The sequence below is a fragment of the Myxine glutinosa genome, unplaced genomic scaffold (assembly GCF_964187855.1).
Source record: "Myxine glutinosa unplaced genomic scaffold, kmMyxGlut1.1 SCAFFOLD_1659, whole genome shotgun sequence".
NCBI classification, from domain to species: domain Eukaryota; kingdom Metazoa; phylum Chordata; class Myxini; order Myxiniformes; family Myxinidae; genus Myxine; species Myxine glutinosa.
The window spans coordinates 37,501-98,890 of NW_027617754.1; the positions used below are offsets into that span (position 1 = coordinate 37,501).

The window sequence follows — 61,390 nt, forward strand, 5'->3', positions numbered from 1 at the left end:
GTGCCGTTACCTTTGATTGAACCTGATTCGAGCGGTTCTATTCGTACGATGCGAAGCCCAATTGTGCAAGGACGGGAACGATCAAATAAGAGGAAGAACATGGTTTATTATTTATTTACAATGATCTGAAGAGACACAGAGCAGGCACTTAAGCAATCTTAACCCAAACCCCAGACAAAGTGCCCACTCACTCACGCAGGAAAAAGGAAGCAGGACAGTTCGTGCGCCAAATGCGCCTTGCCGTCGGTCGCTCCGGGACAGCTCGCCCGGCGTGGCCCTCTGGTGGTCATGGCACGTATGCAGGAAGCCCAGGTAGGAGGATCGTCGGCGGAGGTGGCTCCGGGATGGATCGTTTCCACAAGCGCGATTAATACAGCCGCAGAGCGCAGGGCACAGGGCACGGGGAATGTTCGTGTACAGTGAGGCTATAACAAGCCACTCAATTCACTCTTTCTGCTGCGGTTCTGACAATCTCACAGGGGCTCCGACTCAACTTGTCTCTGACTCGCGCTGATTCTCCACTCAACTGAACTGAACTCAACTGAACTGAACTCAACTCAACTGAGGTGGGGGGCCCGAGGCAGGGTTTTTATGGCTCCGCCCCGGGCTTACCCTAATGTTCCATGCCCCTCCTCCCGTCGCCGTGGTGAGCCACTCCCCTCGAGCTCTGATTGGCGGCTCGTTGCTTACCGGCAACTCCCCCTGCAGCTCCTCCTTCGGCCTTGCCAAACTTGTTCCAGGCCGAGCACATGGCATGCTAGCCCAATTGAGGCCTACTCACTGGCCTGCTCAACGCAAAACTAACACAGGAAAGGAGACTACCTTACATTTACTAAGAAATAACTATACGACAGCGAGGCTACATGTTGTGGTGCGTCTACCTACGAGGGGGGGTTATCCTTTATTCTCAAAACCACAACAATATATATATATATATATTGTTGCGGAACCCAACGTCGGCCTCTGGTTCCCCTTTGAGGGGGGATTAGTCCCCTCGTTTGTTACTGACCGACGTGGTCCCTGAAGCTGCACCGCGACCTCCGGAAAGGCCGGTGCACAGCCCCGTTCGCGACCGCGGATAAGATGTTACTTTGCCGAGCGGATGGCAGCCGCAGCACGAACTGTTAACAATGACTAGACCCGATTCTCAAACGTTGGCCAAATCGTGCCACAGGTATTCAATGGGGAAAAGACAACAACGACGGATGTAGAGGAAAGAAAGGCAAAGGGTAAGAAATACCAATATGATTTATTTACTATTTACACAATTGAAAGCAACCAGGAGGAGGAAGAATAATAAAATAAAAACAGAAGCAGTAGAAACAGTGCAAATTAGCTTACCTATAAACAGTCTTACTTAACCCAGGACAGAACAAACAAAAGACAGACTCACACGAATGGGGAATGAAGGCAGGAACGATTGGCTGGAAGGGGAGGATGGTCCAGGTGGTCCACAGAGCTGGAAGGATGCGGGGTCCTGTTCATGTAAACGGCAAGGCTCGAGGTGAGCGGCCGCCGACCCTCCTCAATCTGGTTCGCACGGCGGCGTTGCTTCGTAGCAGCGGGTCGAAACTGCCGTCAAAGCTCAACTCAACTGCGGTGGACTCAGCTGTGGTGGACTCAGCTGCGGTGGACTCAACTGCGGTGGACTCAACTGCGGTGGGCTCCTCACTCATCTGCTTAAGCAGTCCCTCCCAACCCCCTTTTATGAGGCGCGTGGCGATCAAGCCGCCGGCCTTTTGGAAACGCCCATCGGGTCGCTCTCCGCAGTGCCGATTGGTGGGCACGGGCTCTCTGGCTCCACCCTTGATGACGATGGGTGGGCACGCCCTTCTTCCCCGAGCTGACCACGCCGTAATGGCGGCAAATGCAGTTGGCAATCGAGGCTTTGGGAATGGGGCTTTGGGAATGAAAGGGAATCTACTCTATTGGAATTCGGTGCAATGGAGTGTCAGTTAATGGAAGACACAGCCTTAACCTACATAGAATAAGGAAATAAACTACCAACAAGGAGGAAATCTATGATTGGCTAACGTGATTGTATATGACCGAACTAAGGGACGCCCTTTTGACCTTTATACACAACTGGAGGAAGGAGGGTGATATTTTACCATTTACTACACAATAAAGAAAACACAATTCTCATATCCACAACAATATTATATATATATATATATATATATATATATATATATATATATATATATATATATATACATATATATATATATATATATACATATATATATATATATAGAAGCTCATCCTCCACTGCTGTCTGATATTAATGTGTTCGGTATCTTCCTGGTGACGTAAAAAGCTGAAATGTAGCGTGCCGACAAACATCAAAGCCAGTACACCCGGAAAAAATGACAGAACCATCGAAAAGCGTCCGTAAATGAAAATTAACATAAAAAAGGGTAAACACTATGTGTAAAAAAACAAAAAAAACCTTCATCGATATCTCGCATTTGAAAATTGTAATTTCTATAAGTGTAAAACTGTGAAATATATATCTCAATGAAAATTAAGGTAAAAACCGTAAATGCGTCCTTGAAATGAAATTAAAACAAAAAACCTAAATTGATATCGGGCTGCAGGTCAGTAATGCTTTCCTGTTATCATAAAACTTCTATCTATTTATTATGTACCTACATACGAAGCACGGTTTGTTATTGCTTACACAATATGTAAGCATACCGCACAAGTATGTATGCATGCATGCATGTATGTATGTATGTATGCATGTATGTATGTATGTATGTGTGTGTATATATATATATATATATATATATATATAGCCATGTTGATGCCCCGGATATTTAACAACACTACTTTATCACAGTCTAGCCGAGCTTGCCCAGCCTCGCCTCGTCTTGCCTCGGCTTGCCCCACAAGTGCTCTCCCGGTATGCTGTGCGTGCAGACGCGAGAGTGACAGCCCCCCACAGCCTGAGTCACGAAAGCCTCTCCTTGGCGTGACGTCACAGACATCACGCGCGTGCCCACATTCACGCGTGCGTACACGCACGTTTCACGCACCGAAAAAAGAAAAGATTAATTATGAAGGCAAACAAGGGACAAGACCCATCCATGGTCATTTTTGTCATACGGTAAGTTGGCACAGACAGTCCGACAAATGTCGATGAAATTACCAGTGTAGTTATTTCATCATTCAATGCTGTGCTGCAAAACAACATACTGCCAACTAAGAAGTAGTACTTCGACCTTTACAAGTTTCTTTTAATAACACTTTCATCGCTGTTTTCATGATTTTTTTTTTTTTTTTTTTTTTGTATACAAGATCGAGGCTCGTGTAAGAGCTAACATTAATCACAAAAAAACATAAACGGACACATAAAATATATAATAAAGGGAGCGGGAGACAAGATGGGGAGAGATAGGGAAGCACACAAGTACAACAGCAGAGAACACGGACATCGGAAGATCTGTGGGAGGGAGAGGGCTTGGGGGGACGAGGCTTGGGGGGGGGGGAGTGGGAGAGGTGTAAAACAAATGGACACTGCTAGGACTTTCAGGAAAGAAGTCGGTATTTCAAAAAAGTGGATCTGGGGTGTATTAACAGGGGTAGAAAAGATAAATTTGATTCTGCATGAAGATTAAGCTTAGAGATAAAGATTCTACATAAAGCCTATTTTTTAATGAGAGTCTCTTGCAAGAACAGATCGACCGAGAAAGGGGCACGGGCACGTAATGGACCCTTTGTCGACCTCATTAAGAAACTTCATAACACACACACACACACACACACACACACACACACACACACACACACACACACACACACACACACACACACACACACACACACACACACACACGAAACAGGTGTATCGTTTCCAAGAACACCGTGGAATCCGAGATCCATTCACTCTCAAGGACAATTGGCTGGCAGAGGATAGCCTCGAGGTATGGAGTGGAGTGGAGAACCGTCCAGGATTGCAACCCTGGCCAAGAGAACATGGTACACACACCCGCACACCAAGAGAGAGGGGAAGAAACAACGGTGTGCTCCACGATGCTGCACCATCACGTCCACATTAGAACCGTTTGTTCCCAAATTAAAAAACAATCGTAGGGCTGTTTTGCGACGGAAAATTGCCTTTTGGGGTATAAAATGTCACCGAAAAAGTTTTTGCCGATGTAACAGAGTTGCCAAATATCTTATACAGTACACACCAGCAGGTACCCGTGGAACATCCACGCAAAGTTGTTTTTTGTTTTTTTTGTTTTTTTTGTATACAAGATCGAGGCTCGTGAAAGAGCGAACATTAATCACACAAAAAGACAAACCGACACATAAAACATCGGGAGCGGTAGACAAGATGGGGAGAGAGGGGGAAGGCCACAAACACAACATTTGAGAGCAGGGACCGAGAGACATGGAGACATTGAGAGATCTGAGAGAGGGCGAGGGCTTTGGGGGGGGGGGGGCATGGGAAGGGGGCGGTGGGAGAGGTATAAAACATATGGACACTGCCAGGACTTCCAGGAAAGAAGTTGGTATTTCAAACAAGGTGGATCTGGGGTGAATTAGTGGGGGTAGAAAAGATCAAGGTTTTGGATGGGGAAAGATAAGAGATGGTGGTGAACAGCTGTTTTAAAGACCTGGAGGGAGGAGTGGGATTGAAGGGAGTGAGGGAGTTTGTTCCAGAGGCTGGAGAAAAGAGGAATGAAAGAGTGAAGGTGAGCAGAGAGCCGAGATTTCGGCAGTTTAACCATCAGAGGGTTGCTGGCATATCTTGTGCGACCTGTAGGAATATTTGGGGGACAGAGCACAGAGAGAGCTGGGGTGCAAGGCCGGAGAGGAGTCGGTAGAAGACAGAAAGACCACCTACCTGCCTGCGGTGAGTGAGTTAAAGGCCCTCAGAGATAGCTTCATCGCCGGAGATTCCAATAATTCTGAAAGCTTTGGTTTCAACAGCGTGAAGCCGAGCTAGGTGTGAGGCAGGAGCACCGGCCCATAGGGGAGAACAGTATTCCATTGAGCTGCGGATGAAAGCCTTGTATGTGGTGAGGAGCTCAGGTGTGCCGAGGAAGGACTTCGCACGACGGAGGATGCCCAGTCGGCGACTGGCTTTGGAGGCCAGCTTGGAAATGTGGTTTTCCCAAGAAAGATCATGGCAGATAGTGAGACCCAAAAGCGTGAGCGACAGAACTTCTTGGAGAGGATTGTTGAGAAAGTAGATGGGAGGGTTGTCCAGTCGATCTTTTCGGAGAGACATAGTAAGAGTGTGAGATTTGTCAGGATTGAAAGACATGTTCCACTTGTTTGACCAGTCTGTGATTTTGTCCAAGTCTTCAGAGAGTGAGGAGGCTGCAGACTGCCGATCTGAGGGAAAAGGAATGGAGCGGCAGAGAGTGGAGTCATCAGCAAAGAGATAGAGAGGATTTTCAAGAGAGTCAGAGAGATCATTGATGAAGACCAGAAAAAGCACGGGGCCCAGAACACTGCCTTGGGGAACTCCAGCCTGAACAGGAAGAGGAGATGAGAGAAACCCATTCAGGGCCACACGTTGACGACGACTAGAGAGGAAGTCCGCCAGCCATGCGTGGAGATTTCCATGGATACCAAAGGAGGAGAGTTTGGTGAGCAGAGCGGGGTGCCAGACCGTGTCGAAGGCACGTGATATGTCGAGGGAGACAGCTCTAACAGGAGACAGGAGACAGACGAGGGAGACAGCTCTTACCCTGCAAGTAAAATGTGACTTCAAGTCCTCAACTCAGACCTCCCCTCCCAATCCCCAAGTCCTCAACCTTCCCCTACCCGCCCAAAGGCTTCATCCCCTCCTCCCTCCAAACCTTCAACCTCCCTCCCCTCTCCAAAACAAATTTAACCTCTCCCTCCAATCTTTGCCCTTCCCCCTCCCCCCCCCCCCCCCTCCCCATGGACCCAACACTCTGTCTTCCCCTTTTTTGTGTCACTGCAGCATAATCCCTGGCCAAGAACGCTTCCCTCACTATTCTTCAACCTTACCAACGCCACTCCAATCACATTCTCCAACAACATCAACATTTCATATAACTTAAAAAAACAAAGCAATGAACGCCTGGTGTTGGCCTAATGGTTATGGTGGTTGGCTTAAGATCCTAGGGTCTTGGGTTCAAGCCCCTGTGTTGTACCGTTGACAGGTAGAAAGCATGAACCTTACAAAAGAGGCTGACGAGGACTGACCTCTATAGAAAGCAAACAAAATGGTCGCGATTTGATTTTGAAGCCCCTCCATGAACGGACAGAGACACACACAGACTCTCTTTCTCTTTCTCTTTTTCTCTCTCTCTCTCTGTGTGTATATATATATATATATATATATATATATATATATATATATATATATATATATATATATATATATATATATATATATATATATATATATATATATATATATATATATATATATATATATATAGTCGTGTGACTACCCTTGGCGAATACCGTAGGGTAGCACGGATGGCAATCGAGCGTTACTCCCGGGCGTTCAGTTCAAATAGGGGATTTCATATATATATATATATATATATATATATATATAATATATATATACAGTATATATATATATATATATATACATATATATATATATACACGTGGGAGGAAGAAAGAGAAGAAGAGGAAGCTGAAGAGCTTACCTATGGTCCCACCGGCAATCCCCTAACCTGCAGAAAATATCTCAAACAATTGGCACTGAAACAATCTGTCAATTTCCGGACCCGGATCTCAGTCAACGGAGCATCTTCTCTTCTAGACTTGGTTATGACAAACTTACCTGCAAATGTCTGCTGCTCTTCTTCTGCTCCAATCGGTTCTTCTGATCATTTGCTTGTTAAAGTGGACATCTCTCTGGCCATTCTCAGAGAGCCTCCTCAGCGTCGACGAGTCTGGCATTTCACTCAGGCCGACTGGCATGGTCTTGAAGCAGCCATCAATCATCTGGAATGGTCTCCCATCTCTACTGCCTCTGACATCAACTCTTCCTGGGAATTCTTCCAAAGTAAACTGCTCTCCCTCACGCACAGATTTATCCCATCTCGTCTTCAGTTGTCACACCCTTCCGCCCCTCCATGGTACACTGAATCTTGTGGTGGGGCAGTTGCCCTGAAACAACTTGCCCTCACCTCTTGGAAGGCTAATCCAAATGAATGCAATCTCAGTTCCTTCCACCATGCTCAGAACAAGTGTGTGTCTACCCTCAGGAGTGCCAGGAAGCACTATCACTCCACACTCAAGAATGAACTCTCAAACCTGTCTCCTTCCTCCAAATCCTGGTGGCGTCTGGTCAAATCTGTTTCTGGTGTTTGTGCCCCCTCCATCCCCTCCCTTACCTCAAATGGCTACACTGTTGACACGGCACATGACAAAGCCGAATGCGTCAACTCTGTGTCTGCCTCAAAATCCTGTGTCCCAAACCCATCTCTCTGTGTACCGACCTTACCCAGTCGAACCCAGCTGCTCCTGGAATCTGCGTCCTGCTCTCCTGACAAGGTGGAGAAGTTTTTGTCAAACCTCGACTGATTCTGCAACTGGACCGGACGGCATCAGCCCACAGGTCCTAAAATCCTGCTCTGCCGCTCTATCTCACCCTCTCTCTGTTCTCTTCACCCTCTCTTTTGCTCAAGGTCATCTACCATCTGCTTGGAAATCAGTCAACATTACCGCTTTACACAAAAAAGGTACAAAAACAGATCCTTGCAACTACAGACCAATCAGCCTGCTCCCAATAAATCAGCCAGGTCATGGAATCCATCATTGCTTCTGACATCAAATCCTTCCTCTTCTCCAATGGCTTGATCTCGGATCATCAATTTGGATTCAGACCAGGTAATTCTACTCTGGACATGCTGCTTCTGCTGTCTCAACAATGGATGGAGGTCCTCAATGTCAAACAGGAAATCAGAGCTGTCTCCCTCGACATATCATGTGCCTTAGATACGGTCTGGCACCCAGCTCTGCTCAACAAACTCTCCTCCTATGGTATCCATGGAAATCCCCACGCATGGCTTGTGGACTTCCTCTCTGGTCATAGTCATAGTGTGGCCCTGAATGGATTTCTCTAATCTCCCCTTCCTGTTCAGGCTGGAGTTCCCCAAGGCAGTGTTCTGGGCCCTGTGCTCTTTCTGGTCTTCATCAATGATCTCTCCAACTTTCTGAAAAATCCTCTCTATCTCTTTGCTGATGACTCCACTCTCTGCTGCACCATCCCTCATCCTCAGATCGGCAGTCTGCAGCCTCCTCACTCTCTGCAGACCTGGACAAAAACACAGACTGGTCAAACAAGTGGAACATGTCTTTCAATCCTGACAAATCTCACACTCTTACTGTTTCTCCGAAAAGACCGACTGGACAACCTTCACATCTACTTTCTCAACAATCCTTTCCAAGAAGTTCTGTCACTCAAGCTTTTGGGTCTCACTATATGCTGTGATCTTTCCTGGTAAAACCACATTTCCAAGTTGGCCTCCAAAGCCAGTCACCGACTGGGCATCCTCCATCGTGCGAAGTCCTTCCTTTGCACACTTGAGCTCCTCACCACATACAAGGCTTTCATCCGCAGCTCGATGGAATACTACTCTCCCCTCTGGACTGGTGCTCCTGCTTCACACCTAGCTCGGCTTCACACTGTTGCAGCCAAAGCTTTCAGAATCATAGGAATGTTGCGCGATGAAGCTGATTGTGAGGGCCATTCACTCACTCACTGCAGGCAGGTAGGCGGTCTTTCTGTCTTTTACCGACTCCTATCCGGCCTAGCTCCCTCAGCTCTCTCTGGGGTCTGTCCCCCAAATATTCCAGCAGGTCGCACAAGATCTGCCAGCAACCATCTTCTGGTGAAATTGCCAAAATCAAGACTATCTGCTCACCTTCACTCTTTCATTCCTCTTTTCTCCCGCCTCTGGAACAAACTCCCCCACTCCCTTCAATCCAACTCCTCCCTCCAGGTCTTTAAAACAGCTGTTCACCACCATCTCATATCTCCCCACCTCCAAAACCTTGAATTTTCCTACCCCCGTTAATTCACCCCAGATCCACTTTTTTGAAATACTGACTTCTTTCCTCGAAGTCCTAGCAGTGTCCATGTGTTTTTTTCCCTCTCCCACCCCCCCCTCCCCCTCTCCATTCCCCTTCCCCCCAAGCCCTCTCCCTCCCACAGACCTCCTGATGTCCCTGCTCTCCATCTTGTCTCCCGCTCCCTTTATCTTATGTTTTATGTGTGAGTTTGTCTTTTTGTGATCAATGTTAGCTCTTACACGAGCCTCGATCTTGTATACAAAAAAAAAACCAAAAAAAAAAAACCGGTGGACCGATTGGGTGTGTGACAAGGACGAATCGATTCGATTTTGGTGAAGCTCCAGATCCGGAAATTTTTAGCATAATTTTTTCAGCGATTCTTCACCATTGGGAGATAGGGCGAAAAACAATACATAGCAGGATATTTCAAAAAGTTGTGGATGAGTTGCTTAGGCGACAACAAGAAGCCGATTAGATTTTGATTCAGGTCCGGATCCAGATCCGGCCTATCAGTGGATACAAAACGTAAAGTGTTCAGCCTGGTGGAGGTGTGCGCTCCACCGAGTGCCCTTCTAGTATTCGATTTGCAATGATCTGGTGACTTCTTCATACAAATCACCTTCTTTCCGGACAACCCACAAACGGAAAACAGAGGGTGCAAGACCAGAAAGGAGGCAGTAGAAGACAGAGAGACCACCGACCTGTCTGCAATCGAGGGAATAATGAGATCGAAGAGATGACCACAGTAATCAGGTCTTTCCAAGATAGTTCATCCAGGCGTGTGCACCGTCACATTGCAAGGTAAATGAACACGGGGTAATGCAAGTACAGGTATACCCAGAGGGGGAAAGAGCAGGCACACTTCCTCTCGGTTTGGATTGCACTGGGCAACTTAATCCCACGACTGTATAATCTGCTGTTCTGACGTCGCAGAGGCGAGGAGGTTGCGGAGGACGTCAAACTGTCTGTAAGACTCTTTACCATCAGCTTGGAATTGCTTACGGACGACAACACCATCACACCGGCCATCTCGATTATTTATTACATACGCATCGATGCAAGACTCATTGAGGAACTTATACATCAATCACGTCCAAGACGAGGACGTTTGAACACGCGATACCAAAAGCAAGATCATTGCGTCGAGATAGGAATATGAAACAGGTCAATCATTTCCTAGACACAAACGTACATCATTTCTCCTAACGCTGTAAACTCCTTCAATCTCCCCCACCCTCTTTCACATTCCTTACTCATTTCCTCATTCAATACATGTCAAAATGTTGTGACTTGTGAGAGAAACCACCCGTCTGATTCATCATGATACCCGATAATCCGCTTGTCTGTAAAAAGGCTTAGGCCGAGCGACCACTGAGGAAATGATGCAGTTCGTCTGTCTGTCACTGTAGCCTACTTGCTCCTTCATGACACGAGTGCATGGTTGACATTCCATTGATGGGTGGTAGTAGGCCTATACATGCGTCGTGATTGTGACGTCGGTGCTTGTGCATTCACGCCTCAGCTTCCAAAGATGGCGTCACCAAACGTAGACTCCAAAACGCCGAATAAGTGTCCAGGCCCGGAAAAATGCAGGTGCATATATAAACTCGAGTGACGAAACGACCGACTGAGAAGGTTCCGTCGTGTCATTGCTGAACTGTCACCACAGGAGAGCCGATCTTGACTAAGGCCTTCATCCCGCGGCTTGATGGAGTATTGCTTTCCCCTGTGGGCTGGTGCCCCTGCCTCACACCTCGCTCAGCTTGACGTCATGGAAACCAAAGCCTTCGACAAGATCATTGGAATCTCCAGGGAAAAAGCAATGGGCCTATCACTTTCCCATCGCAGACATGACAGTGGTCTCTCTGTTGCCTGCCACCTCTTTTCTGGTCTTGCATCCTCTGCTCTCTCCCCCCGCTTGGTCAATTTCTTTCTTCCGTTCAGTACTCCAAGATAGCTGTCTCAGATCACATCCCACATCGAAAACCATGATTTTTTTTTTCTACTTCTGCATCTATAAATTTACATTCTGTAGATTTGGCTTCTGTATCTGTCCTGTCCAGTGGAAAGAACTGGGAAGTGGCCCTGTGCTGTGTGTAGGAAGGGTGTCGGAGTGAACTCCATTCAGTGTACAATGTGCGCTGAGTGGGTTCATCAAAAATGTAGTGGTCTGAGAGGGTCATTAACCAGTGTGGCAGCTACATTCAAGTGTAAGGTGTGCACAGAGGGAGCTGCAGATGGAGGAAATGTTGAGTTGGATCTTGGAGACGGTGTGAAGCTGGAAGGTGTGAAAACATTTTGCTACCTCGGAGACATGCTGAATGGAGAAGGTGGATCAGACTCGGCAACGGTTGCTCGAGTGAGATGTGCATGGAAGAAGTTTCGGGAATTGAGTGGCGTGCTGATGATGAGGGGAGTGTCGTTGAAGCTGAAGGGAAAGGTGTATGCTGCATGTGTGAGAAGTGTTATGATTTATGGGAGCGAGACATGGGTAATGAACGTAGAGCAGCAACGAAGGTTGGAAAGGGTGGAAATGCGAATGGTTCGACGGATGTGCGGAGTATCGTTGAGAGAGAGGAAGACAAATGATGAATTGCGAAAGATGATGGGAATAGAGCCTGTGATTGATGCTGTGAAGAGGAACAGGTTGAGATGGTTTGGTCATGTGTTGAGGAAGGATGAAAGTGACTGGTTGAGAAGAGTGATGGAAATGAATGTAGAAGGAAGTAGAGGACGGGGAAGACCGAGAAAGACTTGGCTAAAGATGGTGGAAGAAGAAATGCGGGCAAGGGGGTTATCAAGGAGAGATGCAGAAAATAGGGCAAAATGGAGAAGATTGTCATGGGGACCGCAAGGCTAACCCCCGCTCTAGCAGGGAAAATGGCCTTTAAAATGCATGTTGTTGTTGTTTGGATCTGTCCTGTCCACCCCATGCATCTTGCTCCATCCCTCATTTGTCCAACTCTCCCTCTACTTTATCCCTCAATTCTGCCGTTGGTATGTTCCCCCAACCATCTTTCCACTCTTCCTTTTGTTCTGTTACATCATGATTCATTCTATGTTCTAGCTCTTCCACAAGCCTCGATTTTGTTCACAAAAAAAACATCTTCATATATTTAGCACTATCAGTTCTGCCTCGCTGTTTCATGAGCCTCACTCCTACAAAAAGGGGTTTAATTAAGAACGTCCACCCAAGTAATGGTAGGTCATGATAATGTGGAGGACTCTTCCATTTTGGACGCAATAGAGGAGTGTTCCTCATGTGAATCCATCTTGAGCACCGACAGAGGTAAACTCTGCTTTAAAAAAAAAGAAAAAAAAGAAAAAAAAAAGGGCAGCAAAATGATTACGGGCAGGAAATCTAGGTTAGAGGGTGCAGGCAGAGAAGGCGTAAGCTTGAGCAAAGGAAGCTGGCAGAGTCTGCGCCAAATGAGCAGCTGCATTCAGCTACGTGCGGGCAGACACGCAAAGCAGCAACCTTTGGGCCGAGCTCGTACGATTTGTCTACAGACGGACTCGTTTCTACCGTGCAATCAAGTCACTCATCTGCCAAATTTATGCTTATGGTTGAAATAGCCTGATGACCTACGGAGCTATAAGCAAAGGATCACGGATTCATCAAAGCGCTGGCACATCACGCTGTGCAAGGCATTCAGATGGTCTACCACCGGCCGTGACTGCATCCACAGAGGTCTAATAACAGGGATTGGGACACAGGGGGTGGATTGTCAAAGATTTTCATATACCTGGCTACAAACCTCCTGACTGGTGATCAGCAGGGCAGAGGCACCGTGCTCGTGTGACAGGCGACACCTGTTTGCTTGCAAATCGTGCAGCAAACACTGTGATGGGGCTCGATCTGTGCCCTGCTGCCTCCTCAAGTTAGGGGGTTCGATTTGAGCTTATATATATATATATATATATATATATATATATATATATATATATATATATATATATATATATATATATATACACATACATACATACATACATACTGTTGCGGATATGGGATTTGCATCCATCCATATCCGCTTGTAAATATTCCCCTATTTCCTCAATACTTCCCAACTATCCCCAATCCCCCATTCCCTAGTCCCATTTTCTGTAAACAACACTGTAGACCCGACCTCCCCCTATTTCCCCCATTAAATGTCGTGCCCAGGTTCACCGCATCTCATGTAAGACAACTATAGGACATCTTGCTAGTTATTCTTAGTCTATGTCAGTTAAGGACTCGTTTCCATTAATTCTGACCCTTCGTTGCACCAGAATGTGATTGTATGGCACCGTTAGGAAGTTTAGGACCTCCCAATACCTCCCCGCAGCTCTTCCTCACGGTTCAGCAACAACAACAACAACAACAGCAACGGCGGCGGCATGCACAGGGAGTGCGCGTCCTCACTCCGGCTTGGTTGGTAGGGGGTGTTGGGAGGGCATGAGGCCTTCCCAGCGAGCCGCCATCGAACATGTGCTCGACGGGGTTACCAAATAGGGGCTCCCTGTCAGCTCCTCGTCAAGGGCGGAGCCCGGTAACCCCCGCACCCAATGGGAGCGGCGGACCGGTCCCATCTGGGGCGGAGCCAACCAGCCGAGGGCGTGTCACTCCCCGCTGAGCATGCGCAGGAAGAGGGAGGTGACGTCAGATGCGCGCTGAGCTTGAAGCAAGAGAGACGTCCCTTCCGAGCGCAGTGAGACCTCCCTGCATCTCTTGGACCGTGCTTGATCCTGTCCCCGAGCCAAGGTCCACCTTGTGCTATCGACTACCTGTCCCTTCCTGCCATCAATCCCTGTGTAAGTCAGCCTTGTCCCATTTGTCTGTGGTCTGTCTGGGATAAAATAAGATTGTACTTAAGTGCCTATCTCTTCTGTGCCTTTACCTCACTACCTTGTAATCTACCCCTTTTCTCCCACACTGTAATTATATCCTCCTCCGGAGGTCTTGAGAACTGTACCCCTTGCGTCGTTTCATCTATCCCAGTCGTTGTGTCCTTTCCATCATTGATTTAGCATAGTGCGATTTGGTCAACGTTTGGGTGGAATCGGGGTCTAGTCGGGGAATAACTGTTAGGTCGCGGTAATACACCACCGCTCGGTCGAAATAACATCTAACCGCGATCCGTAACAATACACTGCATATAGATTCCCATTCCACCTGAAAATCTTGTAGGTTTTCGCCATCGGGTCATCCAACTGTTTTAGTGAATGAATGCTGTTTAACCTTTACTTGAATCCTACAAGTTCCAGCATGATGTGATGTACAGGGCAAGGGGTTGTGGTTCACCGATAATTGCAATCAGAAAGGGGATGCGGTCAGATCCCAAGCGCTCCTCAAAATGTAAGAAAATGCTCATGGGATTCTGGATGAATCCCTGATCCCCCTCCCCTCCCGACTCGGACTCCTCATCCCAGTTATGTAACAAGGAGATGAAACAATAGCAGTAGTGAAATAAAATTTATTTTATATAATGGAACAACAATGGGACATGAGGTAAAATACATACAACATACATATTGTACATCTACAATTTCCTTCCCATATGCTTCCAGGAAGCCATACTGATGTCAGACGAGTCCAGTAACTCACCAGACAAAACTATGTTTCAGTCTCTCAACCACACACACCATTGCTACTATGGCAATCCACCACTGTATGGATTGCAATTTGGAGATCGCACATAATTTTGCAAACTTCAACGGCCGCAGAAACTGCAGTCCTCGCAAAATATACCCAAAGGGTCATCAGTGCAGCAAACGCATTGGACAACCGGTAAGGTAGGCATAACATAGAGGTTTTTCCTACCATGTGACAGACTCTGCAGAACAAGATGCCAAAAGGGTATGGACAGAAGCATTGGAAAATGCAGAAAAGGTACTTGTGTGCAGTCGATGGAGTGTGATTACGGTGAGAAGAGGGCTGAGAGTCGCTAACACACTAAGTTTATCACCTGGCTTTGAGGTTTTCGTTTGTCTTTTTTTTGCTTCTTCTTCTTTTATAAAGAACACTGGTTTGGGGGGGCATCTGAGAAAGTTCATTCGACTTGGCAAGTCCTCGTTTCGCTTATTTTTTGGTGGTGAACGAGAGCTTGTTCTCAGGACAACTTGCTGGTGATGGATCTTCAGGCTAATCTCTTTGCATTATGCAATTCGCATTAAGTAGTGGTCCTTTAAACACCAAGGACGAATGAAGTAACGAGAGAGAGAGAGATAAAATCAAACGAGTAAATGCACGAGTAAAAGGAATGAGAAAAGCTGTTTGATGATGATAACTGAGACAACCACAAGGAAAGCACCATTAAATCCACAGATATCCACAAGTGCAGACATTTGGTCATAAATAGTTTCAAAACGGATATTTAGCACATTGGCGAAACAGCATTACAGAAGACAAAAGAAAGAAAGGGCTAAATAGACTAAATGAAAGGAAAAAAAACAAAATCAGCAATCATCATTCAGCAAGTGCCATTTGCATCTGCAGAGAAGTAAGGCCTTTATGTTTTAACTGAGGAGTCAGCTGCCTTGGTCGAGCAAAGGCCTGGTGCTTTTTTGCGGCACAACTTGTACGACTGCTCAGACCCTCTGCAATTTTTTTTTTTTAAATCTTCATATAATCGATAAAACAAACCTGACCAACAATGTGCAATGTTTAAAGCAAGATATGTTAATATAATTACAATTAACTTCCGAGCAACAGGGCATTTTTTCTGCTCAGACTCAAAACACGGTAATGGTTAAAAATAAAACAAACAAACAAACAAATAAAACAACCAGGAATAAAATAAAATAAAGACCAACTTTATTGCAAACGGGGGCTATATTACACCGACTTAAACCTAAATGTAAAAGGCACAAGGGAGAGGGAGGAGGGTAAGGAAGAGGAAGGACAGAGAGGGACCATGGAGATGAGGGAGCCTCCTGGAGAAAGAGAGGGAAATGGAGGAATAGCAGGAATCGAGGAAGAAGACCTCCTTAGTGATACAAGAAGTGTAAAATAACAAAAGAGCAATTAGCCAGGGAGGCAGGTCCCTGAGAATCCAAGAAAGTGTGGAACCGAGGACTGTGTCAACACCGCGTGCGTATGTACATACGAGCACGTAAACCTCGCACACCAGCAAGCATGGGCACGCACCGACAAGTGCAGGTGCACACACAGCAGCAAGCGGACGTATGTACACACCAGCAAGCACAGGCGCACACACCAGCAAGCATGGGCACGCACCGACAAGTGCAGGTGCACACACAGCAGCAAGCGGACGTATGTACACACCAGCAAGCACAGGCGCACACACCAGCAAGCATGGGCACGCACCGACAAGTGCAGGTGCACACACAGCAGCAAGCGGACGTATGTACACACCAGCAAGCACAGGCGCACACACCAGCAAGCATGGGCACGCACCGACAAGTGCAGGTGCACACACAGCAGCAAGCGGACGTATGTACACACCAGCAAGCACAGGCGCACACATCAGCAAGGACAAGCACGCACACATCCCAACTTTAGGAAAATATTGGTATATATATAATTTTTTAAGATCACATTCTACTTGTGAGGTCAATTATGTTAAAGATACTTTGTTTTAGTCTTCGACGAAGTGCAACTTAGATCGTTTTATCAGGGTGAGACTTTAAGGGTCCAACCTCAACCCTCGTGGTAAAGTAAGGACGGACATAAAACTCCTGACGAGATAGTGACAAATCAGGCAGAGACCATTGGTGGACACCCACAAAGACGACAAATTCCCGAGTGGACTAATGAAAACCTTGTGCTTCAATCTTACGTGGCGTTTTGAGCTTTCGGTAGCGATTTGTGTCTCGCAAGCAATTTTCAGGCCTGGAGGCCGAGCCTGAGTGGAAGCAGAGTGCTGGGTCCTCTACAATGCAAGGGGATCGAGCAATCCAAAGAAATTGGGTGGAGAAAAGGCGAAAGGTTGATACGGGAGTAACGCCATTGAAAATTTCACCTCAAAGGCCGTAAACAAAGGAAACAACACCTTTAGAGTTACAGATGCCCATCTCTTCATGTTGGTCCAGTCTGATCATTTTCATGTGTGGAATTTTTTTTTCTTCTTTATTTTGTTACACAGGTCTTCCATTGCTTGATGCTCAGAGTTCTCCTTGCCTCACTTGACCCCACTCGAAGGCACCGGGACCCTGACTCAATCTTGCCACGACACGGTCGGTGGGACGGCTCGGCGGTGGTGGACTCGGAAAGTGGCATGGTGGTGAAGTCAGGGGAGAGGGGAAGAGCAGCACGGGCTAGCAGCAAGGCAGCTTGGGGCTGCTGCTGGAGTAGCCACCATCACTAGTCGCGCTGCGTAGGCTTATACTCTCATCCATGTCGCTGGCACTGCCTGCGCTCAGGCTGTCCGTGTCACCCAGGGAGAACTCCAAGCTTTCGACATCCACATCGATCTCTTCTGAAAGCGACAGACAAGAACGACAGACAGAATTACTTTCAACATGAGAATACCATTACTACTGAAAAAGCAATTAATTCACAAATTGTTTTTTTGAATTACTAAGCATTTGTCATGGTGAAATATACATTATTCTGGCATCCCTCCTCATGCAAACTTTTATGGCTTGTGATAATCCATCATTAGTGCAAAATGAAAATGCGTTTTTATCTACAGCAGGAGCTAAAGGCCAACTGTTGATAAAAGGGACATCGTTGCACATCTTTCGCATCGATTCTGCTGGACAGACTGGAGCTGGATCTAGCTGGCCTCCCACTGGAAGATGTGCTCCATGATGGAAGATGTGCTCCTCCCCCACACATCACACCAGGATGACATTTTATAGTCAGATTGAATGTCATTTTCGGTGACGACTTGTATCTAATACTTATATCGAATACAATATATTATTAATATATTCTGTGAAGAGACAACTTTTTACATTTATCTTGTTTCAATCCAAGGGGCTGGTCGTTCTGCTTTTGTTTTCTTTGTGTAGCCCCCACCTCGAGTGGCCTTCTGGTTTTGTGGCGGGCAATATCCCAAAAAAAAAATAATAATAATAATAATAAATATATATTTATATATATATATATATATATATATATATATATATATACTGTATATATATATATATATATATATATATATATATATATATATATATATATATATATGGTTAATTTTTCAACTATGTATGCATGTATGTGTTGACGAACAGCCTTCGCCCCATTGGTTGGACAGCTGCCCCGACTCCACCCACAATTTTAACCTAATTTTTTTTTTTAACCATACGTTCACCATTTTGTGAAGGCACATAGGCCTCAGATTTTAGGCCTCTGGTGTCAGCCCATGGTCCAATGCAATTGGGAATTATCTGAGCTATATAACCACAATGTATTATATATGCACATAAGCCGCACGCGTGTTTTTGCTTCATGTATACAACCCGTGTTATTTTTTATTATTTTTGGGAGCGATAGCGGCAGTGGTCTGTGGCCTACACACCATCCCAATAAAGTCATGAGCAATTTGTGCAATAAATTAAGGTCTTTGTATGTACTTTCGGTATTAGCCAGAGTTTTCAAGGCAGAATAGTGTGAAAATACAGAAGGGTCCTTCTTCATTGTGATGAGAATTTCTGCCAATGCGCACGCACGCACACACACACACACACACACACACACACACACACACACACACACACACACACACACACACACACACACACACACACACACACACTACGAGATGCTAATCGTGTTCCCCCTCCCCTCCTTATGTGTCTAAATCCCTACTTTCCTCCCTTCCCATTCTGAACCTCTTAAATCATTCCCTTCTTATCTGCCTCTGCGTTTTCGCCATGATAAAGAACTATCAACACAGCTCCGCAAGCCAAGCCGATCCCCTCTAAAGACGACCTTGAATACACCTCATTGCCGTGCATTTGGGCAGAAGCTGCCATTAACTGCCGACAAATTGTGGTAGTGTCACGGCACAAATGGAGGACCAATGAATGCACGGTCATGGGGTGAGTAAGCTTGGAGAATTCTAGCAGTTAGATTGTGAGAGCTCGGAATGTTGGATTCGCCTTCCCCGACGGACAGCGTATAATTCCTTTCGACAGTCCGTCATGAAATCGGTGATCATGTGGGTGGAACATTTGAACATGCATCCATACCACGGCCCACCGATACATTGGTTGGTCAGGATTTGGAAAAGGAAGCTAGTCCGAATCCAGCGAGTGTTACAATATACTGCCGACTACAACCACCATTTCAAAGGGTACATAGCGTATTATTTTTTTCATCCCCAGAATTTTTTATTATTATTTCTTTCTTCTTTTTTTTTTTAAATGAGTTCTCCAAATATTGTTAAAACAAAAACAATATTCAAGTGTAATTTGACCACAAAACAGCTGTGAGTACAATCAGTATTCCATTCATAATGCAATCCGATATTGAGCAATTTTGGGGCAAAAATAAATAAAAGGTGGCTGTGTGACGAGGGTGAGGGCATCTGCACCGAGTCAGAGAGGTCGGCGGTTCGAACCCTAGCCTCGTCATACCAAAGACGTCTGACACGTCGGACACATCCGACTCATGAAAAAAAGATGAAACTGATATTATCTGTCCTTCCGTTAAAGGAAACCGTGGTCAATGTTGCATTCAATTTGGAATTTAGCTGTGGCATACAGGCCCAAAATGAGTGCTTCATCGAGATAGTTTCATGATACAATACCTGCCCCTGTGCCATCCCTCCCTTCTCTGTCTTCCTTTCTCCCCCTGGGTAGCACTGAACCAGACAATAGTTTGGTAAGATCCACGTTCATGACAATTAAAAGGTGCAGCAAGTGAATGAACTTTGAGCAAATAGTAACGTTTCAGATCCCCTTTCATATTCCTGATCCAGAATCTTTATTTTTCCTTTTTTCAGTTACCAAAAGCATCGAATCGATTTCCTGATATTAGCACCGACCTACTTTCACCTGTTCACTCCCTCGGGAATCATGAGTGAATCAAAGTCGACCACAAGCTGTTAAGTTCTACATTTTCTGTATTGGTGCAAAATGTGTTGTGGGACATCCGATGGAAAAATAAATAAATCATGTCCGCATTGTTTCGATGGTGGTTACGCAAAGATAGGATCAACTTGAAAGCTAAAGGAATCATCAAAACAATTCAAAACTGTGGAAAATCTCCATAACGGTGACTCGTTTTATGTGGGTGCAGAAAATGCTACAAACTGCAATCAAATGGGATTTTAAACAGTAGGGCATGCCCGTACTATATCTATATCTAAAATTATATCCCCCCCCTCTATTTACATGAAATGGTTTGGTCCAAAGCGAACGGCTTGCGAGTGGTGACAATCCCCCCCCTCTATTTACATGCAATGGTTTGGTCCAAAGCGAACGGCTTCCGGAGTTTGGTAAAGAAATCGCCATCGCGTGCACAAACGCGCAGGAAAGCGAATGAATCGCAAATTCGTTTTTATTAGTTGTAAAACATAGTTTAACGCCAACATAGTTTGCAAACGTGAAATAAATGAATACGCTCTCAAATGTGCCATCCGAGGCAGAGTGTGCCCGCCACGTTCGGCACACGCGATCGTTCGCTGCTCTCTGATTGGTTGAATAGTTTTTTGGACATAGCTCGGTAAGTAATTGTCCGATTAATATGAAACCTTGAAAAGGCACATCCTCGGGTCCCCAGCAATATACCTGGCAAGTTAAAAGTATATCGGACCCGTGGTTGTCGAGAAACAGCGGTCACAGACAAACAAACAAACGTACAGACAGACAGACAGAGATTACTGGAATTATAGATAGATGACATATTGCCCACTAAACAGCCAGCAGGTGCTCTCACCCCTGTCGGAGTCCGAGCGATCGGAGCACAGGTTGGACCCGAGACTGTCTGTGCGCAACCTCTCAGGCAGCTGTGGCTCAAAGCCTGTGTTTTGACTCAGCTGTTGGAGACGGCGCTCAAGGTGCCGCTGCTCCCGGCGCAACTGCTCCTTCTGATGCTCATTCCGTCGCCCCACGTCTTCTAGTTTCTGCAAAGACAGGGCAGTCAAACTTCTGGTGCAGGTTGTGCAAAACATAGATCGTCAGATAACCCGGTGGCTGGTCACACACAAGATTTATTGAGTGCAGCTGCGGACCAAATGGCAGGTGCAAGGCAACGTCTGAACATCGTACCTTAATGTGATTCTTGGCCTTGTTCAACAGACCCAGGGTTGTGTGACGGGATGTGTCGGAATCCAGTGGGACTATACCCTTAAGGCGGTCCAGGCAGTGGCGGAGGTTGGCACGCCTGGTGGAAGGGGATTGGGAGGGGGAAAAATTATAAACACGGTCTGCCGATTTCAACAGGTAGCAGAGTTACAACTTGAAGTGATATGTTCAATTCAAAATCTACCACAAAGATGGCTGCACGGTCATGGCGGAGCGACATGTGAGCTTTCATTGAGTTACAATCAAATCCAGTACGTTTGAGCTTCAAATTCCACCTCAAACTGAGCACATGTTGCAAACCACACAATTGCAAGAAACTTCGAGAGAATTGGGAAAGTCCTCGCAGGAATGTTATTTGTACCTCCCTGATATTCAAACAAAAACAATATTATTTCCTTGCACACAGTCAAGGCTGCCATTTTCATTGCCAACATGCCGAGACAGCAAATCCCACATCCCATTACTCTCGAACCAAACCAAATGTTCCGGAATCCCTCCCACCGCCGGCTATCCTTGTCCTCCTCTAACCCTTTCCCTCTTCAGACGGCAACAAACCCACCGAGAAAACAATACTGCCTACACAGCAGCACACAGACGAGACATTCCATTACACTGTATATGCAACGAGTCAGTAATCGGAGAGATTACAGTTCAAACTCCAGATTGCTCAGTTTTAACTATGAACACAATCGATAACCCAAAAGATGTCCAATCACTAGTTTGAAGTCATTGATAAAATAATCTCTCAAACAGCAGAGGACCACTTCCTGGTATTTCGCCATGGCAAACACGAAGAAACGAACTTTTAAGTCGCAATCCACCTCTAAACCTTGCAAGAAGACATTACACAAAGTGCCTCAGCAACAGACTCGCCTGTGGCCTACTGCCACGTGACTTCCTTTTTTTAACAACACTAGGTCGACAACCATTGATTGGATGGAAGGCTGTCTTGAGCGCCTATTGGCTGCTTGTTGCTGAGCGAAAGTCATGGAACTAATGACAGGTTGGTGTTACAAGGGCAGGGAAAGGGGTACAAAGAAAACCAATCAAGGCAGGGGAGGGGCATCTGTCTAACACATGGAGAGGTGAATTGTGAATGTGAATTGGGGAAAAATCAAAATAAAATACACAAGCTCAATCCAGGCAGAAACATTTGATAATTAGTTTTCAAAATTAATGCATAACTGCAATGTAGAAAATGTTTAAGGAATTATAAAAGAAACATGGCTATAACCAAAGGACAGTATTGCTCCAAAATAAAGCCTTTGGATTTGAAGATCATATATATATATATATATATATATATATATATATATATATATATATATATATATATATATATATATATAGATAGAGTCCCACAGGAAACCAGGACTACTGTGCTGACCTGGCTTTGGGTGGGGATTGAACTGGGCCATTGGGTGGGAGGGGGTTTGGAGCAGACACTCGAGAACCTGGGGTACGACGACGTTTACATCAGATTTCCCGATTCTGATTTGGCTGTCAAAGTAACAAGCCTTAAGTGGTGCGACACCAAACTAACCAGGTGCAGGAAGGGAGCTGGGGGATATGCAGGTTATGTACTCAGACAATGGTGAAGAACAATGGCTCTCCCGATCCCTTCCCTTCTTCTTCTTCTTCTTCTATTGGGTTGATAACAAATCAGGTAAGGATAGGTAAAATTCGGTCCTTACGGACGACACAGATTCGGTCCTTACGGGCACTGTGGCCACCAAGCAGCACTGTTCAATGGTGCGCCCCTTTGCTCGTTGCCAATTCGGATTGAGCATGCGGAAGGACTCAACCCTCACCGGTGAGAGGTCAGAGGTTAGCGCTTCCTTCTGTGTCCGCCGGGTGAGGGGGAAAGGGGAGGGAGGATGCGGGCAACAGCATAGATGTGGGGAATGCCCGGAACCTCTCTCATTTGGTCACTACCTGGTTCAACACGGGAGACATGTGACAGGACATCCTTAAGCTCTCTAATCTTATGTTGGCCAGAGCCGACCCCCACATGGGCCATATACCAGGAAGTCCAAGTTTATCGGTTACATATTTTTTGAAATACCAACTTTTTTCCTGGAAGTCCTAGCAGTATCCATGTGTTTTTTTTAACTCTCCCTCCCCTCTCCCCCTTCCCATGCCCCCTGCCCCCCCTTCCCATGCCCCCTTCGCCCCCCAAGCCCTCTCCCTCCCACAGATCTCCCGATGTCCCTATTCTCTACTGTTGTACTTGTGTGCTTCCCTCTCTCTCCCCATCTTGTCTCCCGCTCCCTTTATTATATGTTTTTTTATGTGCCCGTTTGTTTTTTTGTGATTAATGTTAGCTCTTACACGAGCCTCGATGTTGCATACAAAGAAAAAACAAAAAAAGTCATTGCGAGCACATGTACTCAATAATTTCAAAATAATCTTAAATTATTCCACCCACTGTGGGTGGGGAGGTCGGGGGATGAGAGGGGGAAGGAGGAGAGTGGGAAGGTCGATATCTCAATTTTGATAATCGCTCCTCCCCCACTCTCAGGTTAATAAACCAAGTATCCTTTAATTGTTGCAAACCAATATCCCAGGGAAAGCTGCCCCAATGCCTGATGCAGATTACATAATGCCAGACCACACAAGTGTATCGGTTAGTTGACAGGGTAGAACATAGAGAGAGGGGAAGTCGAGTATCCGAGACTCCACTCACCAACTAACTACCAAAATGGCAGATTTACCACTGAGAGAGTTAATAGAGTTAATAACTATTAACTAGAGAGTTAATAGAACACGATACCCCGTGCAGTGTTCAGGTATATACAGGAGGGCCTTGCCGTTCGCATCTCCGTGAACCGCAAATCCACGATGCGCAAACTTAGGGGTTAATAGGCAAAGTAGGGCTCGGGACTTCAACTTAAAAATTTGTCCAAACTCTTCCCTTAATTAACATTTTTGTGCATTGTTTTTGTTCTATTTATTTTCGTGTATAGATGAGTTATTAAGAACATAAAATAAAATTTACTTTCCCGTCTTTTTATTTTGTAGGCAGTCGGTGGCTGCTGGTTGCATCATTGCTGAGAGCTGTGGCTTTGCCATTTGTTTCCAGTAAGCTGGTAGGCCTACTCATTTTGCCGACATCGGCAGGGTGACAGGTTGGGTCAACCCACCTGGTGTTAACGGCACGACAGGGGCTCAAACACAAGACCCTAATATCTAAAGGCAGCCACCTTAACAGTCAAGTCAACACTAGGCTCATTTTCCTGTATTAAAGATCATTTGAAAATCTGGAAGTTTTTGCGCTACTGAAGCACTTATACACTAATAAGATGAAGTCGAGTCGCAATCTAGGGGATTGGGGCTTTATTGATCATCGTGGAGTAGAAAGCAGCGTCCCTCAGCATCGAACATTATGGCGGCCTTCTCTTCACCCATTGGCACTAACCTATAGGACCATAAAACGAGGCAAACAGATAGGAAAGAACAAGCGATGCGTTTACGAGGGATGCCAAGTGCACTGGCATTCAACATCGTTGAGCCCCACAGCTGCCAATTACACAGAGCTGCCAAAATGACAATATCCGCACACTGCCACAAACAGCTTTCTGCACTCACGTGGTGGCAGAAGGCTGGGGCAGATAAGTGTGCCACTCGTGGAACCTTTGACGTTTCAAATGTGTCGGGTGTGCAAGGCAGAGAAACTTCCTTACATGGAAAAGCCACATGAGCTTGGATTTACGGCTCGGCATATCTGCAGATGTGGTTATTTTCTCAGTAGGTACTTTCATTATCATTCGGTGAAAGTTCAATGGAAGGATAGTTACACCTGAACTTTAGGTGAAAGGTTGGGCTGAGATGGGATGGGAGGTGGGAGTTCGCCTGATTACGACTGCAGATAAGGAGCAGGATTGCAAGTGCTCGAGAAGCCAATGCTAACAAAACAAAAACACCAACCATGCAACCTTTGCCTGCGTCCCAACACGCTTCACTTCCTCTGTCCTTACCCAACTCCTGTTCTCCAAATGGCGCTTGCTGAACCACCAAGATAGATTTTCTTCATTAATCACCTGTGTCAAATATATACAGGTTACACTACTCAAGCAGAAAAAAAGATAGGATGCAATAACATCATGCCATTAAAAAAACAAACACATCAGTGTTCCAAATACCAAAAGCTCAAGTTTCACTTCCATGTTTGCAAATTCAAAAATAAAAATGAGTACTGTACTTGACCTCTGCCACCTCACTTTAAAAAAGCAGGAAACAAATATTTGCCCCAACTAGAATGGAAAACTATTCTTCATGAAGCCTCGTGTCAATCTGCGTCGGTGGACAGGTCGAACAACGGATGGAATCAACAGGACGTTGATCGGAGTATGCTCACCCCCGTGGGACGCGAGAGGCTGGTGTCTTGTGTGTTAACCCTTCGTCAAAGCAAACGGCGAGAGCGATAACCCTGTCGGCATCAACAGTCTTTGACCACACAAGGATGGCCGGAATTGAAATCCAGGCTGCACAGTTCTGAGGCGAGTGCGTATAGCCATCGGCCAACCTGTCAGCCATGCCGAGGATCATGCTTGACACAAAAGACTCTGTATTATGATGACTTGTACTTTTCACAACATACAAGCAAAAGACACATCTCGCTGCATCTTGCAAGATATTTCAACCCACTCAACCTGTTTCATGCTGTGTAATGGGGTACTTCACAAACGCACGACCTTCATGGTTGGCGGAGGGAGGTGGCAGAAACTGTGTTTACCCCACCGTAGATATTCATCGGTACAATTTTTGGCATTATTATATAAAAAGTGTCTTTACATTTCATATTGCTTTACACAGAGTCGTGGCCAAAAATAATGGCACCGTTGCACTTTTTCAAAATAACTCACAATTTTCTCCAAAAAAAAGTTGAAATTGACAAAAGCATTTGGTCTCCACAATTCTTTATTTCACTATTAATATTACCGAACCTTTGTTTTTGATTCAGAACTTAATATATCCTTTTAAATCAGAAAATAAAAAGGAATGGCATTGACAAAATTATTGACACCCGAGACTTAATATTTGGTAGCACACACAGGCTTTGGACAAAATAACTGCAGTCAAGGGCTTCCGATAGCCATGAATGAGCTTCCTACACCTCTCTACTGGCAGCTTGGCCCACTCTTCTTGTGCAAACTGCTCCAGTTCTCCCAGATTTGAAGGGTACCTTCTCCCAACTACTGTTGTCAGATCTCCCCACAGGTGTTCAATGGGATTTAGATCTGGACTCAATGCTGGCCACTTCAGAACAGTCCAGTATTTCGTCTTGAACCATTCCTGGTTGCTTTTTGAAGTGTGTTTGGGGTCATTGTCCTGCTGCAAGACCTATGACCTTCGACGGAGACCCAGCTTTCTGACACTGTGTTGAACATTGAGCTTCAAAATGTCTTGGTAATCTCCTGATTTTGTGATGCCATGCACACATTCAACACCAGTGCCACAGGCAGCACAGCAACCCCAAAACATCACACTGAACCTCCTCCACATTTGACTGTAGGGAAGGTGTTCTTTTCTTTGAAGGCTTCATTTTGTTTTCTGTAAACATAGAGAAGATGTGCTTTATCTAAAAGCTCTAATTTGGTCTCATCTGTCCACAGGACATTCTCCCAGAAGGATTTGGCTTGTTCAGGTGTGTTTTGGAAAACTCCAGTCGGGCTTTCTCATGTCTCTCTCTCAGCAGTGGAATGCTCCTAGGTCTCCTACCATAGAACCCCCATTCATTGAGTGGGCGACGGATTGTGTGAGTTGAAACTGTCGTTTCTTGTGTCTGAAGGTCAGCTTGAATCTGTTTGGAAGTTGATCGAGGTGCTTTCTCCACCATTCGGACAATCCTTCGCTGCAATTTTCGATCAAGTTTTCTCTTGCGGCCACGTCCAGGTAGGTTGGCTACAGTGCCATGGGACTTAAACTTCCTGATAACATTGCGTATGGTGTACACAGGAAGATCCAGGTATCTGGAGATGGACTTTTAGCCTTGGGATTATCCATGTTTGGCTACAATCTTGTGTCTGACCTCCTCAGACAACTCTCTGGGTTTTCCTTCTTTTCTCCATGCTCATTGTGGTACACAGTGACACAAAACAACAGAATGACTCCTTTTCTCTATTCAAACTGGTTGAATGAGTGATTTTTATATTGCAGGTACCTGCAACTTACCACAGGTGAGTTCAATTCCAAAGTAAAGGAGAATCACCTGCTTGAAATCTAATTATTTCTAACAACTTCTAAAAGGTGCCAATAATATTGTCTGCACCATTTTCGGATTTCTGTGTGGTATAAGCTAAGATTTAGTACTTTTTTCAGGTTTTTTGTTTTGTTCCATGCAAACCAAAGGAATACATATGTGGATACCACAAGATTTTTTTAATTTCAACAATTTTCTGGAAGAAATGGTGCATTATTTGAAAAAAGTGCAAGAGTGCCAATATTTTTGGCCACAACTGTACAGTATAGTGTTGTCGTCACTTCTATGCATGCAAGGGTTAGTCATGCTTTGCTTTGCTGCCGCCGTTAAATAATAAAATTATTATCGCCTGGCTTTAGTAATCAAAACTGTTTCCGTTATCCAGAATCAGCACACTGGTAACCTCTCAAATGACCCAACAAGTAATGCTTCCATTTGGTGAAAATATTGGGCTCCTTCTGACATTACAAATCATGCAAAAACATTTCAGATGAGGAATTACTTTTTGTTAGTGGAAACAATGAAAGCTGTTTTTGTTTATAAACAGAATAAAACACTTCTTGTCAATAGAGTAAGCAAACCAAGGGTAACAAGGCAAATAACGCAAGTATACAGCTTTGCTATGAAGTATTTATCTAAGTATTACAAGCATACAGCTTTGCTATAAAAGCTTCTTTTTCTTCTTTTCTATGCAGAACAAGGCTGCAGAGTAGCATCATTGCCTGGGAACAGCTTTTTGCTGATGCAGTGGCCTCAGTTTGGAATTTGGGCTGCAATTTTGGAATTTGTTCAGGGTCCTGCGTGTGAAACACCGGGAAGACAGTTTATAGCTGGGTCGGGATTCAAACCAGGCCAGACAGCTCAGAGAAGAGTGTGCGTACCTCCAGGCCATCTTGCCAGCCTTCTTGGAATAAATGTGTAAATAGCATAGTAATTCTATCAGCTGCAGAAATAGTTGCAGAAAGAAAAGGGATAAGGAAAGCAAATGAGATAACCAGGATAGAAATATAGATATCAACGGTGAGAGAGGCCAAAACATGACCAAGAAACCAGCTCAGTATCTGCTGCCCGACTCTTCCAGGAGAATGGAATCTACGTTTTGCATTTATTTTTTCTCAAGAACAAACTGCTTATCGAGTCTCGTTTATTTGGAACAACATGTTGTCAAAAGGAAATAAAGAGCATGTTACGTGATAAATCGCATGGTGCTAGAAGAGGATACGGGTGTTCCATGTTCGTGTGGGAGGTTACCATATTTGCCAGTGTATTACCGCACTCCTGTTTTTTACCCTCAAAATAATAAAAAAATTCATGCTCCCGGCGAAGCTTGATGTAAGACTGGAAGTGCATAGTCTTATGAGCAAGTGTCATCGGGTACATTTTGGGAGATGTGTGTGCGACGTCGAACAGGCTGGTCGTGAAGTCCCCGATGCCATTCTCCTTAGCCTTAGCTAAGCTCCTCTCCTTCTGCCTGAGAGCAAGTATTGTACAAGTGTTGTGAATGAAAAACATGTAAATTAAAACTAATTTCCCATTATAAGAAGAGGCAGAGGTTAGGGTAGGGTGAGTGTTGCCTCAATCTTCATCTTATTGTCCTATTTTTACTATTACAGTGGATTATTTTATTCAAATTATAATGTTTAAGATCCACCTGGTGTTCCTTCTCCAGCAGTAGAAAGTCCCAATTTGAGAGCCCGGTACAAGTCCAGCAACACCTTCACATCACCCTTCTCCACCTCATCAAAGCCGACAGTCTTGGCCATTTCGACGATGCTACGTCGTGCTTTCGACACATTATTCACGCCAAAACCTTTAAATCCGTGAACAAATAGGGGGCAAAGTTTCCCCCATACACCTTTCATACAGGAACTAGGGACTTCCTTCCAAGACTCCTCATTATTACATAGACCATCCCGTATTGTTAAGGCCTTCCAGAATTCCTTTACAGTCATCTGATCATCATCAGTTGATTTCACCTGCAAATCATTAAATCATCATCAGGTTTGCAAATGTTCTTCGGAGATAATACACCTTGAATGTAGTAATCACTCCCTGGTCCTCATATCACTTGTACGTCACATGTTTCATACCGTCCAAAAGCATCCATTTTTACTTCAATAATGATTGCCTTCCTCTGTATTTTCCTTGCACTACCAACCTTGCTACTCCACGGATGCTTTCCAGTCACGAATGCAAGGGTTACGCTTATTACAGCAGCACAATTCATGCGCAAAATGGGAAACATCACGACACACACGGTGCTAACATGGAGGGTTTCCCAAATTCCAAAAAATGGTATAAATGACAGGTGTGTACTACTGCAAAAATGCATAAACAGAACACACGTAAACCCGAGCTTACTGTAATGGAACTGGAATGTACGCCATTAGCAGTGTGGTGACATCACATGCCAGGAAATGGTAATGTTTTGTTTTGTTTTGTTTTCAATTTAAATCGTATGTTTTTTTGAAGTAGCATTAAATCCTATAAATATTATTTATTTAAACATATCGCAATGTGTACTTTAAAAAAAAAAAACTATCTTGGTCATTATGGTTCCTTCTATTTGTGGGCCTGGCACCGAGGCACCATTGGAGCCATCGTCAACCCGGCCCTGGAGACCAGGTGGGTATTCCCGTCGATCATTCCTCGCTCCTGTTTGGCAATCAATCAGAATTGAGAGGAACGCGATGACATGTCGGAGTTACCATGCATGACTCAACGGGTAAAAACGTACAAGAGTATAAACTTTCAAAAATTTATTTTACACGTTTCATGTGCAGATGGAAAGGAAATCCAAAATGGCGGCAACCAAATTGGGAAAGCTTTCTGCGTCGTGGAGTTCCCTAAAACATTCAGTGACGGGTGTGCAACGACACTTTCGGACACCTTGTGAAAAGAACCTGCGAACCAGAAAGTCCATCTGGTACAAACAGTGAGGAGACAGAGGGTGTCTGTGCAAGAGAAAGAGCACCGGGTGCACTCAGACTTCAGAGGAGACTGTGCAGCGAATTCGGGAAACATTCCAACGCAGTCCAAAAAAAGTCACCCAACAGAGCAAGTCGTGAGCTACATAATCCAGACGATAGTTTGGCGTGTATTGCGGAAGTGCCTAGCCATGAAACCTTAGAAGTTGGAGTTACGGCAAGCCCTGAAGGCCAGTAACAAAGTCATTCATTACGATTTCTGCTGTGAAATGAAAGTCTGCAGTAGGGGTCAGGAAACCATTTACACCCGTGGCACATGTACATGCAAAAATCATAAGCTGTTTGCGAGGGGGGAGAGGATATCTTTAAAATTTTTATTCCCAATGGCCATGACATAACCATGGTCATAGAAGTTGTAGGATGGAAAAATTCACAGTCTCTGAGAATGGAACCTGGAAATCCAGGAACATGAAGTATCGTGCTCCAATGGGAACATCGATCAACAAAATCCAAATTGAATGTTTGTGAAATTTCAGCTTGAAGATACAGTTACTGCAATGTGGGACAATGGGGTTCATCAGATAAATGCCTTTTGGAAAAATGAAAATCTCTAACTGTTAACTGTCATGGGAAATTCCGACACAACTTCCAGTTGGTTGCCAAACCTCTCAAAAATATCAAAAATAATTTTTCTGTATCTGCTGCAACTCTCGGCTTTGGCTTAAGAGTTTAAATAAATACAGAGGTTGTGGTTTGTGATAATTTGACATTTTAACCCTTCGCACATGTGTGCCACTTAAGTACTCCCGGTGCGAGTAACATCGTCGACTTCAATAGACGTCGACGTGATAACGATCCTAAAGATGTAAGGGCCGAAAGGGCAAAGTCCAGATCATTTCATTTCATGCAAACACCATTCCTGCTGACCCATGGAAGTCAGTGTTCGCACTTAATAAAATCCGGGACACTCAAGGTTGACAGGTTTCCCACAGCACAATGTACGGACCGGAAATGTTTAATTTTTAAGAACAGCAAAACGATAGAAGTTACGGTGGATTTAACACCAAACTGATAATTATAGCAGGGCGAAAACAGATGGTCCTATCAAATGGACATAAATCCCAACATAAAGTTGTTGTTTTTTGTTTTGTTTTTTTTGTGTACATTTTAGGTAATTGGCATCAAACCAACTAGAAATCTCCCGGAATCTCCCGCGATGAAGCTAACTCCAAGGGCCTCTCACTCACTCACCGCAGGCAGGTTGGTGGTCTTTCCGTCTTCTACCGACTCCTCTCTGGCCTTGCCCCCCCAGCTCTCTCTGGGCTCTGTCCCGCAAATATTCCTACAGGTCGCACAAGATCTGCCTGCAACCCTCTTATGGTTAAACTGCCAAAATCAAGACTCTCTGCTCACCTTCACTCCTTCATTCCTCTTTTCTCCCACCTCTGGAACAAACTCCCTCACTCTCTTCAATCCCACTCCACCCTCCAGGTCTTTAAAACAGCTGTTCACCACCATCTCTTATCTTCCCCCATCCAAAACCTTGATCTTTTCTATCCCCGCTAATTTCACCCCAATTCCACTTTTTTGAAATACCAACTTCTGTCCTGGAAGTCCTTGGTGTCCTTGGTGTCCTTGGTGTCCTTGTGTTTGAATCACCTCCTATACTTCTCCCAACCCCCCCCCCCCCCCCCCGCCCCTTCCTACACCTCCTCCCCCCAAGCCCTCTGCCTCCCACACATCTCCCTGCTCTCAAATGTTGTGTTTGTGTGCTTCCCCTTCTCTCCCCATTTTGTCTTCCGCTCCCTCTTGATATATATTTTGTTTGTCTGGTTGATTTGTTTGTGAAGTAAATGTTAGCTCTTTCATGAGCCTCGATTCAGTATACAAAAAAAAAAAAAATGGGAACAAGCTTGCCAATACGATTGACAAGTGCAACTATAATGAGTCATTGCTGTTGTATATTTATGTATAAAATACGGATAATACTGTTCTGTGCTACAGTAAATAATCACTCGTTTCAAAAACAGTAGCGAATCGAAGACGTCACACACAAAACCAAAACAGCAACAAATACATCCCCAAGGATTGCAAAAAGTCCAAAGAAAAATATAAAGCGAAATATCAGCAGACATACACTGGAAACTAGGAGAACGGAAAAGGAGCAGGAAGACATTAAAAACGAGAGTGGTACAGATTGGGGATAGACGTAGAAGAATCACTGGAATGGCTAAGAAGAGGTCAGCTCAATTGGGATGAAGAACAAATCATTATAAATGCACAAGACCAAGAACACTACACCAATGGATTTAAGAAGATGGCAGGACTGAGTCAATCGGACAAGTGTAGGTTGTGCGAGGTAGAAACAGAAAGTATGAATCACCTCCTATCAAGATGTAAAAAAAAACTCGTGTCAGAAAGGCTGCACACACAAAGGCACAACAAGGTATGTAGAGGTAAGCACATTCTGTGTAATGCACATTCTGTCGCAAGCACAATCCACTGACACATCTGCCAAAAGTTCAACATACCAGTTCCACAAAACTCATGGGAACATGAACCAAAACAATGACAGAAAACAAGGAAGTAAAGCTTGCGTACAACCCTGATGATCCCTTCGAGCGTTGCAAACGTATATCGTGCTCAGGTACAGAAAAAAAAAGAAAATAAGGTATTGCTAATTGAGGTTTCATTTCACAGCGATTTCAATCTATGCAATGCAGAAATAAAGACAATGACCAAACACAAAGTCCTCAAGAATGAAGTGAAAAGATCTTGGAAGCTGAAGAACGACCAGAATGGTGAAGGTCAGATATTAAAACCATTCCTGGGACTATTAGGAGAAAAAACAATAACAATTGGAAGCTGTCTGGGTCTCAGTGACGATGCTCAAAGGAGCCCTCGGAACAAAACTGAGAACAAGAAAACTTCACAACTTGGTCCATGGATCATGATCCCTGATCAAAACGGAGGTGGATACTTCGAGCACTGGACTGTGCTCAACCTCCTGAAACCCGCACATGGAGATAACGATGACACACACATGCACGTGTGTGTGTGGTATGTGTGCGAGTGTGCCAGTTGGTCTGCGTGTCTGTGTGTGTGTCTGTGTATGTGTCAGTGTGTGTCAGTGTACGAGTGTGTGTGTGCATGTGTGTCAGTGTACGTGTGTGAGCATGTGCGTGTGTGTGTCAGTGTACAAGTGTGTGTGTCAGTGTACGAGTGTGTGTGTCAGTGTACGAGTGTGTGAGTCAGTGTACGAGTGTGTGTGTCAGTGTACGAGTGTGTGTGTCAGTGTACGAGTGTGTGTGTCAGTGTACGAGTGTGTGAGTCAGTGTACGAGTGTGTGTGTCAGTGTACGAGTGTGTGTGTCAGTGTACGAGTGTGTGTGTGTCAGTGTACGAGTGTGTGTGTGTCAGTGTACGAGTGTGTGTGTGTCAGTGTACGAGTGTGTGTGTCAGTGTACGAGTGTTTGTGTGACAGTGTACGAGTGTGTGTGTGTCAGTGTACGAGTGTGTGTGTCAGTGTACGAGTGTTTGTGTCAGTGTACGAGTGTGTGTGTCAGTGTACGAGTGTGTGTCAGTGTACGAGTGTGTGTGTCAGTGTACGAGTGTGTGTGTGCATGTGTGTGAGTATGTGCGTGTGTGTGTCAGTGTAAGAGTGTGTGTGTCAGTGTACGAGTGTGTGTGTCAGTGTACGAGTGTGTGTGTCAGTGTACGAGTGTGTGTGTCAGTGTACGAGTGCGTGTGTCAGTGTACGAGTGTGTGTGTCAGTGTACGAGTGCGTGTGTCAGTGTACGAGTGCGTGTGTCAGTGTACGAGTGTGTGTGTCAGTGTACGAGTGTGTGTGTCAGTGTACGAGTGTGTGTGTCAGTGTACGAGTGTGTGTGTCAGTGTATGAGTGTGTGCCAGTGCATGATCGTGTGCATCAGCGTATGCATATGCGTGTGTCAGGGTAGGTGGGGAGGGAGGTCTAAGGGCCTATTTGATAGAAATGTAGAGCAGATTGTAAAGATTATTGATATTTTGCCGCTGGTTCATCATGTAATGAAAATACAATTTTTAACAAAAAAGCATTTCGTTTTGGTTACCCTTAGTCATGCAATGATCAAACAGTCCAGTATTTGCTGTATTTGAAATAAAAGTAAAGTCTATGTCCGCGTGTGCACTTGTTGGCGGTTTTACATTGAAGCCGCTAGCATCAAGAGAATTATAAGGTTCGAATCGAGACATTTTGTATCGTTGTTAACCATAAAGTATGGCGTCATATCGGAAGGAGGATGCAATCAGTCAAGTTGTGTAAATCACAGAGAGGCCTTCAGCTTACCCAATTCTCTCCCCCCCCCCCCCCCCAGCTTATCCCATCCTCCCTTCCCCCAGCTTACCCCCATCCTCCCTTCCCCCAGCTAACCCCATCCTCCCTCCCACTCCCCCAGCTTACCCACCCCCACCCAGCCCCCCTCCACCCACACACAAAGTTAATGATTTCAAATAATCCAGGATACAAATCTTTGCAATGACAGTGTATGGGACCAATTGTGTTTGCTTTCCTCCACTCGTATGGCGGTATGATGGCCCAGCCATTATGATACAAGCCCAATTATGATTACTAAGCTGGTAATGATGCTTTGTGCAATCATCAATTACAAAGACATCACAAGTGGACATTTGCGAAGACGTCAAAGTCTCGGTGAGCTTATTTACATCACCACGAAGTCCAGTAATACAACAGGCCTGCAGTGGCATCTCAACAAGTCGCTCATATATATATATATATATATATATATATATATATATATACATATATTTTGTATACTGAATCGAGGCTCGTGAAAGAGCTAACATTTACTTCACAAACAAATCGACCAGACAAACAAAATACACAAAAAGAGGGAGCGGAAGACAAGATGGGGAGAAAAGGGGAAGCACACAAACACAACATCCGAGAGCAGGGAGATGTGTGGAAGGGAGAGGGCCCGGGGGGAGGAGGCATGGGAAGGGGGGGGGGGGGGACGGAGAAGTATAAAGCCCAAGGACTTCCAGGACAGAAGTTGGTATTTCAAAAAGTGGAATTGGGGTGAAATTAGCGGGGGTAGAAAAGATCAAGGTTTTGGATGGGGGAAGATAAGAGATGGTGGTGAACAGCTGTTTTAAAGACTTGGAGGGTGGAGTGGGCTTGAAGAGAGCGAGGGAGTTTGTTCCAGAGGCGGGAGAAAAGAGGAATGAAGGAGTGAAGGTGAGCAGAGAGTCTTGATTTTGGCAGTTTAACCAAAAGAGGGTTGCAGGCAGATCTTGTGCGACCTGTAGGAATATTTGCGGGACAGAGCCCAGAGAGAGCTGGGGGGGCAAGGCCAGAGAGGAGTCGGTAGAAGACGGAAAGACCACCAACCTGCCTGCGGTGAGTGAGTGAGAGGCCCTTCGAGTTAGCTTCATCGCGGGAGATTCCAATGATTCTGAATGCTTTGGTTTCAACAGCGCGAAGACGAGCTAGGTGTGAGGCAGGAGCACCAGCCCAGAGGGGAGAGCAGTATTCCATTGAGCTGCGGATGAAAGCCTTGTATGTGGTGAGGAGCTCAGGTGTGCCAAGGAAGGACTTCGCACGACAGAGGATGCCCAGTCGGCGACTGGCTTTGGAGGCCAGATTTGAAATGTGGTTTTTCCAGGAAAGATCATGGCAGATAGTGAGACCCAAAAGCTTGAGTGACAGAACTTCTTGGAGAGGATTATTCAGAAAGTTGATGGGAGGGTTGTCCAGTCGGTCTTTTCGGAGAGACATCGTAAGAGTGTGAGATTTGTCAGGATTGAAAGACATGTTCCACTTGTTTGCCCAGTCTGTGATTTTGTCAAGGTCTGCAGAGAGTGAGGAGGCTGCAGACTACCGATCTGAGGGATGAAGAATGGAGCGACAGAGAGTAGAGTCGTCAGCAAAGAGATAGAGAGGATTTTCAAGAGAGTCAGTGAGATCATTGATGAAGACCAGAAAAAGCACAGGGCCCAGAACACTGCCTTGGGGAACTCCAGCCTGAACAGGAAGAGGAGATGAGAGAAACCCATTCAGGGCCACACGTTGACTACGACTAGAGAGGAAGTCCGGCAGCCATGCGTGGAGATTTCCATGGATACCAAAAGAGGAGCGTTTGGTGAGCAGAGCGGGGTGCCAGACCGTATCGAAGGCACGTGATATGTCAAGGGAGACTGCTCTAATTTCCTGTTTGGCATTGAGGACCTCCATCCATTGTTGAGAAAGCAGAAGCAGCATGTCCAGAGTGGAGTGTCCAGGTCTGAAACCAAATTGATGATCAGAGATCAAGCCATTGGAGAAGAGGAAAGATTTCATATCTGAAGCAATGATGGATTCCATGACTTTGCTGATAATTGGGAGAAGGCTGATTGGTCTGTAGTTGCTGGGATCTGTTTTTGCACCTTTTTTGTGCAAAGCGGTGATGTTGGCAGATTTCCAAGCAGATGGAAGATGACCTTGAGCAAAAGAGAGGGTGAAGAGAACAGAGAGAGGGAGTGAAGAGCGGAAGAACATGATTTTAGGACCCGTGGGCTGATGCCGTCAGGTCCAGTTGCAGAATCAGAGTCGAGGGTTGACAGAAACTTTTCCACCTTGTCAGGAGGAAAGGACACAGAGTCCAGGAGCACGCTGGGTACGACTGGGTACGGTGGGTACAGAGAGGGATGGGTTTGGGACACAAGATTTAGAGGCAAACACAGAGTTGAGGCATTCAGCTTTTTCGCGTGAGGAGTCAGCCGTGTGGCCATTTAAGGTGAGGGAGGGGATGGAGGGGGAACAAACACTAGAAACAGATTTTTCAAGACACCACGAGGATTTGGAAGAGGGAGACAGATAAGAGAGTTCGGTCCTGAGGACGGAGAGATATTGTTTCCTGGCTCTCCTGAGGGTGGACACACACTTGTTTCGGGCTTTGTGAAAGGAAATGAGATTTCCTTCCGTTGGATTTGCTTTCCAGGAGATGAAAGCAAGTTGTTTCTGGGCAACAGCCTCACCACAAGATTCCGTGTACCATGGACGGGAGGAAGGGTATGACAACTGAAGACGAGATGGGATAAATCTGTGCATGAGAGAGAGCAATTTACTTTGGAAGAATTCCCAGGATGAGTTGATGTCAGAGGCAGTAGAGATGGGAGACCAGTCCAGATGATTGATGGCTGCTTGAAGACCGTGCCAGTTGGTCCTGAGTGAAATGCCAGACTCGTCGACGCTGAGGAGGCTCTCTGAAAATGGTCAGAGAGATGTCCACTTTAACAAGCACATGATCAGAAGAGCCGATTGGAGCAGAAGAAGAGCAGCAGACATTGTCAGGGAAGTTAGTCATAACCAAGTCCAGAAGAGAAGATTCTCCGTTGACTGAGATCCGGGTTGGGAAATTGACAGATTGTGTCAGTCCCAGTGAGTCACAGAAGTCCTTTGCTGAAGAGCCATGGCTGGTGAGAGAGGTACCCACCCCCAGCCAACTGGCATGGTGACAGTTGACATCACCACATATGAGGAAGAGAGAGTTGGCATGGGTAGATAGAAGTTGGTCCATATTATCAGACAGCGAGATGTAGATGGAGTCATCACTGTTTGGTGGACGGTACAACACGCATATGAACAAAAGGTGGGAGCGAAGGGGAAGCCGTAGCCAAAGGTATTCCTGGGGGTGAGGTGGAGAGAGGGCAGTGCAGGGCGAGTGAGGAAGAGAGTTTTTTATAAAGATAGCAACCCCGCCTCCAGGACGAGGCTCAGGTCTATCATACCGGAGGAGGTAGTAACCTGGGAGAGATACCAAGGAATCAGAGACATCATGAAGGAGGAAGGTTTCTGTTAAGCAGATCACGTCTGGTTTGTCAGAAGCAACCTGTATGGAGAGATCAGTTAAGTTTGAGCGAAGGCCCCGGATGTTTGAGGTCCATACTGTTAAGGAAGAGGAAGGGGGAGCATCGGATACAGAACAGGGGGGGGGGGGAGCGGTAGGGCAGGATGTGGAAGAGGAGGAAGAGGTAGGGAGAGCTGTTGCAGGTGTGTCAGAGATTACAGAATAGCTTGGAGAAAGGGAAGAATGGGGCGGACAAAAGGTTTGATGGTGTTTGGGTGAGGCGCAATGAGGTGTTATTTGAGGAGGGGAAGAGTGAGGCAGAAGGTTGAGGAAGATGAAGGTGAAAGTTGGAAGGGGGAAGAAGCGGGGAGGACGCTTTGAGGAGGAGGGGTGAGAGGGGAGTCTCGGAGGGGAGGGGTGTGGGGGGAGTTTAGGAGGGAAGGGGCAGGGGGGGAGATTTGAAAGGGATGGGTGTTTGGGAAGATTTGGGGGGGAGGGGCAAGGGGGAAGATTTGACAGAGATGGGTGATGGGGAAGATTTGGAGGGGAGGGGTGTGATTGGATTTTGAAAAGTGTACGATTTATGGGAAACGAACATTTATTGCAAAATGAGTTTCTTGAGACATTCGAGTCAAAAATACGTTTGAGGACGCTGAAGGATGGGTGGAGTTCTGGAGAGTTTAGGGAATGAATGAAAGATGCACTGTAAGAGATGGAATTTTTTTTTTGAATGAATAGAATTGGTGAGCAAGTCGAAAGCATCCTTTTATAGAAGAAGTAGAAAAAAGTGTTATAGAATATGACATAATAATAAAGTTCTTCAGGGGACAGATGAAACATGTATTAACAACTTGATCACGTGATCTCGAACAACGTGGTCGAAGAACGAAAGAACAAATAACGAAGAACGAAAGAGCAAAAGAACGAAGAACGAAAGAACAAATAAGAATGCACAAGCGGATAAGAACAGGGAAGGAAAAAAAATTTTTGGTTTTTTTTTTGAGATTTTAAAACAAGGGAGTATGGGTGAAAAGACCGTGAAAATAAGAGACCGAAAGTAGTTGCAGCGCGATCGAAGAACCGCTGAGACAAAAACAAAAGCCTCAAGCCAAGGTCCTAGGACACGGTAGCCTACTAGTACTACACTAGGCCTCAGAATATACGATACGAAAAACCGACGATTCTGTACACAGGTATGAAAAACCAACACCGAGAAACCTATTAAAGTCACCCCAATAGGTACATGCACCGAAAGAAAGATAAAGATACGACAAAAACACAATGTGAAAGATCACTTAGCTTTGAAAGCGTGAGTGCATGGACCAGCTTCGAAAAGACGTGACCTCGCCGTGATCTCGCGAGATAATTATATATATATATATATATATATATATATATATATATATATATATATATATATATATATATATTGTAGCGGCTACCGCTGGGTTTTCACAATCGCCTTGCACCTATCAAGGACGCGGAGCGATCACCATGCCGGGCTCGTCCAGGACGCCCGGGCAGGCCCGCGCTCAACTTGCCAGGCCTCGGTCGGGACGCTCGGCCACGCCCCCCTCTCGCCTTTCCTGCGCAATCGCTCCGGGATAATGTGTGTATATATATTGCTGCCCGATAAACGGGCTTTTCAGAGTACCTGAGTGTTTTGTTTGAATAAAGCAACTCGGACGAATTCCAGCTTTTTGTCGCGTCCATTCTTCCGATCGACGTGGGAGCCCGAGCTCCTTCATTGGTGACCTACCGACATGGACACGGCAGTGGCCCTTAAACTGCCTACCTTCTGGGAGGTTCACGCGGCGGTTTGGTTCTCACAGGCGGACTCCCTGTTCGCCCTGCGAGGCATCACGGCCGACGACACCCGCTTCCACCATGTGGTAGCAGCGCTTGGTTCAGCCACCGCGGCCCGCGCCCTGAGCCTCCTCGAGAGCCCGCCAGCCGCTGACAAATACGGCGCGATTAAAAAGTTTCTCCTCGACGCTTTCGCCCTCCCATCGGCGGAACGCGCACGGCGCCTGCTCGACCTGCCCGAGCTCGGCGACACATGCCCTTCCGAGCGAATGGACTACATGCTTTCGCTGCTCGGCGAGCACTCTCCGGCATTCCTGTTCCGGGAGCTGTTCCTCTGTCAGCTTCCTAGCCCGGTACACCTCGCCCTGGCAAGCACAACGATCACGGATCCCCGTGCCCTTGCCAGGGAAGCCGACAAGATCTCCGCCGCAGGCCAGCGCATCGCAGCAGCGACCTGGGGCCCACCGCCTTCCGACGCAACACCCATAGCGCCCGAGCACCCGGCACGGTCAACGACCGAACTGCCGACGCAATTGGCGGCCGCTACACCGAGCCGACCACCTCCAGCACGACGACCGGGGCCTCCACCTGACCAAGCGTGGTGTTACTATCATGCCAGGTTCGGACAGAAGGCCCGGACATGCCGACCCCCGTGCACCTTCGGCAGGCGGGAAACGGCCGGGCCGGCGTTCATTACCAGCCATGAGCGCCGGCCACACGGGCAACTTACTGTTCATCACGGATAAAGCGTCCGGACAGCGCTTCCTGTGCGACACCGGCGCCCAACTGAGCGTCAAACCCGCCTCTGACCAGGACAGGCAGTCCGCGGTTTGCGGCCCCTCCTTGATTGCAGCCAACGGATCGGCCATCCGCACCTTCGGCCCGCGCAACGTCACCCTCTGCTTCGGCGGCCAACGCTTTGCTTGGACGTTTGTAACCGCAAACGTGCCCATGGCTCTGCTAGGCGCCGACTTCCTCTGTGCACACGGACTGCTGGTGGACGTCCAACGGCGTCGTTTAACCAACGCCGAAACCTTCAGCTCCCTGGTATGCACATTGAGCAGCTCCGCACCGACCGAGCTGGCATGCGCCCTCCCGGCGGCGAACGAGTTTGCTCGCCTGCTCACGGAGTTCCCGGCCCTCACGCGGCCGACGTTTTCGGCCGTCGCAGTACGGCATGGGATCGAGCACCACATACCAACCACGGGCCCGCCGGTCTACGCCAGAGCCCGCCGCCTCGACCCAGCCAAGCTCGCCGTGGCCAAAGCCGAGTTCGACGCTTTAGAACACCTCGGCATCGTGCGGCGCTCCGATAGCGCGTGGGTTTCGCCACTACACATCGTCCCAAAGCCAGGGGGCGGCTGGCGCCCATGTGGTGACTACCACCGCCTTAACGATGCTACCACCCCCGACAGGTATCCGATCCCGCACATCCAAGACTTCTCCGCCCGTCTGGCGGGACGGGTCATTTTTTCGAAAATTGATCTCATGTGGGGATATCACCAGGTACCTGTCAGGGCGGCCAACGTCCCTAAAACGGCAGTCATCACACCGTTCGGCTTATTCGAATTCTTACGGATGCCGTTTGGTCTCAAGAACGCGGCTCAGGCGTTCCAGCGCTTGATGGACGGCGTGCTGCGTGACTTGCCGTTCCTTTTCGTTTACCTGGACGACATCCTCGTCGCCAGCACCTCCCGGGCCGAGCACCTCCTCCACTTCCGAACACTGTTCGGGCGCCTCAGCGAGCATGGCCTCATTGTCAACCCGGCCAAATGCCACTTCGGCACGACGGCCGTTGATTTTTTGGGCCACCACTTCACCAAGAACGGGGCCGTGCCGCTGCCAACCAAGGTCGAGGCCATCACCACGTTCCCGCACCCCCGCACCATAAAGGCCCTGCAGGAATTCCTGGGAATGGTGAATTTTTATCACCGCTTCGTGCCCCGCACTGCTCAACTCATGCGGCCCCTCTACGAAGCCCTCTGGGGCAAGCCGGCCAAGCACGACATCGCCTGGTCCGCAGCAATGGACGCGGCCTTCCAAAGCTCAAAGCGGGCCCTCGCCGACGCAACACTGCTCGCTCACCCGGTGCTCAACGCTCCCATCGCCCTCACCACGGATGCCTCCGACTACGCGGTGGGCGCCGTACATGAGCAATGGGTGAACGGGGTTTGGCAGCCACTCGCTTTTTTCAGCCGGCAGCTCCGGCCGAACGAGCTCAAATACAGCACGTTTGACCGTGAGCTCCTCGGTCAACACCTGGCCATCCGCCATTTCCGCCACCTCCTGGAGGGCCGACCTTTCACGGCGTTCGTCGACCACAAGCCGTTGGTTTACGCAATGGCCAAGGTCACTGAGCCGTGGTCGGCCCGCCAACAGCGCCACCTCTCCGCCGTGTCGGAGTTTACCACGGACATCCGGCACGTCGCCGGCAAAAACAACGCCGTGGCCGACTGTCTTTCCCGGGCCAGCGCGAACGCGGTCCACCTGGGCGTGGACTTCGCGCTTATGGCGGCGGACCAAACCACCGACACCACGGTGCAAGCCCTCCGGGCGGCGGACACGGGCCTCCGCCTGGCCGACATCCCCTTCGCGGACACTGTCCTGCTCTGCGACGTCCCCCAAGGCCAGCCTCGCCCCATCGTGCCCGTCACCTGGCAACGCCGCATCTTCGCCTCCCTCCACGGCCTTTCCCATCCGGGCCGGAAAGCTTCCCAGAAGCTGGTGTCGGCGCGATTCGTCTGGCACGGCCTTCGTCGGGACGTCCGCGATTGGACCAGCACCCGCACAGCCTGCCAACGGGCCAAGGTCCACCGACACACCCAGGCCCCGCTGGCACCTTTCACCGTGCCCGAACGACGTTTCGACCACGTCAACATGGATCTGGTGGGCCCCCTCCCCCCGTCACGGGGGTTCACACACCTGCTCACCATGGTGGACAGGACCACCAGGTGGCCGGAGGCCGTTCCCCTCGTCTCCACCACCACCGCCGACGTGGCGCAGGCTTTCATCGCCACCTGGGTCACCCGCTTCGGCGCACCGGCGGACATCTCGTCAGACCGCGGACCACAGTTCACCTCCGAGCTGTGGGGTGCGGTCGCCCGCAACCTGGGGGTCAAGCTCCACCGTACTACGGCCTACCACCCGCAAGCAAACGGGTTGTGCGAGTGATTCCACCGCTCCATGAAGGCCGCGCTCATGGCCGGCCTTCAAGACGGCGGTTGGGCCGACCGGCTGCCGTGGGTCCTTTTGGGCCTCCGCACGGCCCCCAAGGAGGACCTCCAGGCATCCACCGCCGAGCTTGTCTACGGCCAGGTGCTACGCATCCCGGGCGAATTCGTGCCCGACGCTACCAGTCCCTGGTCCGCAGCTCACCAGCGCTCGGACCTCCAGGAGGCCGCCCTATGGTTTGCCCCCGTGCCAACATCCCACCACGGTGACCCCCAGTCCTACGTCCCCCCAGCACTTCGCACAGCGGAGTATGTTTTTGTGCGTCACGACGCACATCGGGGGCCACTCCGCCCGCCGTACGACGGGACGACAAGTCGTTCGTCATCGACATCGGCGGCAGGTCGGACCGGATTGCGGTGGACCGCCTCAAGCCGGCGCACGTAGACGTCGACCAACCACCACGGGTGGCCCTTCCGCCGCGGCGAGGCCACCCCCCGTCCACGGTGCCCCCCACTCGACCGCCCACCACCACACCGGACCCCCCCCCCCCCACGACCCACCAGGGGTCGCTTCGGCCGGGTCATCAGGACCCCCCTCAAATTGACCCTGCCGGTGCTAGTCGATTCTGGGGGGACGTGTGTAGCGGCTACCGCTGGGTTTTCACAATCGCCTTGCACCTATCAAGGACGCGGAGCGATCACCATGCCGGGCTCGTCCAGGACGCCCGGGCAGGCCCGCGCTCAACTTGCCAGGCCGCAGCCAGGACGCTCGGCCACGCCCCCTCTCGCCTTTCCTGGGCAAACGCTCCGGGATAATGTGTGTATATATATTGCTGCCCGATAAACGGGCTTTTCAGAGTACCTGAGTGTTTTGTTTGAATAAAGCAACTCGGACGAATTCCAGCTTGTTGTCGCGTCCATTCTTCCGATCGACGTGGGAGCCCGAGCTCCTTCAATATATATATATATATATATATATATATATATATATATATATATATATATATATATATATATATATATATATATATATATATATATACATATATATATATATATATGGTATAATCAAACGGATAAGAAAACTTTATTGTCATTTACGACAACCTCCAGCTTCATAGATCAAAATGACAATACAAGTAAGGAATGTACACAGTGGCCACAAACTGGGAAATCGGTATATTCATAACTTCCCAATGCATTTTGTTTGGGTAAAAGCTCGGCGATGAACGGCGCCCAGTTTATGATCGGGATTATCAATCAAAATCTATCAACTACATGCTCACATTCTATTAGTACGTATTTTATAGACATGCTCACATTCTATTAGTACGTATTTTATAGACATGCTCACATTCTATTCGTACATATTTTATAGACATGCTTGCATTCTTAATGGTATGTCCTTCAGACGTACTAGCATTTTATTAGTGTATTTTATTGCCATGCTCACATTTTATTAGTACATACTTTATAGACATGCTCATATTCTATTAGTACATATTTTATAGACATGCTCACATTCTATTAGTACGTATTTTTATAGACATGCTTGCATTCTTAATGGTATGTCCTTTATAGATGTACTAGCATTTTATTAGTGTGTATTTTATAGACATGCTCACATTCTATTCGTACATATTTTATAGACATGCTTGCATTCTTAATGGTATGTCCTTTATAGACGTACTAGCATTTTATTAGTGTGTATTTTATCGACATGCTCACATTCTATTGGTACATATTTTATCGCCATGCTCATATTTTATTAGTACATACTTTATAGACATGCTCACATTCTATTAGTACGTATTTTATAGACATGCTCACATTCTATTAGTACGTATTTTATAGACATGGTTGCATTCTTAATGGTATGTCCTTTATAGACGTACTAGCATTTTATTAGTGTGTATTTTATAGGCATGCTCACATTCTATTAGTACGTATTTTATAGACATGCTCACATTCTATAGGTACATATTTTATAGACATGCTCACATTCTATTAGTACGTATTTTTATAGACATGCTCACATTCTATTAGTACGTATTTTAGAGACATGCTCACATCCTATTAGTACGTATTTTATAGACATGCTCACATTCTATTAGTACGTATTTTATAGACATGCTCACATTCTATTAGTACATATTTTATAGACATGCTCACATTCTATTAGTATGTATTTTTATAGACATGCTCACATTCTATTTGTATGTATTTTATAGACATGCTCACATTCTATTAGTATGCATTTTATAGACATGCTCACATTCTATTGGTACATACTTTATAGACATGCTCACATTCTATGAGTACATACTTTATAGACATGCTCACATTCTATGAGTACATATTTTATAGACATGCTCACATTCTATTAGAATGCATTTTATAGACATGCTCACATTCTATTGGTACATACTTTATAGACATGCTCACATTCTATTAGTACGTATTTTATAGACATGCTCACATTCTATTAGTACGTATTTTTATAGACATGCTTGCATTCTTAATGGTATGTCCTTTATAGACGTACTAGCATTTTATGAGTTCGTATTTTATAGACATGCTCACATTCTATTAGTACATATTTGATAGACATGCTCACATTCTATTAGTACGTATTTTTATAGACATGCTTGCATTCTTAATGGTATGTACTTTATAGACGTACTAGCATTTTATTAGTTCGTATTTTATAGGCATGCTCACATTCTATTGGTACATACTTTATAGACATGCTCACATTCTATTTGTACATATTTTATAGACATGCTCACATTCTATTAGTACGTATTTTTATAGACATGCTTGCATTCTTAATGGTATGTACTTTATAGACGTACTAGCATTTTATTAGTTCGTATTTTATAGACATGCTCACATTCTAATATTGTACAGTCGTACTAAATGGAGGTACTCAGTTAAAAAAAACAAAAAACATACCGTGTAATACTGGCTACCGCAAGGTGGTGTTTGTGGCGTACGTGAGCACCTGTGAGCGGACAGACAAACAAACCGAAATAAAATACCCCCTCCCCTGACAGAGATAATAAAGGGCCACACATGTCTCACCTACCATTTACTTGGTCTCCAAACAAGGCGACGAGAAACCGATAAAAACAGAAACAGGTTTACACAAAAATGCACATTTCTCCTCAAGTACGCCTTTCACATTGCACGCTTATGTAAATACGACGGTTGCCCTTTTATTAAAACTCGACAAGTCGGCAAACCACTTTAGTGGCTGTACGTGTTATTGTACGAGAATACCTGTGACAAACACACGATTAAAAACGATGAGCTTCCTGTTTTTAATGATTTTCTATTTCATTTGACTGTCAGACAGACAAACAGCGATCGCGATGAATTCAGAGACAAAGTACTGCTAAACTTCAGGTTCGTTTTCCAATTCGCGTTCCGATTCGTGTTCGACGTATAACATTCAAATAAAAAAATCAAGTTGGTCCTCGATAATAAACCGACGTTTGTACACAGGACAGACAGAAGTAAACAAAATGCTTTACCCTCCCTCCTCCTTTTAGCTTTGTGTACGTGGGGTAATAACACCCCGTTGTTACCCTGTGAGGCGACGAGAAACATGCAGTAACAATGGGTACATGTAGTAACAATGTTTAACGACTGTTATGGTAGAACAAGCCCGAGTCCTAAATATACAAGATGGTTGTGGCATCCAACCACTCCCGCATATCCTAACCTTAACCCGATATGCCATCGTGCTTCCCAAATTCCTATAACCAATTGCAAAAGGTGATAAAAAGTGAAACAAAAACAAAAATACAAAATGGGGTGAGGCATCGAGTACCATTTTAAATGCATGATACAGAGAGTGATGGAATTGAGCAGCTGCAGTACCAATTCGGTTGTGGTCCCATATTACTTAAGATACATTCATAAGCTGGAGAGGGCAGAGTGCCATTATGTGTTGGTGAATGCCACTCCACAATATTTAGTTCAGGATCATGTTTCGGTGCCAGTTAAAAGCATGCCAGAAAAATACGGGGATCATTGCAAGCTTGGTACGAACCTCAAAAGCACAAAGCGATTCCACAAAAGATTCCGCGTCAGGATCTTTGTGACATTTGGACGCAACCAAGTTTGTGGACCTGGAGTTCGGAAAGGTTCTGGGATTGAAATGGGTAAAAGCTTGGTGATGAACGGCGCCCAGTTTATGATCCGGATTATCAATCAAAATCTATCAACTACATGCTCACATTCTATTAGTACATATTTTATAGACATGCTCACATTATATTAGTACGTATTTTATAGACATGCTCACATTATATTAGTACGTATTTTATAGACATGCTCACATTCTGTTAGTACGTATTTTATAGACATGCTCACTTTCTATTAGTACATATTTTATAGACATGCTCACATTCTGTTAGTACGTATTTTATAGACATGCTCACATTCTATTAGTACGTATTTTATAGACATGCTCACATTCTATCAGTACATATTTTCTAGACATGCTCACATTATATTAGTACGTATTTAATAGACATGCTCACATTCTATTAGTACGTATTTTATAGACATGCTCACATTCTATTAGTACATATTTTATAGACATGCTCACATTCTATTAGTACGTATTTTATAGACATGCTCACATTATATTAGTACGTATTAGTATGTAAAACTACTGGGTCAGTTAACCGTTTTCAATGCAATATGTTGTCTATAGGTGCACCAAGTGTACCACAAGTATGGACAGTTTGCATTTTCACCGGCTCAAACTTTCAAATTGTCTTCAAAATGATTGGAATCTCCCGCGATGAAGCTAACTCCAAGGGCCTCTCACTCACTCACCGCAGGCAGGTTTGGTGGTCTTTCCGTCTTCTACCGACTCCTCTCCGGCCTTGCTCCCCCAGCTCTCTCTGTGCTCTGTCCCCCAAATATTCCTACAGGTCGCACAAGATCTGCCAGCAACCCTCTGATGGTTAAACTGCCGAAATCTCGGCTCTCTGCTCACCTTCACTCTTTCATTCCTCTTTTCTCCCGCCTGTGGAACAAACTCCCACACTCCCTTCAATCCCTCTCCTCCCTCCAGGTCTTTAAAACAGCTGTTCACCACCATCTCTTATCTTCCCCCATCCATAACCTTGATCTTTTCTACCCCCACTAATTCACCCCAGATCCACCTTGTTTGAAATTCCAACTTATTTCCTGGAAATCCTGGCAGTGTCCATATGTTTATACCTCTCCCACCCCCCCCCCCCCCTTCACATGCCTCCCCCCCTTCACATGCCTCCCCCCCAAAGCCCTCTCCCTCCCACAGATCTCTCGATGTCTCCATGTCTCTCGGTCCCTGCTCTCAAATGTTGTGTTTGTGTCCTTCCCCCTCTCTCCCCATCTTGTCTACCGCTCCCGATGTTATTTGTTTTATGTGTCTGTTTGTCTTTCTGTGTGATTAATGTTCGCTCTTTCACGAGCCTCGATCTTGTATACAAAAAAAACAAAAAAAAAAAAAAAAACATACACGATTACAGAATATGCCATTTAGAGTTCGTCATCACTGTCCTGTGTGTCGTATCCGACAATATAATCCGCATCGTTTTCACAATCCGTTCCACACAAGCAAAGGTCGGTCAAATTGATTGGCAAATCGAATTAGTCGAATGGTCAATCGAATCGAATTCGATGAATCGAATCGAATCGAATCGATCGAATTGGTCGAATGGTCGAATGGTCCATCGAAGCGATTGGTCGAATGGTCGAATTGGTCGAATGGAATTGGTCGATTGGTCGAATTGGTCGAATTGGTCGAATCAATCACAGCCAAATGTCGTCCATTTTGCTAGTCCTCTCTCGTCTCCTCTCAAGTGGGGTCCGCGATTGAATCTGTGGTGCCGTCAGTCATGTCTAAGACTAAAGAGGAGACCCATCTGTCGTCGTAGCCTGGCGATGACGACGCGCAATCCCGCAAGATCCAGGAAAAGGTAGGGGAGGTGAAGCTGAAGGAGAAATACCCCAACCTTCCTCCTCGTTCCGATTACCTTCAGAAACAGCTGCACAAACGCGAGCAGAAACACTTTAATTCCACAGACTACTTCATCGCTAAAGACAAGTTGGAAAAAAATAAGGAGTCTCCAAAACATGTCCCAGATGCGACTGGAGACCACAGAGCAACATCTCAGGTACAAGATGAGTGCATCCTGCAGTGACCAGATCTGTCCCATTTGTCAAGGCAAATTGGAAGATGGAGGTGATGTAGGCAAGATTCGCCAAAAGCGTGCTGATGGGATCAATCAATCACCCCCCCCCCCCCCTTCCCATGCCCCCCCCAAAGCCCTCTCCCTCTCACAGATCTCTCGATGTCTCCATGTCTCTCGGTCCCTGCTCTCAAATGTTGTGTTTGTGTCCTTCCCCCTCTCTCCCCATCTTGTCTACCGCTCCCGATGTTATATGTTTTATGTGTCGGTTTGTCTTTCTGTGTGATTAATGTGCGCTCTTTCACGAGCCTCGATGTTGTATACAAAAAAAAAAAAAAAAAAAAAAAAATCGAATTGGTCGGAATTGGCAAATGTAAACATTGATTTTCAGATTTTCCATGTAATAACGTTTCCAAAAATGTATAGGTTTGCTAATCTACCATGATTTTGAACGAAAAAACAGTGAACCTGACGTGTTTATAAAAACCTTGCCTTGAACACCATGAAATACCTCATGCTTGAAAACCAACATAACTGGTTGCTTCTTTCCAGCTGAACACCTGCTTGCATTCAGGTAAAACTGGGTTATCTTAGGTGGCGAGCTCAGGTCACTGGTCGTGCAAGTACAGCTCCTGTTGCGACAGACGTCTGAATGTGTTATCTATGTCTTGGGGAGTTTATTGTTTTTCAGCTCACCTAGGCCCCAGTTAGATTTTTTTTTTTTTCAGCCACCTGTGAAAAGCACATGCACGTCCTCTCACATGCGTCCGGTCAAGTAAACTACGACGAACGCCATTAAACGGTGCAAGTTACATCCCCATGGTGTAGCCAGTAAAGGAGTTTCCACAAGTGGCCTCCAACAAAGTTTTAGCAAACATAACACTGAAGGAGCTGGGCTCCAACGCGAGTCGAAATAATTTACGCGACCAAAGACGGAATTCGTCCGAGTTGCTTTATTGAAACAAAACAGCTCAGGTATTCTGACCAAAAGCCCGTTTATCGGGCAGCAATATATATACACATTTATGTCGGGAAGTTTGCCCGGCAAAAGCTATACCGGGCATGCCCGGGTGTCAAGGGCGAGCCTTGGAAAGGCGAGTCTGGACCTGCCCGGGCGTGTTTGGCTGCGGCCTGGCAAGTCGACGCTGGGCGTGCCCGGGCGCTCTGGACGAGCACTGGAAAGGCGAGAGCGGGCATGCCCGGACGCTCTGGGCGAGCCCTGGAAAGGCGATAGAGGGCATGCCCGGACGCTCTGGGCGAGCCCTGGAAAGGCGATAGCGGGCATGCCCGGACGCTCTGGGCGAGCCCTGGAAAGGCGATAGCGGGCATGCCCGGACGCTCTGGGCGAGCCCTGGAAAGGCGATAGCGGGCATGCCCGGACGCTCTGGGCGAGCCCTGGAAAGGCGAGAGCGGGCATGCCCGGGAAAGACGAGACCGGGCGTGCCCGGGAGGTTCGGGCGTGCCCGGGAACAGTGAGTCCGGGCATGCCCGGGAGAGGCGCGTCTGGCCGTGTTCTGGCCGGTGCAAGGCGATTGTGTGCATCCAGCGGTAACCGCTACACACGCCCCTCCAGAATCGACCTGCACCGGCAGGGTCAATTTAAGGGGGGTCCGGATGACCCGGCCGAAGCGACCCCTGGAGGGTCATGGGGAGGGGTCCGACGTGGTGGTGGGTGGTCGAGCGGGGGGAACTGTGGACGGGGGGCGGCCTCGCCGCGGAGGAAGGGCCAACCATGGTGGTCGGCCGACGTCCATGTGCGCCGGTTTGAGGCGGTCCACAGAGATCCGGTCCGACCGGCCGCCAACGTCGACGACAAAGGACTTGTCGCCCCGTCGCAGGACCCGGAAGGGCCCGTCGTACGGCGGCCGGAGTGGCCCCCGGTGCGCGTCATGACGCACAAAGACGTACTCCGCTGTGCGAAGCGCCGGGGGGACGTAGGACTGGGGGCCACCGTGGCGGGACGTTGGCACGGGGGCGAATCGGCGGGCGGCCTCCTGGAGGTCCGAGCGCTGGTGTGCGGCGGACCAGGGACTGGTAGCGTCGGGCACGAACTCGCCCGGGACGTGGAGCGGCTGGCCGTAGACGAGCTCGGCGGCGGACGCCCGGAGGTCCTCCTTGGGGGCCGTGCGGAGGCCCAAAAGGACCCACGGCAGCCGGTCGGTCCAACCGTCGTCCTGAAGGCCGGCCATGAGTGCGGCCTTCATGGAGCGGTGAAACCGCTCGCACAACCCGTTGGCTTGGGGGTGGTAGGCCGTGGTGCGGTGCAGCATGACCCCCAACGAGCGGGCGACCGCGCCCCAAAGTTCGGACGTGAACTGTGGGCCGCGGTCGGACGAGATGTCCGCCGGTGCGCCGAAGCGCGCGACCCAGGTGGCGATGAACGCCTGCGCCACGTCGGCGGTGGTGGTGGTGGAGGTGAGGGGCACGGCCTCCGGCCACCTGGTGGTCCTGTCCACCATGGTGAGCAGGCGGGTGAACCCCCGCGATGGGGGCAGGGGACCCACCAGGTCCACGTGGACGTGGTCGAAACGCCGTGCACTGTGCAGGCACGGTGAAATGTGCCAGCGGGGCCTGGGTGTGGCGGTGGACCTTGGCCTGTTGGCAGACCGTGCAGGCGTTGGCCCAGTCGCGGACGTTCCGTCGAAGGCCGTGCCAGACGAAACGCCCGACACCAGCTTCTGAGAAGCTTTCCGGCCCGTGTGAGAAAGGCCGTGGATGGAGGCGAAGATGCGGCGCTGCCAGGAAACGGGCACGATGGGGCGAGGCTGGCCCTGGGAGACGTCGCAGAGCAGGACGGTGCCCGCGAAGGGGATGTCGGCCAGGCGGAGGCCCGTGTCCGCCGCCCGGAGGGCCTGCACCGAGGTGTCGGTGGTCTGGTCGGCCGCCATGAGCGCGAAGTCCACGCCGAGGTGGACCGCGTTCGCGCTGGCCCGAGAAAGACAGTCGGCCACAGCGTTGTCTTTGCCGGCGACGTGCCGGATGTCCGTGGTGAATTCCGACACGGCGGAGAGGTGGCGCTGCTGGTGGGCCGACCACGGCTCCGTGACTTTGGCCATTGCGTAGACCAACGGCTTGTGGTCGACGAAAGCCGTGAATGGGCGGCCCTCCAGGAGGTGTCGGAAATGGCGAACGGCCAGGAATAGACCGAGCAGCTCGCGGTCGAACGTGCTGTATTTTAACTCGTTCGGCCGGAGCTGCCGGCTGAAAAAAGCGAGTGGCTGCCAAACCCCGTCCACCCATTGTTCATGGACGGCGCCCACCGCGTAGTTGGAGGCGTCCGTAGTGAGGGCGATGGGCGCGTTGAGCACCGGGTGAGCCAGCAGCGTTGCGTCGGCGAGGGCCCGTTTTGCGCTCGCGAAGGCCGCGTCCATGGCCGCGGACCAAACGATGTCATGCTTGGCCGGCTTGCCCCGGAGGGCCTCGTAAAGGGGCCGCATGAGCTGAGCAGCGCGGGGCACGAATCGGTGATAAAAATTCACCATGCCGAGGAACTCTTGTAGGGCCTTGATGGAATGGGGACGCGGGAACGTGGTGATGGCCTCGACCTTGGTCGGCAGCGGCACGGCCCCGGTCTTGGTGATGCGGTGGCCCAAAATGTCAACGGTCGTCGTGCCGAAGTGGCATTTGGCCGGGTTGACAATTAAGCCGTGCTCGCTGAGGCGACCGAACAGTGTTCGGAGGTGGAGGAGGTGCTCGGCGTGGGACGTGCTGGCGACGAGGATGTCGTCCAGATAGACGAAAAGAAATGGCAGGTCGCGCAGCACGCCGTCCATTAAGCGCTGGAATGCCTGGGCCGCGTTCTTGAGACCAAACGGCATCCTCAAAAATTCGAACAGGCCGAACGGCGTGATGTCGGCCGCCTGGACAGGTACCTGGTGGTATCCCCGTATCAGGTCAATTTTGGAAAATATGACCCGTCCCGCCAAACGGGTGGAAAAGTCCTGGATGTGCGGGATCGGGTACCTGTCGGGGGGTGGTAGCGTCGTTGAGGCGGCGGTAGTCGCCACACGGGCGCCATCTGCCCCCCGGCTTTGGCACGATGTGCAGTGGTGAGGCCCACGCGCTATTGGAGCGCCGCACGATGCCGAGGTGCTCCAACGCGTCGAACTCGGCCTTTGCCACGGCGAGCTTGGCCGGGTCGAGGCGGCGGGCCCTGGCGTAGACCGGCGGGCCCGTAGTGGGTATGTGGTGCTCGATCCCATGCCGCACTGCGACGGCCGAAAACGTCGGCCGTGTGAGGGCCAGGAATTCCGCGAACAGGCGAGCGAACTCGTTCGCCGTCGGGAGGGCGCACGCCAGTTCGGTCGGCGCGGAGCTGCTCATCGTGCACGCCAGGGAGCTGAAGGTCTCGGCGTTGACAAGGCGACGACGTTTGACGTCGACCAGCAGCCCGTGCGCGCAGAGGAAGTCGGCGGCCAGCAAAGCCATGGGGACGCAGGCGGTCACAAAGGTCCACTGAAAGCGCTGGCTGCCGAAGCAGAGGGTGACGTTGCGCGGGCCGAAAGTGCGTATGGCTGAGCCATTAGCAGCGATCAAAGAGGGGCCGCAAACGGCGTCCCGCCTGTCCTGCTCGGAGGCGGGTAGGACGCTCAGTTGGGCGCCGGTGTCACAAAGGAAACGCCGCCCGGACGCTTTGTCCCGAATAAAAAGCAAGTTGCCCGAGTGGCCGGCGCTCATGGCTGGGAATGAACGCCGGCCCGGCCGTTTCCCGACTTGCCGAAAGTGCACGGGGGTCGGCACGTCCGAGCCTTGTGTCCGAACCTGGCGTGGTAATAACACCACGCCTGGTCAGGTGGAGGCCCCGGCCGTCGTGTCGGGAGGCGGTCGGTGCGGCGTGGCGGCCGCCAGTTTCACCGGCGGTTCGGCCTCCAACTGCGCAGGGCGCTCGGGCGTCGCCTCGGACGGCGGCAGGCTCCAGGTAGCCGCGCCGATGTGTTGGCCCGCCGAGGAGATCTTATCGGCTTCCCTGGCGAGGGCGCGGGGATCGGTGATCGACGTGCCAGCCAGGGCGAGGCGTACCGGGTGAGGCAGCTGGCGAAGGAACAACTCGCGGAACAGAAAATCCGGAGAGTGCTCACCAAGCAACGAGAGCATATAGTCCATGCGCTCGGACGGGCGCGTGTCGCCGAGCTCGGGCAGGTCGAGCAGGCGCCGTGCGCGTGCCGCCGGTGAGAGGGCGAAAGCGTCGAGGAGGAGCGTCTTCAGCGCGTCATACTTGTCGGCAGCCGGCGGGTGCTCGATGAGGTTCAGGGCGCGGGCCGCGGTGGCGGAACCGAGCGCTGCCACGACGTGGTGGAAGCGGGTGTCGTCCGCGGTGATGCCTCGCAGGGCGAACTGGGAGTCCGCCTGGGTGAACCAAACAGCCGCATGAGCCTCCCAGAAGGTAGGCAGTTTAAGAGTCACTGCCGTGTCCATGTCGGTAGGTCACCAGTGAAGGAGCTGGGCTCCAACGCGAGTCGAAAAAATTGACGCGACCAAAGACGGAATTCGTCCGAGTTGCTTTATTGAAACAAAACAGCTCAGGTATTCTGACCAAAAGCCCGTTTATCTGGCAGCAATATATATACACATTTATGTCGGGAAGTTTGCCCGGCAAAAGCTATACCGGGCATGCCCGGGTGTCAAGGGCGAGCCTTGGAAAGGCGAGTCTGGACCTGCCCGGGCGTGTTTGGCTGCGGCCTGGCAAGTCGAGGCTGGGCGTGCCCGGGCGCTCTGGATGAGCACTGGAAAGGCGAGAGCGGGCATGCCCGGACGCTCTGGGCGAGCCCTGGAAAGGCGATAGCGGGCATGCCCGGACGCTCTGGGCGAGCCCTGGAAAGGCGAGAGCGGGCATGCCCGGGAAAGACGAGACCGGGCGTGCCCGGGAGGTTCGGGCGTGCCCGGGAACAGTGAGTCCGGGCATGCCCGAGAGAGGCGCGTCTGGCCGTGTTCTGGCCGGTGCAAGGCGATTGTGTGCATCCAGCGGTAACCGCTACAACACTTTATTATTCCCGCGATGGAGTAATGCATTCGCTCGTGTCCGTGTGTGTGTGTGTGCGTGTTTGTGAACAAGCTATCATGGAAATGTTCTGAACGGATTTGGATGAAAGTTGGTGGAATGATTGTCCTTGGGATAGGAAGAAGTGATTAGTTTTTGGTGAAGCTCAGGATATTATTCCCGATCCAGGAATTTTTTGAAGGATTGTTTAACATTGGAAGATAGGGCTCATTTTTTTTTAACATTATCTTCTATATATTCTAGATTTAACATTGTGATATGAAAATAGTTTTCATATTGTAAATGTTGTTTTAACTCGTGGTTATGCGTTAGAGCGGTGTATTTTGTTAGCAGTGTCGTCTCCAAGGTTTTTTTTTTTTTCTTCTTCTAATAAAGACATATTCTGTCATTTTAAAACGACCAAAGTGTGTATTAGGTTTCGCCATTTCATAAAATGTATCGTTTGATACGTATAATGCTTTAAAACTGTTTTTATTTTATTTTATTTTTTTACCTCAGAAGAGATATCAACATTTACCTCACTCCTCAGCGAATGTCAATCGCGGTGTCAGTATTTGATGAACTTATAAAGACTTAGGTGAGTTATAAGTGTGACAAGCATGTGCACGGGATTCTTCCCAGAGGAATGAGTGGTAGCATTAGCTTGTACGACTTAAAATGAGCGAGTTTTGTTTTGACGTTTGGGCCAGTTTTACATGTTGTATCCCTAAGGAATGAAACGAACGTTTTTCCTGGCTTACAATTTTATTTGAAGTCACACATGCCTCAAAATACACTCACTTATATGGAATTGAACGCTGAATCCGAAAATCTAAGTGAAATTGCCTTGGTTTTTTTAAACATTATCTTCTATGTATTCTAAATATATATCTGTGCAGTGTCTGTCTTGTGTTGTCTTGTCTTGTGTTGTCACTGAACTACTCCCTCAAACTTTTGTGAAATCGTACTATTCCAACTTGACCCACGGCGTGAGTATGCGCTCTACTGAGTGGCGTTCTAGTTTGTCTGTTTATTATCCAACTTCAACTGCATGATCCTGGATTATTATATGAGGTGGCAGGAAATTCCCCAAGACATCGATAACACATTGGGACGTCTGTCGCAACAGGAGCCATATTTGCTACCTGAGCTCGCCACCTAAGATTACTCAGTTTTACCTGAATGCAAGCGGGTATTCAGCTGGAAAGAAGAAACCAGTTATGTTGCATTTACAAAGCATGAGGTGTTTCATGGTGGCAAATGCAAGCTTTTGAGAAAGATTCTTCTTCTTCTTTTTTGTTATGTAGTTATGGTTATTGTGCGTGCACATAATGAGTATACCACGCACATTGTTGATAGCATTACAGCCCTCGAGGGAGGTGGATTAACAATGAAAAACAGTGGCTTCGTATCCTTGAAAGCATAGATTTCTTCAATACCTCCACACAAAGATGAAATGCCCTTAAGTTTGTGAGAGATGCTTACTCATCCATCATTTTGATGGATGACATTAAAACACCACGCAACTACAGTAAAAATAAAACAATGCAACACCCAAAATCTATAACTATACATGTTTACCGGTGAAACATAATCCAATCCTGACCTGAGGGCAGAATGACCTGCGAATCTAAATACCATACCAACTAGTGCCACTGTCATGATGATACGGTGGGAAACACTGGTGGGTTGAGGGAGTTTCCATGTGTCAATTTGCGTGGGTAGTTGGCGAATGCTGCAGGTATGAACGGCTCCGGCTAGGATACCACGTGCATGTCCCTGTAAAGTAGAGGAAGACGAGCCATGCTATTTTTAATTGAGCTTGAACTACAATGACATTGCTGCACGGCTGGAAAGGAACCGATGCACAAGTCACCACGACTCGATTTGGAGCAGGAAGTCGGATATTTCACGAAGTTCATTCTCAAGCGCCATGTGCTCGCTCCTTGCTGCTGTGTGCGTTTAACCGTTGGTACGTCGGACATTTCCATGTTCGCTTGGATCACAAAATGAGAGAGAGGAAGACAAATGATGAATTGCGAAAGATGATGGGAATATTGCCTGTGATTGATGCTGTGAAGAGGAACAGGTTGAGATGGTTTGGTCATGTGTTGAGGAAGGATGAAAGTGACTGGTTGAGAAGAGTGATGGAAATTAATGTAGAAGGAGGTAGAGGACGGGGAAGACCAAGAAAGACTTGGCCAAAGATGGTGGAAGAGGAAATGTGGGCAAGGGGGTTACCATGGGGAGATGCAGAAAATAGGGCAAAATGGAGAAGATTGTCATGGGGACCGCAAGGCTAACCCCCGCTCTAGTAGGGAAAATGGCCTTAAAATGCATGTTGTTTGTGTTGTTTGGATCACAAAAACATGCTTGCTGCATCAGGTAGGAAAAGTATTATGGAACCATCACCGACTTCTCAATTTGTCAGTTGTCCGAATCGATTGTGCGAAGGAGATAGATGGCCAAAACGTACAGTTTCTCCAACGTTTCCAAAGTACGAGCACTGCAAGCAAACAACATCCTTGCAGAAGCACGAGGATAAAAACACTGGGTTTGAAAACACAGTCAACTCGACTCAGCTACCACTACGTCATACCATCTGAAAACCCATTGGGGACCCGATTTCAACCCAAACACTTCCCTTCTCACACAAACTGCAGTTACACAACATGGCCGACCAACACCACCTCCTGCCAGGTTCCCACAGCTGTTTCCCATTCTCACCACAGTTTTTTTCTCGCCTAAGAACCTCTTACTCTGCATTTAAGCAGTTTTAAAAATATATTAAAAAAACAACAGGCCCACGGCTCAGTGCAATTTCATTTCGAGTGGGATTTAAAAGATCGCCACCAAAATTGCTCCCTTAATTGTGCAAGTGTAGCAAGTGCGCCCTCGATCAAGTGCCAATTCCACACATCTGCGTGTAACCACGACCACGCCCAGCAGCTACCTGCCCGCGGGCTTTTTCGTAAACATCAGGTGAGGTCTGCGTCACTTCGACGACACCAGGTCATGGCAGCAACCTGAGCGTGCAGTCGATGCTCCAGCAAACAAGAAAAAAACAAAAAACAGAGACCCCCATTGTGGACGAGAGAAATATGCTGACCGTCATAAAATGCTGTGCCATTTCACTCTACTCCCAAGCTAGTGTCCTCTCCAGCAAACTAAAACTGCTCAACAACAATGTACGAAAGTTAAAATATATATATATATATTTAAAGCTATAATCTCTGGCATACTAAATCTTAATTTTACAGTGAGTGGAAGTCTTCTTCGTCTTCTTGGGTATGACAGTGAGTGGAAGTAGCAAAGATATAATGACGGCAGTCAGAATCGAAACAGGATCGGATTCCCAGACTCCAAAATGAGTAGGTCCTCGTCAGCATCAGTGGGTTGGCCATACAAAAGTTGCACACATCTCTTTGAACGCAGACACATTGTGATCAAGGTGGTCCGATATGATCAGGCACTGCCTTGCCCTACCAGCTGCTATATGAAATGTATAAGCTTTTATGTATGTATGTATGTATGTATGTATGTATGTATGTATGTATGTATGTATGTATGTATGTATGTATATATATATATATATATATATATATATATATATATATATATATATATATATATATATATATATATATATATATATATATATATACATACATACACAGTAATGTGTATGTATATATATTGTTACGGATTCGTCAATTCCACTGTTGTGGTTTTCACCCACTTGACATATTTCTGATCCCAATATATACATTTCTGATCTGACAATATATATATTTATAAATATTCATTTATAAATAAATGTATGTTATATATATATATATATATATATATATATATATATATATATATATATATATATATATATATATATATATATATATATATATATATATATATATATAAATAAATGTATATATATGTATATATATATGTATATAAATATATTAAATGAAGGACACAAACAGCCTTCATATGGTTGTCAGGATGGCCTCGAGGTATTCACACTGGCTTCTGAGCCGCCTAGCCTGAGTTAGAATCCCGGCCCAGCTATAAACTGTCCTGGTGTTTCACAGGCAGGTTGATTCATCAATGTGCGTGCCGTCCCTCCGATGGATGTTAAACTGGGCGTTATCTTTGAGAACTCTGTGAAGAGTTGACGAGTTATCGCCAGCACTATGAATAAATTACCAATTCCTGCCCTAACCTAAAGGGGATGTTGCATCAGCAGCACAGCGGTACCCTCAGAAAATGATGCTACTTGCAGCCATGTGCAGCACACAAAAGAAGAAGCCTTCAACATAAAAACTACATGAATAATGTACAGTGTGTACATATCTAATATGAAAATATGACTGGACTGAGATACTTTCATCTAAATGCATTTCCTCGTTAAACAAACCTCTCATTTCTTCCAACAAAGTAAAACCTATTTTGTGCAGCCTACTCATGCCTCTGAACTTTTACAAGAAAATGTACAATGAATAATAATAATAATAATAATAATAATATTAATTATAATAATTAAATCAGCCAACATCACCGCTTTGCACAAAAAAGGTGCAAAAACAGATCCCAGCAACTACAGACCAATCAGCCTTCTCCCAATTATCAGCAAAGTCATGGAATCCATCATTGCTTCAGATATTAAATCTTTCCTCTTCTCCAATGGCTTGATCTCTGATCATCAATTTGGTTTCAGACCTGGTCACTCTACTCTGGACATGCTGCTTCTGCTTTCTCAACAATGGATGGAGGTCCTCAACGCCAAACAGGAAATTAGAGCCGTCTCCCTTGACATTTCACGTGCCTTCGATACGGTCTGGCACCCTGCTCTGCTCACCAAACTCTCCTCCTTTGGTATCCATGGAAATCTCCACGCATGGCTGGCGGACTTCCTCTCTGGTCATAGTCAACGTGTGGCCCTGAATGGGTTTCTCTCATCTCCTCTACCTGTTCAGGCTGGAGTTCCCCAAGGTAGTGTTCTGGGCCCTGTGCTTTTTCTGGTCTTCATCAATGATCTCTCTGACTCTCTTGAAAATCCTCTCTATCTCTTTCCTGACGACTCTACTCTCTGTCGCTCCATTCCTCATCCCTCAGATCGGCAGTCTGCAGCCTACTCACTCTCTGCAGACCTGGACAAAATCACAGACTGGGCAAACAAATGGAACATGTCTTTCAATCCTGATAAATCTCACACTCTTACGATGTCTCTCCGAAACGACCGACTGGAAAACCCTCCCATCCACTTTCTGAATAATCCTCTCCAAGAAGTTCTGTCACTCAAGCTTTTGGGTCTCACTATTTGCCATGATCTTTCCTGGGAAAACCACATTTCAAATCTGGCCTCCAAAGCCAGTCGCCGACTGGGCATCCTCCGTCGTGCGAAGTCCTTCCTTGGCACACCTGAGCTCCTCACCACATACAAGGCTTTCATCCGCAGCTCTATGGAATACTGCTCTCCCCTCTGGTCTGGTGCTCCTGCCTCACACCTAGCCCGTCTTCACGCTGTTGAAACCAAAGCGTTCAGAATCATTGGAATCTCCCGCGATGAAGCTAACTCCAAGGGCCTTTCACTCACTCACCGCAGGCAGGTTGGTGGTCTTTCCGTCTTCTACTGACTCCTCTCTGGCCTTGTCCCCCCAGCCCTCTCTGGGCTCTGTCCCCCAAATATTCCTACAGGTCGCACAAGATCTGCCTGCAACCCTCTTATGGTTAAACTGCCAAAATCAAGACTTTCTGCTCACCTTCACTCCTTCATTCCTCTTTTCTCCCGCCTCTGGAACAAACTCACTCACTCTCTTCAATCCCACTCCACCCTCCAGGTCTTTAAAACAGCTGTTCACCACCATCTCTTATCCTCCCCCATCCAAAACCTTGATCTTTTCTACCCCCGCTAATTTCGGTCCCCTTGTGTTTTATACTTCTCCCACCCCCCCCCCCCCTTCCCACGCCTCCTGCCCCCAAGCCCTCTCCCTCCCACACTTCTCCCTGCTCTCAAATGTTGTGGTTGTGTGCTTCCCCTTCTCTCCCCATCTTGTCTTCCACT

At 47.4% G+C, this 61,390-nt stretch overlaps 1 protein-coding gene across 1 annotated transcript; it reads right to left on the bottom strand.

Annotated features, from left to right (window-relative positions):
- Positions 1-14,467: 14,467 nt before the first annotated feature.
- Positions 14,468-47,331, bottom strand: LOC137421072 (max-interacting protein 1; the record flags this gene model as incomplete). Its single annotated transcript, XM_078769189.1, has 4 exons — positions 14,468-17,447; positions 20,858-21,044; positions 21,190-21,304; positions 47,213-47,331. Coding segments are annotated over 4 exons (582 nt in total), but the record flags the coding sequence as incomplete, so codon positions are not given.
- Between the last annotated feature and the right edge of the window lie 14,059 nt (positions 47,332-61,390).